The sequence below is a fragment of the Hesperophylax consimilis genome, chromosome 11 (genome assembly GCF_061612785.1).
Source record: "Hesperophylax consimilis isolate HC1 chromosome 11, BYU_Hcon_1.0, whole genome shotgun sequence".
Lineage (NCBI taxonomy): Eukaryota > Metazoa > Arthropoda > Insecta > Trichoptera > Limnephilidae > Hesperophylax > Hesperophylax consimilis.
In genome coordinates, this window is record NC_142846.1 from 24,825,412 (window position 1) to 24,897,500 (window position 72,089).

Genomic DNA, 72,089 nt, shown 5'->3' on the forward strand with positions numbered 1-72,089 from the left:
GGCTGTCTCTTGGTTCCACAACATAATCTTCTGAGGTATCTGAGTCTTCTTCCTATCATGGGTATTTGGCTGTCTCTTGGTTCCACAACATATCTTCCAAGGTATTTGAGTCATCTTCCTATCATGTGTATTTGGCTGTTCAACGGTTCAACTATATACTTTCCCATGTATCTGAGTCTTCCTCCCATCATGGGTATTTGGCTGACTCTTGGTTCCACAACATGTCTTCTAAAGGCATCTGAGTCTTTTCCAATCTTTGCCTGTCTCGTTTGGGCTTTAGACTGTTAACGGATATTTTTTTTACAAACTTGCTTTGACTTTTCTGACTCCCGTCTTCGCCACTTTATCTTAGTCGTTTGTTTCCCTCCTACCTCTCCACCAGCCTCTCAACTATATTTTGTAACCGAAAAATTCACTTATATTGCCAAACAGTTCACTTATCAGCAGTGGAATATACCAGGAACTGAAAAAATATATAATCATACAGATCAATAAACACTGATTGCGAATATATAAGTTTTTATCATATATTATAATACATAGAATTTTTAAATCGTTATTTAAAAATTAATGAAAACATCACATCAAAACACCACATTTGCTTGGCACGACTGAATCTGTTATTTCTGACGTCATGGATCACAGAACCACTCCATGATGTCGACATTTAATTTTTGTTGTCTATGAAACAATGAAACTCAGATTTTTCTTATTTTCAAAAGATTACATTGTTGTTGTTTCACAGTGTTCACGGAATAGAAACTATTTAGGCCCACAATAATTAAAAACCGGACGGAAAATTACAGGAAACGGTTACATTAGAGAACAGGATGACAATCTTCCCAAAGTTATTAATTTATCAGCTCACTTAAATCAGAGGTTACCAAACTTTTTTTGCCCCGTAGTCAAAATTGCCAAAAAAAATTTTTTTCCGTAGACTGAATTAAGTTAATTAATTAATTAATTAATTAACTAAATTAATTAACTTAATTAATTAATAATAGCCTGCCGAATATTGAATTTTCCTAAAACTATTAACGTCCCATGTGATAATCATTTATTTTTTTCGTAAAATGATTCCCTTCCCTTGCCTATCCAACAACCTTGTTCCTCTATCTTTTACACTGTGCAGACAGGGGCGCCCTTGTGAGGTATTACACCCAATGAAAATGAAGCAGGATAAGCAACGGGAATTTCTTTCTGTAGCTGGCCCTACAGAACTGCCCCTTAAGTTCTTTGTCAGTGCTTATTCCGGTCAGTTCTTCTTGTCACATGATATACAATTTTTCACTTGTAGCAAACACTTTGTGGGTATACATAATTATAATAATTAAAATAAAACAACTTTGTTTAAATACCACTTTATTGTATATATTTATAACCAACCGGTTTCAGTTCAGCCCGAACCTTCATCAGGGTTAATATGTTTTTATTAACCCTGATGAAGGTTCGGGCTGAACTGAAACCGGTTGGTTATAAATATATACAATAAAGTGGTATTTAAACAAAGTTATTTTATTTTAATTATTATGATATACAATTCTTCAACGTTCCATTTCCATAGTCAAAATATCCTCAAACTTAGTTTTGAAGTCTGTGTGAAGTGCATTTAAATGTTGAACGCATTGATGTATTATACTAGATTAGCCCTGTCTAGTTAAATTCATTTTAAAAATAACGCCACATAGCGTATGTCACAAATATGGAGATGAACTTAACAACCCAACTCTGTTTAAACTCCTTGTACAAGCGTTCAAACTCGTAAGCGAAACCACGGAGAATTTGTTGTCAGAGGTGTTGTAATATGAACATAATTCAAATTTAAATATTTGGAACTCGGTTATTTTTGTGATTGAAAAAATTAACTTGCCCAGCATAGCTGAGAAGCAAAATAGACCAACAAAAGGTAAAACGCAATGCACAGTGCCCATTTCGCATTGCGTCATAATGCGTGGGCCTTTTCATAAATGTGCATGTGAAAAAAACCAAAATTGTGTTGGGGTTATTTTTAAATGAATATGCCGTGTCTGGTCTAATTAGTCTATGGTTGAACGTCATTATTACCCTGGACGTTTTTCAAAAACTAGTTGGGGAACTAGGAAAATTCGCGGCTTCCAATGTGCAATGTTTTGCTTAAATATATCTTAATTCTGACGAGAAAAGGAACGTAGACTCTATTTATATACCTCAATTAACAACTTTACGAAATATAAAAATACAAATATCAAATAAGTAATTTCTCAGTCTATTTATTTTTTTATATATATATAGATTACAAACAATACAAAACAAAATGAACCTTTGTCTGTCCAACTGGGAAGGATTCCCGTTTCAGGAAAACCAAATTGTGTATTTATTTATTATAATATTCTTACAATGGAATGGCGACGCTGTCAAAACAAATTTTGAGAATATTGTTGGTTGCATTTATATTTATATTTGTGTTAGGTCTATTGTGTCATTTACGGAACTCCTAAATGTTTACTTGAGGTAAATGGGGCTCCGCTCGTATGTACCCCCATTTTAATCTCGTGGACCCGCAAATTTTTTTCTCGCTGACATAGACCCCCAGCAAGCCGATATCGACCCCTGGGGGTCGATATAGACTACTTTGGGAACCTCTGACCTAAATTAGACTATTGTATTTGCATCAACATGAACACCGCAAAAAATACAGTTTACTAATGTATATATAAATTAACGTTTTTCTTATAGGTTAGTTTTTTTTTGTAGTAATGCAGGTTTTGGAACACTGATAAATTGTTTATCACGTGCGGTCACGGATGTATTTTTGCAATTTTGTACAATACTGATGAGATGCTATCATTTTACTTAATGTTATTCAATATTAAAAGCGGTTAAGCTTAAGAATAAAAAACGTCTTTCGCTGCGACCATACAAAATAGAGTGCCTATTGAAGTAAAATGTTGGCTCCTTGTGACATCAAACAGACAAACCATAGATTTGGTTCGATTTTGGGGATCAAAAAATTAAAATATTTATACTTAATTTAGAAGGTAATTACTGAAAAAAAAACAAAAGGATTTGAGTTCCTAATTAGCATAATTTACAATTTTACATAGTTTATTATTATTACATTATAAAAAATAGAGTGGATGCAAATACAAAATTAAAAATAAAAATAAAATTCTGAAAGTATACAGGACTTATAAGGATTAATGCAGGCCGTGTCTTTATACAAACACCCTTTCATTATGTTTAGATTTATAAATATACACTTACGATAATTTTTGTTTCAACTATTTGTTATTGTGCTCTGTGTTCGTATTGTGGGAATTTTTTAACCCCATTTAACCCCACAATTAAAATATTGTCACGTGTGCAATACGAACATTAAAATATGAATTTAAAATAATAATTATAATTTTTTTCTTGAGCTAGCCATGTTTTAACCTTATTATGTAAGTGTTTAACTACATACATTTATGACAATTATTTTAATTCATGGTAATTAGTAAGGAAATTATAGCCACTGCCAAAAGGTATATAAAGATGATCAATGAAATAATTAATTTACTTGGCTTCCGTTGTGCGATTTAGAAGTAGATTGTTCTAGTGTTCAGTTCTCTTACCATGTTGTTCAACATTTTAATAAGATGTTTTATGATATTGGTTGTCAGTTTAACTGTTGCCGAGTCAACCTTTATGCGTAAGTCTTTGTTTTGTGATAGTATAATGTTTTATGTATGTATTTCCTTCTTTAAACCCATACTTGTGGAGCGAAAAAGGGATATTACTTATTTTTGTGGCATTCATATTATTTATTTATTTGTAAGAAACAAACAACTTTTATAATGGAAAGATAAAATATTCATACGAAGTTAATTAAATTTAAAACAAAAATGTTGCTCATGCCAAAGTTGCTTAGCAATAGGAGCTTTATCGTGTAGTGCTGTTCCCAGCGACCGCTCGTAATTTTATTTGCGGTAAGATGGCTTCCTGTGAACAATAAAGACGAAACGGGACAAATAAAGCAAATTGTTAGAAGAGAAGTTAGGCGTTTTGGAGTACATATGTGAAAAAGATACTTTTCAACGCATTTTGCACTTCGCTGTACACTTCAGAACTGTGGGTGGATTACACTGCATCCTAATGGCATAAGCTAAAAGTCGCTTATAATAATGCTTATCGCCAACTATTCCGCCTACCGAGATACTGCAGCGCCACGGAAATGTTCCTGGAGGGACGAGTACACTCTTTCAGAGCGCTTCTCCGCCATCGCATGGGAAGCTTATGGCGCAGACTACGCCAATTAAGTAACAAAATCATCACTGCCGTGGTTGCCTGGATGAAGTCCCCTCTGATGGCCCTCTGGAGACGGGAGATGTGCAAATATCCTCCATAAACGGCTGCTTAAACTTATTTTTGTGTTTGTATTTAAATTTTTTTCATTTAAATTCTGTTTTTTTGTGCCTATCGGAATCACCCGTGTATTATTTTTTTTCTTACGCTAATCATGTATATTATTTCAAATATGGAATAAATTGCATTGTACTACCCCTGCATACATTCTGGAATAAATTCTTATTATTATTATTATTTAAAGGAATTGATTAGAGTTCTCAAATTGTATCTGAATGACAGTAACTGACTTCAAATTCAAATACGTAATGTTAAAAAACTGACACGTTGAGATTAGAAAGGATTGCACCGATAATTAAAAAGAAGGATGCTCATTTTCAGAATGGTTTTTTTCAACTGAAAAATAAATGATCTCTTCGTTTTTTGGTATCATAAAAATTTCTTTCGGCTTAGATTAGTTTATGTAGTGCTTATTTGAGTACTATCTAGTGTTTTTAATATTGTTTTCGGGAGTTCATAATAATCTTATTCCCTTATCCTAATCAGATTTTAGTTAATTTAGTATAAGTGGGGGCGGATATTTGCAGTGTACAGGGAATTCAGAGTCTGTATATTACGGAAAGGTTTTGATACATGAATTACATACATATCAAAGATTTTTTTTGCTTTTTTATTGTTTCATTAGTATATTGGATAAAGTTTAATTTAACATTTGGCATTACCTCCAAATCTCTGATTGATTTTACTTCACTGATGTGTATACCATTTAAGACAACGCTTTTCGAAAATATTCTCTTAAGAATTGAGTTTTTATAAGGACAATTCAATTTTATATTTCATATTCCGTATGTACAGAGGTAAACAAACAATTCATCTTTATTTTAAAACATGACTTGCAAAAAGTTTTTTTTCCTAAAATAATTGAGTGAGCGCCATCTATGAACGACCAGATTATGCATTATATTATATTTTCCCTTGTGGGTAAAAGTAACGTACGTTATAATCTACGTGTTCATAGATGGCGTAAATTTAATTATTTTACTAAAATACACTATTTACAAGTAAACACGAATTATTTGTTTTCGCAAATCTTTCAAGAGAGGCATATAAATACAATATTATACGGATGATTCAATCCAATATTGTATTTGTATGCCTTTCTTAAAACTGTTTATTCATATTCATATTCATATTGCGTTACGCTTGCAAACAAATAATATTTGGTCTTAATATTGTCAAGTAATGCCTTGCGAAAGGCGTATTTCAACAAACATAAATGTATTAACGCCACGTAGAATATGACGAGCGTCGCGTTTTACCTTGGTATCCTCGAAGGGAAATTTATTTTATTACGTGTAATGTAATGTAATGTAATGATAGTTTATTGCACTTTGCAATATTTATAACTAGTTTTTTCAATACAGTATCTTACCTTACTTAATTACAACGATAAAATAATCCTTTTTGGCTTAAATAAGGAAAACAATTAGAAGAAGAAAAAAATACAATAAACGAAGATATTCAATAATATAAATACAAGCACAAATCCAAATTAGGAACTTTCAAAATAAATTGATTAAAGGGATAATATGGATAATGTATAAAGGATATATTTTTTACATCTACATTTGTTTAAGGCGAAGCTTAATGCCAAATCACTATTTTGATTCATCTTTATAACGAATTGGTGTACATTATGAATACCAAAAAATTGGTTTTAGATAAATTGAAGATTTTCTTATCGTTTCGCTTAAGTAGAATATAAATGTAAAATAAATTACTCAATAAAAAATATAAATGTAAACTACTAAACAAAATATTTTTTTATTAGAATTGTATGAACGTGTAAAGAAAACAACTTTAAAAAAATACAGTATTATAGCTAAGATTATCTGTGACAGTTCCACTTGATTACATTTTTTGCTTTCTTGTAAAATTATTTACAAAATAAATAAAAACCAGTTTTGTGCTTTCGAATCGAACGTTTCTAGACTCCGTTTGTCATGCGATTTTAATGCCTATATCCTACAATATAAGGTAAACCAAGAATATGCATATTTTTGGCTTGTAGTTTCCTCTTAAAAAATGGTACAAAGACTAGTAATATATATCTATATATAAAAATATTTATAGAGATACGTCATTACAGGCTTAAGTACATTTAAAAAGCAGTTCTATTAAATATAATGTATGAAAACGACGAGAAGAGAAAAACAACCAATTATAAACAATTGTGAAACATCTGCAGTTAAACTACAATGATTATTACGTCGACCATTATTTTATTGCACTTGTCGGCAGTAATGTTATTTGTGTGTATCTTTATTAGGTTCGTCTGTACATATAAGAATATATTTTTTTCATTTTTTAGATTTTTATTTTTCATGAAGTTGTGAATCATTTAAATTTAATGAATTTAAAGTAAATGTTCTTTATACAAATAGAACGGCGGCATATGCGCCTCACAATTTTTACCTCATATGGGTGTTTAAAATGTTACCTGGTTATTATATACTTATGGGCCTTGTATTTTCTCGGCAGGGAAGGAATTGTAATTGGAACCCTTCTAAAATTGTATATGTTTGCATCATCATCAGCACCAGCAGCCAATCGCAGCCATATGTTACATACATGTCTGTTTGTGTATTTGCCTCTTCTTAGAAATTCCTCCGCATTCGCCTGTTGTAGTGAGGGAAACCATAGAAAACCTTAATCGGGAGGAAGCGGCCATTTGTCAACATACCGTATGGAAATGTAATTATCAAGACCAAGAACGACTTAACAATGCTTCAACGGCAAGAAGTACAAAACTTGTGGAAGGAGCTGGAGGATCGAAAAAGCAAGGGAGAAAATAATTTAACCATCAAATATATCAACAATAGACCCAAAATTATAACAAATATACCAAAAAACTTATAACCGCGCCACGTTACATCTTCTACCAGAACGTCAGGGGACTTCGGACTAAACTCAGTGACTTTAGAACTAATGCACCCACCATCACACAGGACATCATTATACTCTCTGAGACCTGGCTGGAACCATCGATATACTCAGCGGAGCTCGGTCTACCTAACCACAGTATCTACCGAGTTGACCGAAATCGAAACACCAGCTCCAAATCAAGAGGAGGAGGCGTCCTGATAGCAGTAAATAAAAAAATTTCATCGAAATTATTAAAAAACAAAAACAATGATGTTGAGCAAATTTTTGTAATGTTAAACGATAAATCCAAAAAAACTATCATCGGATGTGTATATATTCCACCAAATTCTAATATAATAATGTATAAAAATCATTGTGAAGATGTCGAGCTACTCAAATCTAACCACCCTAATCACAATATTATTATTTGCGGTGACTATAACCTACCTAATTGTAAATTTAATGATTTGGATTACTTACCATTAACGGCGTGCGAGAGAGAAATCTTAGACATGTCGAACTATTTAGGTCTATTTCAATGTAACAATGTGCCGAATTGTAGTAATCGGACACTTGATTTAATTTTCTCTACTGATGAGGATATAAAAGTCTATGAGTCAGCAGAATCCTTTGACCCAATTGATAATCACCACCCTCCACTAACAATACTATTACCTATTACAATAGAGTGTGACCCCCTAATTAAAAATTGTAGTCGTAATTTCATTAATGCTAATTATCAGGACATTAATCATGCACTTAACAAAGTAAATTGGTCTGTTCTCAAGGAAGGTGATCTCAACTATAGCGTAGAACTATTTTACTCTCAACTGAATAGTATCATTTCCGACACAATTCCTCTAATTCATCATAAAGTACGAAAGTATCCGATATGGTTCAGCAAAGAATTAATTCAGTTAATTGTTATTAAAAAAAGAAACACATAAAAAATATAAAGAACACAGAACAATTCCCAACTATATGGCATTCAACAATATTAGAAGAGATTGCAAAAAAATGACAAAAAGATGTTATAAAAATTACATTAATTCTGTTGAGAACACGATACTTCATGATGTAAAATACTTTTGGAAATACACAAAATCAATGAAAAACAATGATGCTGGTATTTCTGGTAATATACGTTACAGACAAAATAGCTCCAGTAAAATTTATGAAATTGTTAACATGTTTGCTGATTACTTTAAGGACGTGTATGAACCTGATATTCCAGATGACTTAATTCCTTACTTCAATACGGATTTAAATTTACACTTATCGCAAATACACATTGATATTGAAGACATTATAGTCTGTATTAAATCACTTGAACCTAAAACAAGCTCGGGACCTGATAAGATTCCTTCCATCTTACTTAAGAATTGTGTCCAAAGTTTATCTGTTCCGCTTAATATACTGTTTAATAAGTCACTCTCCACAGGACACTTTCCAAAAATATGGAAACTTAGCTACTTAACTCCTGTATTTAAAAGTGGTGATAAATCCTTTGTTGAAAATTATCGGCCTATCTGTATTCAATCGTCTATACCTAAACTTTTTGAGAAATTGATTCTTAAGAAAATCAGCTTCTTTGTAAACTCTTGTATCGCAACTTGTCAACACGGCTTTATCTCCGGCAGATCAACTTTGACTAACCTAACATTATATGAAAATTTTATTTCTAATGCACTTGCCAACAAACAACAAGTTGATTCTATATATACCGACTTCAGTAAGGCGTTTGATAAGGTCTGTCATAAAATCCTCATTAATAAACTTTTGAAACTCGGATTTAATGGAAACCTTTTATCTTGGTTTAAGAGTTACTTACTTAGGCGTCAGTTAACTGTCTGTATTAATGATCACTTATCCTACATGTTCGAAGCTACCAGTGGCGTACCCCAGGGTTCGCATCTTGGTCCTATACTTTTTAATTTATTCATTAACGACGTAACAAACATATTCACCCGTGTTCTCATTCTAATGTTCGCTGATGATATGAAGATATATAGAATTATTGACAATATAGAGGACTGTCTAACACTTCAATCTAATATTAATAGCTTTAACGATTGGTGTCTTAAAAACAAATTAACAATTAATGTAAAAAAATGTCAACTTATGAGATTCCACAGAAAAAAAACCCATTGTTGTTCACCTACTTTCTCAATAATCACACCTTATTATCTGTTGATGAAATAAGAGACCTTGGTATAACCTTTGACACTAAATTAACATTCATTAAACATATTAATAATATAACCAGTAAAGCAATGCAAATGTTAGGATTTGTCTTACGGATTTCAAAGGATTTTAAAAATTTAAAAACTGTCAAATTACTTTACACTTCACTTGTTAGAAGCCAACTAGAATTTAACACCACCATTTGGAGTCCTTACTACAGTGTACATGAGAATTCCCTTGAGCGCGTCCAACATAAATTTTTACGTTATATTAATTTTAAATTGGGAATACTCATCGAAAACATTAATTACCCCTCTCTGTTACATTTATTGGGACTCGATACATTAAAAGAAAGAAGAATTTGTTTTGACCTATTTTATTTATTTAAAATCGTTACCAACCTGTTGAACTCCCCTGAACTTCTTTTGCTAATATGTTTCCGTGTACCTAGTCGATCAGTTCGTTTCAAATTACCCTATCACTGCAACAATACAGGATCTAACGCTGAACTCAATTCCATAATGAATCGCCTACATGTACTTGGTAATAAATATGTTTTGGATGAATCTATAAACATTGCTAGTTTATCCTCATACAAACACCACTTAATTAAAACTGTATGTCAGCGCTTCTCTGATTGAATAGAACCAAATATAGTTTTAAAGTATTAGTTTATCCGGGATTTATTGTAAATTAATTGTTTATATATTTATATATACACATTGTTGCATTGTATTTATAATAACCATTTGTATTGTTCTCTTTTATGTATTTTGTATTTATATTTTTTTATCTATGTATATTCTGTATTTATAATAAGTAAAAAAAAATGTTATTCTTTTGTAAAAGCCGCTATAATCGGCGTTAATAAATAATAAATAAATAAATAATAAATAAAAAAATAAATAAAACGGATATAAAATATTATATAAACATTATATATAATGGTATAGAAGTCGGGAGATTAGGAAATACCTACTTCTCGTTGCTTATGCGTCCACGTCTAAATCGGGTACGTGCCAGATATGGTCTATCAGGATGTGTTCAGGTAGTCTATGTAATAATTTTGAAAGTTAGGTCGCCAGGCGAATTGTATGGTCCGATTTCTTGGATGAGTTGATTTTTACTACGTCCGAGTGATTTGCAAAAACGTTTGGTTTATTTGTACTCATATAACGTCGGTATTTATTCTCGGTAGTCTAGTTTTTCCAGGTTCATTTGTTTCTAAGTCTCGTGTTGTATGTAATTTTTATGCAATATTTTTAAATGATTTCTTTGTCTGTGGTTTCATATGACCAGAGTCTGCTACTCCATACAGGACTAAAATAAGACAGTACCGGGCGGATAATCGAGTAGTTGACAAGAAGTTTGGTTCTGGGATGTAGCGAACTTCTTCTGTTGAAAATGGGCTTCATTGCCTGTCGCGTTCTGGTTTGCGTCTTGGATATGTGAGATTACAAATTGAATCTCAAGTCCATAGTCAGGCCCAGGTATACCTACAACTTAATATTTCCATTCTATGGCATGTCCTCCCATTTCGATGCTGAAGTCAGGTATTCTATATTTTCCTTTCCTCGTGTACATGATGGCTTCAACTGCGTAGATTGATAGCTTGCATCTCTCGTCTCGGGGGATGCCATATGTGAATATGTTGAAGATAATGGGTCCCAATAGACTTCCTTGTGGCACGCCTTTTGGAATCTCTAAAAAATAATAACTGATTAGCACGATTCCCGCCCGAAACGATTTAAGTGGAAGCTACAAGCCAAAAATGTGTACATTCTTGGTATACCTTATATTGTGGGTAATAGGCATTAAATTCGCTTGACAAACGGAGTCTAGAAACGTTCGATTTGAAACAAAAAACTGGTTTTTATTTAATTTGTAAATAATTTTATAAGAAAGCAAAAAAGTACACAAGTGAAACTGTCTCAAATAATCTTAGCTATAACACTGTACTTTTAAGTTGTTTGCTTTATGCGTTCATACATATCTTTTGACATAAATTTTTTTTGTAGTTTACATTTATATTTTTTATTGAGTTATTTATTTTTTTATTTGTATTCTACTCAAGCGAAACGATAGGAGAACCTTTAATTTATCTAAAGCATATTCATAATGTACACCAATTCGTTATAAAGATTAAGGCGATGCCATACGTCGTGTAATATTTTGAATCGAGCCGCCATCAATAACACTCCTTACGTAGATGACGATAAGGCTTAAATTCCCGCTTAACACACCATCCAGCTGTTTTGATTTAGGCAAGAAAAAAACATGGCCAAAAATTGCCTTTTATTTTATTTTGTGGATGTTCAGGCATAAATATTTAAATTTGTTCTGATCATTTTATAAATAACTTAATTTGCCACATTATACAATAAAACCATAACCGAAAATGGGTTCTTAAGTAGAAAATTTTGAACTAAAGCATCTGAAACATTTGTAGGCGACCAAATTTTCAAACCAAAAACACATGATTTTACATTACTACGTAGTGCATTGCCGTGATCAAAATTGTGATTTGGCATAAAGCTTCGCCTTAATAGTTTGTTGCAAAGTGATTTAAATGTTTGTCCCCGAGTTACATGAAGTCATGTGGACTACATATACAAGGAGTGCGGTTTCGAGAAAGAAATTCACTGAATTTACCCAAATGCTCGTAATATTTTCCTGTAAAAATGTTTGTTACTAATTAATCATTTTCATTGTTCAATTTTATATTTTTTTCTTTCATTTCAGCTCCTTACTTCAAAATTTGTAAGCGTAACGACCCAAAGCTAGGCGAATGCATTGTGGAGTACGCGAATATGATTCTGCCGAAGCTCGCCTATACAGGCATCCCCGAGTACGGGATGGGGCCTTTAGACCCTCTGTACCTGGGTAAGATCGACATCATCAAAGGGTCTTCCCTCGGCATCGTCCTGAAGGATACGCGCGCTTATGGGTTCGGAACTGCCAAACTTATAGCCATCAAGTGAGTGATTATCTGATATAGTGATCGAGGAGTGAGGTCCGGGAAATACATTTTATAGACTGAGCGCAACGATATACTGTTTTTACATTTGTTTGTACGTTCCGTTTCAATTTCAAGATGGTTGCCGTTTTAATGGGTCAGTAAAGATTATTTTTTCGAATGTGAAATCTTCGTGTTTATTTGGACTTTCTAATTAGCATTTCTTCAATATTATTTCAAATACTTTTAAAAAGTTTTAAAAATAATTGTCTTTGAGATAGTGACGTTTCTTCGGACAAATTGCATAATTCTTTGGAATGAAAAAAAAAAGTTTCATAAAATATATAATTTCAAAAACTTTTGGATGTGAGGTTTGTGTGTTTTCAGTCTCAATTCACATAAAATAATGTAGCAAATGTACGTTCCAGAGTGGTAGAATAGAGACTATCAGTACTATTAGGCTCTGGTAAAAGAACACCATTCAGAAACATTTTCCTCAATATTCAGAAAGCGTGCAAAAAAAAATTGTGCACTTGGTAGAACGCATGTTAATTGAGACTTGTCACATTGACCATTATTTTTCTTGAAAATGCTGTCAAAAAGTCGAAGAATTTGTGTGTATTTCCGCTTCTCAATAAAATCCAAATAAATGAAATATTTCTGAACGCATCTGAAAACTGAAAGGTGATAAAATACGCTTTTAAATGTTATTATAAGAAATAAACATATCATTTTTGAAATATTAAAATTTTGAAATCAAACATAAAAAGTTTTAAAGTCGGCTCACTTTAAGTTATTTTGTCTTAACACTGTGATGAACTTGCCCTGGGATAATTTTTTTCCGTTTATTGTAGGAATTAATTAATTCTGGTTTCTCCAATCAAAACGTGATCAGTGGTGACATATAGTTAAAAATGCTGAGAACTAGAGGGAACCGGGGCGTGTCGTTTTTTTTATCTACGCCAAAAGTTAAGATGCGACCAATCAAAGAAGCCTAATTAAAGTTCGAAATAAACAGGCTACACCTACCTTATTGATTTATTATGGTGAGAAAGAATTTTTCAGTTGTTCTCACGAAATAGGGATTTACCAGATGTTGGATAGCTGTTTTAAAAACAAGTGCTTAGATTTATTATGGTAGAGAAAAAAACTTGGAACATGCCCTGCGTTTAGCAGAAACCTCCGGGATGGTGTTTTAAATTCTCAGATTTAGTTCAGTGCAGTAGTAGCGAATTTGGCAGGTTGGGGCGGGTAGAAAAAAAAACCCTAACAAGATCAATAAGAAACAATTCAACTCCGTTAAGCAATGCTACTAAGTGACTTTCTAAGTAGGAAATACGCCGTTAAATATAGTTACGTAATTTTTCTAAGGATTTAGACGAATTATAATTGTGACTGGCGAGGTAAATCACATTTTAACAGGACGAGTTTGGGAGTTGCTTAGTTAAATTCAAATCCTGCAAGAAGATTTAAAAATAAAACTTATAAATAAAAGATATTTTATTCATCCTAGACCGTGTTGATAATTTGAAAAAAGGGCTAGGAAGCTGGTGGGCCGACACGCCACTGGAATGAGAAGGGTCTAGTTTCATTCCTTTGAACAAAGGATTGGACAGTTTACTTGAGAAGTAACAAGTTATTGGTTTTGAAACGATTTAAATTAATGTGACGGGTTCTAGAGCTCATAATTGATGTGGTCTTTTAGTGCGTTTCTGTCTTTGAAAACACAAAGTTTTCAGAATTCGGAAGACATAAATTAGATATCGCATATGGCGAAAGGCGGAGTTGATTTGGGGGAGGAGACAAGGGGGTGGGGGGGGAGTCTAGCTTGAGGAGCGCAAGGAGACGATCAAGGAGTCTAGATTGGGGAGAGCTAAGAGACGGTCGTGATAGTCAGGGTTTGGAAGCGCGGGTAGACGGGCGATATAGTCAGTTTTGTAAGCGTTGGGAGACGGTCAAACAGAGTCAAGATAGTCAGGTTTTGAAAGCGTTGGAAGACAGTCGAGTCAGTAAGAGCTAGGAAACGCGTCAACAAGAATTCATCGTCGGAACACGAACACGGCTAAAGTCATTTAGTGTAGAAGGTGTTGTTTTCTAACAGCATGGGTATTTTACTGCATGTGAACGTGGTTGTTTCTTATAATTATTTGGATTGCACTTAGATGAATTTGTAAGTCTTATTATAATCTAATTATTAACCCTTATTTCCCTTATGTAAACCAAATAATTCAATTGTATTTTAAAGTAAGGGTATTTAACTTGAAGACTACAGGTAATTATGTTAAAATCTTCAACAGAAGAATTTTAAGTCCGGACCCTTTTACAAAAAGGGGTCACAAATCACATATTGTGAAGAAGCCGACCGGGTCTTAGCCATTACAAAAAGGACGAAGAGCGGTTACTCTAAAAACGCTTTAGATTATTCAACAATAGGCATAATTTATGAGTTAGACTATTTTTTGCAATTTTATCATGATTTAAAATAATTCTCCAGTAGTTATATTTAGCGTCAAAAATTTATAAAATATAAACCACTGTACTTATACGATGTTTTTATAATCCGGCGAACGGTTATTAGTCGAAACAATCAGATACCTATAGGCGGAATAGTAACGGATAGAACGGTTAATTATATGCTTCAATACCTGTTATTTAACAATAAGTTATCGTATTCTCCTTGGACATCCAATATATTTGGTATTATCAAAGTTATTCGCGGAATTAACATTGGAGAGAACACATCTGTATAGCTTCCCTATTCTATCAAGTGAGATTTTCATTCACATAAGTTTGGTTTGGGACGAAGTGTACGAATTTTCCGTAGGCTGTCCTATCTTATCAAAGCGACAAAAGCGAAGAAATCGAAATTGGTAATTGACTTGCCTAATAGGGAATTTTTTTGTGTTAGCAAAATCGGAACCCTGAATACCGAGGTAGCGCCTATTCCAGTAGAGCAGCGCCGGCCTTTCCCGTGCTCTTGGTGTGGTTGAGTTATTCCCGTAAAAGCATCGGTTTCGTTGAAGGTGTTGGAGGACCAGCCTAAGATGGTTACCCTGGATAGACCCCTGTTTCGAGTATTTTCAGCTGGTGAGAGGACGCTTTCACGGAGTTCCAATCGAAGGGAACAAAGATTGCCAATGGGCTTTTCTACTTGAGTTAGCTTGGTAGACGAAGGAACAAAGCGGATAATGGCTATGCTATTCTTTTCTGACGTATGGGGAGGATTTTCTCGCTGACAAAACGAAGGGATCGTGACGAATATGAAGTTGTTTCGGCGATTTCTGACGTCCTTCCTGTCAAATTCAATAAATACTTACCCCACTATAGGAGGAGAAGTCATCCAGAATTAGGTTGGGAATTGACTCTGACTGAAACCGTTTGAGGTGACGGAGATCGGATGGTTTCAGATTCATGACCTGATGATTCTAGTATCCCTGATCCTTAGCGCCGAAAGTCGAGGATATCATTTTCTACCATTCTTTGATATTTGAAGCGAACGGAAGGTAACAAACGATAGAGCGAGTGACCATGACTTTAAAGTGGGGTAAGATCTCCCGTCCCGGAAACATTCGTTATGTCGGATGGATGCCCTCATTCAAATTAAATATTGATATGACTATTTTGAGTGTGGACGAAAGACTTGAAGTATGTTCTGTATCGCACATATGATAAACATGTGTCATTACCTCTACTGGAACGAGAAGCTGTATAGACTGGAGCCAGGAGCTATTTGGAGTATCGTGACTGCAGAGGCGAAGGCGAACAAACTGGAGCTGGATCTAACTTATTTTTGCAAGCGCAAACCAGAGGGGTGTTCACGGGACTCCCGAACTCCTGACGTTGCTGATGCAAACCACTTTAGTATATGTTTATGTTTGAGGTTAGTAGAGTGGACTCCTAACTTTCGGCATGCTGGCGGAGCTTAACTCATCATCGATTTGGGGGAGGTTGACGCGACCTAAACCTCGCGCTACCCACGTGACCCAAATGATTCCTGACATCAGGTTATCATGCCACCGGACCGGAGCAGCTCCTTGTACCTAACGGTATAAGATGAATCGTCATCAATCATCATCATCATCAACATCATCATTTACCAACAAGGACCCACATATCAGAATTCAAAGGAATCCTACCTTCATCACCCTCCGGCAGGAGGCAAAACATGTCATTATTTCATCTGTCGCTGAGCGATATTCAATTAATTTCTGGAGGTGTTGGGATTGGACCATCAATTTGGCTGCTCTCGAGCTGGTCACGTTGATGGATGGAATTTGGACGGAGACCAATCGAAAGCAACACATGTTTTGTCTCTAGCTATTCCCAAAAATACCTACTCATAGAAATAACTCACAAAACTAACAATCCATAGTCAAATCATTAACCTAGAATCTTGTGCATCTTGAATTGAATTTGTCTATAGAGAATTTCATGTAATTGCATTTAATTATTCCATTGTATTAGCACATTATCGACTGCAGCAACCGGAAACGTTTGGGCGAGCAAACAAGGTAGGAAAAGGTAGTTAAAATCAGGATAGTCGGTCATTGTCTTATTTTAAAACCATACAGAATTTAACACGCCTCATCAAAAAGAACCAAAGTTACCACAACCAATTAAGAGGATCCTTCAATGAATTAATCACTGTCGAAACAAAAAATTGACACAACGAAGGGTTGAAGGGTTGATGTACCGCGAGAAGTTGCAAATCAGACGGGAGAAATCATTAATTTTCACGAAGTGAAAAGGTAGAGTCATCGATTCGTTTTGCGCGGGAGTGGGGTATTTACTCAAATCATACACGAGTGAAGGAAAACTTTAAAAACATTACAACACTGAACCAAAATTACAGATTACGAAAAAAAACATAAAAATATTTTAATAGACCAATGCATCATAAACATTTTTGTTACCTAACTTTTTTGTCGTTTCATATAAAAATAATGAATAAAAAAGTTTCATAAATTTTCACTTACCGTGTATTCAATTAGCCTTAATTTTGGGTACAATCAATTTACATTTATCAAATATTTTTATTTTATTTTTTAATTTATCACTTAATGAGTTGACCGAGGAAACAGGTTACACTTGTATCGTTCCCCACAAAGGAATGTAACCCTTTGTTTTATAAAAAGGTTTTCAATTAGTATTTTCTCTCTCTGGGTTAACTGATTTCCGAAGCCGACGGTTTACGAAGCATCTCTTGAGTCAGACGTACCAGAGGTTGCCGAAGTTAGGTAAATTATCCTTCTAGAGAAAAACATGACCTTTTATCGGCCATAACAGCTGTGACATCGTTTCCAAGGATCAAATCTCTAAGCCAGCGGGGTGAAAACTAACCAATAGCATCCCTCGCCCTAATTAGTAAGAGACGAAGCAATGCGGGAATGAGAAAGTCTTTAAGAACTAAAACTAACCAATACCTTCCCTCGCCCTAATTAGTAAGAGACGTAGCAATGCGGGAAAGAGAAAGTATTCAAGAAATAAAACTAACCAATAGCATCCCTCGCCCTTATTAGTAAGAGACGTAGCAATGCGGGAATGAGAAAGTATTCAAGAACTAAAACTAACCAATAGCATCCCTGGCCCTAATTTGTAAGAGACGTAGCAATGCGGGAATGAGAAAGTATTCAAGAACTAAAACTAACCAATACTTTCCCTCGCCCTAATTAGTAAGAAACGTAGCAATGCGGGAATGAGAAAGTATTCAAGAACTAAAACTAACCAATAGCATCCCTGGCCCTAATTAATAAGAGACGTAGCAATACGGGAATGAGAAAGTATTCAAGAACTAAAACTAACCAATAGCATCCCTGGCCCTAATTTGTAAGAGACGTAGCAATGCGGGAATGAGAAAGTATTCAAGAACTAAAACTAACCAATACTTTCCCTCGCCCTAATTAGTAAGAAACGTAGCAATGCGGGAATGAGAAAGTATTCAAGAACTAAAACTAACCAATAGCATCCCTGGCCCTAATTAATAAGAGACGTAGCAATGCGGGAATGAGAAAGTATTCAAGAACTAAAACTAACCAATAGAATCCCTGGCCCCAATTAGTAAGAGACGTAGCAATGCGGGCATGAGAAAGTATTCAAGAACTAAAACTAACCAATAGCATCCATCGCCCTAATTAGTAAGAGACGTAGCAATGCGGAAATGAGAAAGTATTCAAGAACTAAAACTAACCAATAGGATCCACCGCCCTAATTAGTAAGAGACGTAGCAATGCGGGAATGAGAAAGTATTCAAGAACTAAAACTAACCATTAGCATCCCTCGCCCTAATTACTAAGAGACGTAGCAATGCGGGAATGAGAAAGTATTCAAGAACTAATCATTGTACGCTCGGTATTTGCATTATAACTAGGTATTTTGTTATAGGTTGATATCATTAATTGCTTATATTTTTAAGAACCAAAATTATTTTTTTATGTTTTTAGGGTCGATTCAAACAAACAGCACATTTCACAAGAATTCGATGTTTTAATGACCATTAAAGGAAAATATAATATGGATGGGCAATTACTCGTTGTGCCAATGAAGGGCCATGGAAATTTCACTGTTAAGTTGCGTGAGTTATCGCCAATGTTTATTTTAATTTGTTCAATGAATAATTTATATATTTATAGTTTATATTATATATATTAGGGATTGTCTCTGTTCTGAGGTCGACGAATAACAATATAATTTTAATTACCTCATTAATCTCTTCCTGTCGACTTGATCCAGTTTTTTTTTTCAGAATAATATTCATTGCCGGTCATAATATAGACGTATTATTTAATTTCAGAAAAGACACATTGTATTTATCAGTATGATTATGAATTGCGGAAAAACGAAAAGGATGGACTTCTGTATCCTCACATTCCCGAAGACGCAGATGACTTGAAGTGCAAATTTGGAAAAATGACATTCAACATGGAAAATTTATTCGGTGGAAATAAAGCTCTTGGTACGTGCCAATTAATTTTTTAAATTTATTTCTTATTAATTTCTATAAGTACATACATTACAGTGTCTAGCAATTATTTACATTTGTATATAATACATAAATTGAGAACTGTTAATATGGTGTTTTTTTTTATGCTGGGTGTGAGGTAGGTTTGAGTAGGTGACACTGTGGTGGGTAATGTTATATGTTTCGTGAACACCTCACTGGGAGAACCTGTGCTGAGGTGTTTACGTGGTTATGATTAAATGGTATATGTATTTATGTGTATTGGTTAAATTTTCTTATGTAAATGTAAATTGGGATTTAATTTTTTTTAATGGTTATTGTACATTGTTATTTAAAGATAAGGAAAAAATATTTATTTATATGCACATATAAACATACAATAATTATTTCAATTACACACGGTATTCGGAAACTAGTGGATCTACATCACACACATAAAAAAGCTTCTAATTATTTATGTTTTTTTTAGTTATTTATGATTTTGAAGCATTTATTTTTTTTTACATTAAAGGGTTTAAGTAACCGAGTATATGCTTTAATTTGTATTTATCATATAAACAGATGATTGTAACCTTAAAAATTCCAACTTTGGATTTGATTTATTTGAAAACGAAAGCTTAGATAAAAAAAAATTATACCACAAATTCGAAACCAAATCGTATGTAAATATTGAATCCCAGATGTGACCGTTTCCTTTTCTGATTTTTCTGTTTCAGATTTGCGTTTAAAAATCACTAATATTGTCCTCAATATTTAAATATTATAATTTGAGGTTTTACTCAATAAGTTATTCCGAAAAATAATAATAACAAATCGTATGTGTTGTAGATTCCTTACTTGGAGAATGCCATGTATTATACCTGTCAATATTATCATTTAATATTTTGTTAATATTTCACCAATAAATGAAGATATAATACGTCTCAACGCCATCTAGTAGGAGACTTAGCGCAATTGGTAGAGCATCTGACCGGCAATTAGAAGGCTGTGTTCAATTCCCGTAGGCGGCATGTATTTCCTTTGTGCTTTGCATAAACAACACTGTCTCTTATACATTTGTTAATCATTAATATTAAAATCATTATTAATAATAATTTTATGGAAATATTTGTATTCTACGTTTTACCCATGTTATATCATTTACTTTTTAGATGATTATTTTCGTTATTAACATGTACTTATGTAAATTTAATAAAAAATGAAAAATTTAATTAATTAAATTAAATTAGTTATAAATAATTTCTTCTTTAATGTTCTAAAAGTGTAGATCTTTAGCTTCTAAAATAACGATAACGAAAATTGTTATTTTGGTCAACGGTGATTTGGTGAACGCAATGGTGCACCAAATGTGCTCCCAATAGTTATAAGTGTGATTATGTCCGTGCAACAAGTTGTATGTACGAGTATGTGCGGCCAGTTATTATTATTGTATCTCCCTGAATCTGGGATTGCTCTTCAATAAAATTCTGTAGAAAAATACCCAAAACGCTTTTACACGAAATACGAGTACTTTGTAAAGAAAGCTGGTTAGACCAGCAGGAAGCTAATGTTTGTATTCTATGACAGCAGAAAGTAAAAATCTCTATATATATACCATACACACAGAAAGTATATATATATATGTGGTCAAGTGAGTTCTATGTAACATCGATAGTTCTGAAACAATGCTACTAGTGTTTACCTAAATTATGTGTATACCTGCCGGTAATTTATTTTGTGCAGTCAATATTTAATTTGCTTATTTCAGGAGACACAATGAACAGTTTCATGACGGAGAATTCGGATGTCCTGGAAAAGGAATTAAACCCTCCAGTTGTCCAGGCAATCAAAAAGAAAATGAAGAAAGAGGTGAACGCCATCTACCACTCAATACCCTACGATGAATTGCTTCCTCTATAATCAAAAAAACAATATTTACATTGTAGAAATAAGTTTGTCGACAAATTTCGCAAAGTTAGTATTACAAAGATATAATTTGATAAGTAAAAATGTTTTTATTTTGGTAAAAGGCTGTCAAATCAGAATCCCAAGTTTCAACTGATTAATTAGTGTTATTTCACATCTTTTTCATTTAAAACAATATGTTAGTTCCAGAGTGGTAGACACTATCAGCCTCGCCCTGGTGAAAGACCACCATCCAGAACCGAAACGCTGATCGAAATGGATTTAGTCGTGTTTGGTGAAAAGATCTGAATATTCAGGCACTTTTCCACCTCCCACTTCCCCGTCTTCTTTCCAAACCCATTACCAAAGTTGCACAAAAATTCTTCCCCAATTGGGGATGCCACAGTCTCTCCCACAGACGGTTGAAAGCAATTGGGACTCCTGTGCGGTACTCGCGTACTTAAAAAAACCTAACTTATTTCTCAAAAATAAATAACATACATTCACACTTATTAAATTTAAAATCCCACAAAAAAGATACAAAATCATAGATTCACTTTGAAGTTAAACTGATATTAAAACCATATAAATAAAGCAAAATTCTTAAAAATAATACCATGGAACTCTTTTAGAAAAAAATAGTTGTTTCGCCTACAGAAATCTTAAAAAAAAATTAAATTAACCTGGCAAAATAAAATGTAAAATGTATTTGGCAAACATTAAATAAAATATGGTAGAAATAATTGTTAAAAATTAACGGAACCGACAACATGATAACATCGTATCTTTTTCTGACGACACTGTAATAATTATCGAAAAAAGACACGGAACGAGATTACTAATGCAGCAAATTACGACATGAATGTTCTCAAAAAATGGTTCGGTAGCAATCTGTTATCACTCAACACAGAAAAAACTATTATATTCCGATCTCTCTACAGGACGATGTGCCAAAAAAATTAATTAACATAACCATTTCTTCAAAAACCTGTATATGACAATAAATTTAATACGAACTGCGGTAAACGAAATCATAAATCTAATGTAAAATATCTTGGAATCTTAATAGATTAAATATTAAATGGAAAAACCAATTCAATCTCACTGTGGAAAGAATAAGAAAACTTATCTTCGTCTTCTATAACAAACACAACAAACACAACATATTAAACAAGAAAACTATTAAAAATTGTTATTTATTATCCCATTAATCCAGTACCTATTGCAGTTTGGCATATTTGGGTAGGGAGAGGCCTTTAAAACTACCTTAAAATTAAAATTCAAATAATAATTATTAAAATTATCCTTAGTAATCCAAACAACTTCCATACATTAGAGATATTTGAGGAATTTAATGTGCCATCTGTCACAGAATTGTATAAAAGAAACGCCTTATATCAAATTTATGAATAAAATTATCCACTTAACCAAAACTTTGAAATATTAACAATTCAAAAATTAGATTAACTGCTTGAAATTGGATAGTGATATATCATGCCCTTAATTTACATTCACTTAATCTGTACTATCTAGCATTAAAAATAATAATAACATAAATAGGCTGTTATTATTATTTTTCTAAAACTAATTCTCTAAAATTGTGTACCTATATTGAATTAAGTTTGTAGTTATTTTGAAAATTGAATTATGGTAACAATTAGACACCGATTAGACACAACTAGACGCCGATGACTTAGGTAATTATCGACCCGTTTCAAACTTACCATTCATTTCACAAATCCTGGAGAAAATAGCTGCCGCACAAATAATCAGTCACTTGAATTCGAATAAATTATTCGCAAAAAGTCAATCTGCGTACAGAAAGTTCCACTCAACTGAAACTGGACTACTTCGTATGCTATCAGACATAACTCTTGCCGTAGAGTCAGGTAAGTTATCACTTATCTCACTCCTAAACATGAGTGCAGCGTTTGACACGATTGATCATGAATTCCTCATTAGAAGATTAGAGGAAACATTTGGTTTGAATTCCGACATCAAAAATTGGCTGGTATCCTATCTACCCAATCGCTTACTTAGTTGGAAATAAATTGTCCAACTTCGCAACACTTTCTTCAGGGGTACCCCAGGGATCCATTTTGGGTCCACTTCTCTTCATTCTTTTTACAAAAAATGTCGCTAAAATAATCGAGTCATTTGATCTCTTGTCTCACTGCTACGCTGACGATCAGCAAGTTTATTTTTACTGCGCTCCAAATGAAATCAATAGTCTCAAGATCCGTATAACTGAATGTCTAGAAGCAATAACTCGTTGGATGTCTTCAAACAAGCTGAAGCTCAATCCATTTAAGACTGATTTTCTCTGAGCAGCCACAAGCAAACGTCAACATTTCATAGACAATTCACCTATTACTATTTCCGGCAGCGATATCATCCCAAAAACAACAGTAAAACTTCTCGGTGTCAATTTAGATTCAGACTTTTCGTTTAGAAGTCAAATAAATAGGACTGTAAGCACCGGTTTTTTCACCTAAGACAACTCAAGTCTGTCCGAAGAAACCTTCCTACAGAAGCAACAAAACTACTTATCAACTCTTACGTAGTCTCACGTCTCGATTACTGCAACGGCATTTATGCCAGCCTTCCAAAATATCAAATTGACAAACTTCAATCAATGTTTCATGCAGTAGCACGGCTCATAACCGGGGTTTCAAAATATTCGCACATTTCAGAACACCTTCGTAACCTTCACTGGCTCAAGTGCCTTGAAAGAATCCAGTACAAACTGTGCTGGATGGTGTTTAAATCCATCAATGAAATGGCCCCACCCTACATCTCTGAACTATGCGTCCCGGAAAACACTGGTCTGAGGCAGTCAACTCTTAGATCAGCAACATCATCAGCTATAGGCAGACTGATAGAACCTAAGCGCAAGCCAAAATACTAATTTTGGTGATCGCGCTTTCGGAGTATCTGGGTCGAAGGCTTGGAATAAACTCCCTCCGGAACTAAGATCCATAACAAGTCCAGCAGAATTCAGGTCTAAACTAAAAACTTACCTTTTTAAGCTGTTATATCCTTAAATTAAATATACCATTCCTGAGAAAAAGTCCAGTTTTATCCAATTTTCTAATTATGTCCTAAATTTTGTATCTAAATTTCGCTAATAAACAGTTTTAATTAAGTTCGAATCTCAAGTGACCTACCAGGTAAGTATTGTACTGTATATTATCTCCATAAATAGTTAGTAATAACATAGATCACTATAAAAATGTATTATAAATTTGTACAGCGCCCTTGAGGTGATTTTGCACAAAAACGGAAGGCGGGGAAGTACTTGGCTGTTCAGATCTAGTCATCAAACATGCAAGCATCATTCATTTCTGAATGGTGGTCTTACACTGAACAATACTGAGAGTATCTTTCAAGTGCCACATATATACCTTTTATTATTTTTAAATTACGAAATTGTACAATAACACTCAATCGGGTTCAAGTCCTGTTGGCGTCATGTCTCTTTTATCAGGAGATTTTTCAATGTGGATGAGAGTTTCAGGCTAATAATTATTGCTTGTAAAATAATTGTAACACTCAATCAAATAAAATGTACTTGCACACGCCAGGATTTTAACCCGCGACCTCCTGATCGCTAGTCAAGAGCCTTAAGAGCCCTCTAAACCACGGGGGATGTCAATTCTCTCCTCATTGCCCAATACACTAATAGAGGTATTAATTATTATTATTACCCCACACAGGAGGCCTGAGGAATATAATTTCCCTCGGGGCCTATGTCATCGTTTCGGATTCAGTGTGGAGACCTTTTCAGGGAAAGGAAGGAGAGGAAGGGAATTTAAAAAGGTTGAATAGGAATCTAGAGGTCAGTCTGTCCAGTACATATGAATATATCCCTCCCACTGTGGCGCAAGGTGATGGGTCAATATACTAGTTGGAGAGGTTAAAGGGTCTTCCCAAACCAGCCTCTCCCGATCTGGCACGCCATACACTTGGTGGACACACCTCACCCGATAAACCCAGGCACCTCTACTAAAGCAACAAACGTAGCAAACCACTCGGGGTGACAAACGGCAGAGATGTTGGTTATCAAAAAAATGGTTCCCGGGGCGACGGTATTTAAATCCGCCTCCCAAATTACGCCAAATCAATTTATCATCAAATAAATACAAAGGACTGTTTACTGGGGCATATAATTTATAAATAAAAAGTAAGAAAAAACAGTTTTTACTATACCTTTGTAGAAGCCATTACAAAAGGCGTTAATAAATAATTAAATAAAGACTTAAGTTTGATTTCAATGAATAATTCCTTCCCATTATCTCGTGTATTTGGTTCATATTAATTAATTACAAGTTAAAATAGCTATTTAGATTAAATAGATATAATTCATTTAGGATGTAATCACTGCTGAGGTTCCACCTTGACATAAATATATTCCTTCATTTGAAAACCGGTTATTTCTGTTGACATTCATTTTAACCACAATGATATCTCGCGTCAAGCAAGATTCCAAAAGAATAATCAATTACTTCAGTTAATCACATTTCACTAATTCGTTATTAAACCGTTGACGTAGTACCTACGTTAATATTTGTTTAAGTTATAAACATAATAGTTAAACGCCAACGTGTGAACTCAGATGTTTTATGAAATTATTGATAATTAATCAATGAACGCCCACGGGGCTTCTATATGTAAAACTCTTCAGTTGATGCCTTGTCTCTTTCGATATAGCCCATTATGTACTCATTATCTGATCTCTTTCTCTCTGTTACTACTTTATGTTTTTTTTAAATTTCATGCTATCTATGGGTACAATTCTTCGGGTGGTCAAGTCCTCCATCATGGCAAGTGCAACATCTTCGTCATTTAATGTTGATAGTAGGAGTTTTCAAATGTTGGGTTATTCGTAATCCGAGAATATTTGTCTTTCTTTAAAAAATGGACGAGGGGTAAGGCTCTCGACCATGAATTCGGAGGTCACTTTTTATTAATTTGTGTTAGCTAATTAATTTGAAACAGTGTAATTTTCTATTTGAGACAAGTTCCAAAGCGAAACATACTCTCAGTAGTGTTCCTGTGAAACCACCATTCAAAATTGAAACATTGCTTTAAATGGCTTTGGTCGTGTTTGTTGACAAAATCTAAATTGTCAGGTAATTGAAAGGGCCATTGAAACGAACATTATTGGCCATCCAACCACGTTGGCGCCATTGGAACGAGATTTACCACGTAGGGCGTCATTGTAACGAAGGTTATTGCCACGAGGGCAGTAAGTGTAGTAAATAAAAGAAAGGAGAAAATGAATTCCATTATACAACATTTATTACTACAACATTTAATCAACATGAGAACTCTTTTAATTGATGACAAATAACTCAGGCGTGTGCTACAACCGAAGGTTGAAAGCACGATTGGTAATTTAAAAATTGTATTGAAAGCGACAAATGGATGGTGACATTAATTATAAACTAACCTGATGAATGTAATAATGGGCACCAAGCGATGCGGTAAGCATTGCTGTTATTTATATGTAGAACGAAGGATGACCAAAGGTAAGTTATTAAACTGAGGTGTCATCACCGTTCGTAAATTTTGTCAGCTCATGGTGCGGTTCGTGTCCTCCCTGCTAAGCGATGTTCCAGAAGGCCAGCCAGTTGAATACAATGAAACGAGATTTACCACGTAGGGCGTCATTGTAACGAACATTATTGGCCATCCAACCACGTTGGCGCCATTGAAACGAAGGTTATTGCCACGAGGGCAGTAAGTGTAGTAAATAAAAGAACGGAGAAAATGAATTCCATAATACAACATTTATTACTACAACATTTAATCAACATGATAACTCTTTTAATTGATGACAAATAACTCAGGCGTGTGCTACAACCGAAGGTTGAAAGCACGATTGGTAATTTAAGAATTGCATTGAAAGCGACAAATGGATGGTGATATTTAATGTAAACTAACCTGATGAATGTAATAATGGGCGCCAAGCGATGCGGTAAGCATTGCTGTTATTTATATGTAGAACGAAGGATGACCAAAGGTAAATTATTAAACTGAGGCGTCATCACCGTTCGTAAATTTTGTCAGCTCATGATGTGGTTCGTGTCCTCTCTGCTAAGCGATGTTCCGGAAGGCCAGCCAGTTGAATACTCCCCTAATTCCCCCCCACCTTCCGCTTCCTTTTTTCCTTCCTTCCCTACTACCTTCATCCTCACAAGATACCCAAATTGGGGAAGGCGTAGTCTAACTGGCACTATTAGACGATTGGGAACAGTTGGGAATTTTGTGCAGTTTCACATTTTAAAAAAATACGTAGGTAGGATTACAGAATACAAAAGGGAAGATTTTAACATTGTAACAATATAAATTCGCACATTAGTATGACAAGGTTGAAAATAAATCTTTATTTCCATTGTAATGACTTTGTGATCGCGTGTAGGAAAAAATGTTCATTAGATAATTTTGAACATTCCCTTGTTCTCACTGATTCTCTCAGTTCTCTCTAAGCACTAAAATCCAGCCCTATTCTGCATCCTGATGATCACTTTGTATGCTTTATTCGAGCGCTGATAGCTTCCATCCATAGCTCAGGAAAAACTGATTTGGATTCCTGGACATGTTAGCATCGTGGCTAAATTTCTTGGCATCTAACCGTACTCTTACCCCCGTAAACTACATTCCCTGACATTGTTTCCATCGTCGAAGATAGTTCCCGCAATGTTTGGAAAGAGGATTGGCACAATGCCATTCAATCCAAGGGAGCCTGCCATGCCACAATACAAATAACTATCCCATCAAAATTGTGGTTTCAACAATTCCCCATTTCTCCATTTATCTGAAATTCGGTGAGGCCGCCAGGCGAACGTGTTATAACTCAGTTGATTTTAAGGGTTTGTTCTGGGTGTTTGTGATATATATTAAAATGGATCCATTAAAAATAGTGTGCACTTTTAAAGCATTAGAAGATGATGTTAGAAAAGGAAGTTGGGTACAATCACTCAATATGGTAAGATTATGTGAACATGCAAATCATATTTTTTGTCTTTTTGATAATCTCTCAAAAATACAGTTTGCAGTCCATGGTTTAGTTGTTAACACGTATGTATTACGTAATCATTATTAGTTTTTTGTTTGAAGGTATACCAATAACAAAATGGTTAAAAAAACATAACATTGTCTAATTAAACTTGACTTGTTTCTCGTCGTTGGTAAAATTATTCCATTCAACATAACAATTCTCAGCGACCCCTTGCTAATAATTATTATTTACTGGTGGGTTTTTATTGGCTCGCTGTTTATACGTTAGTGATTTGCTGTTATTACGTTCTGCATACATTGCAGAAGATATTTATTGTTTCTGTTTCTAATTTGCAATTCTCAGTAATATTATTTGAATTTAAGGCGACACAAGACTCTATTAACAGGAGTTTCCTCAAGGCTCCCATTTTAATTAAATTTCGACTTTCACTCCATCATATAATTTTTTTTTCGTATCACTAAAATTAAATGTGACAAGGTGACCGTCAACGTGTACTCTTTCAAAGAGGTGCCTTATTTTGTTTTGTTTTTTGCTTGTATTCTTATTTTTTAATATTTTTATTTCCTTTTTGTTTATAATATCTTAGTTTAATATTTTTTTCAATATCTATTACCGTTTATGTAATAATATGTTACTTTTGTCCGTAATATGTTCTTTTCCCTCGTTATTTGTTTCTACTAAATAATATTTTACAAGTTCTTATATTTATTAAAAAACTATTTCAGTCCTAACAACATACTTACAGTTAAAAACAACAATGAATCACAAAATGGTTAAGCGCCGAGAGCGGTGTCGCGCTAAATTGCCAAAATCTGCCACTGTGCGTTGGTCTTTCCAATACGCAGGGGCGTACGCTTAGAGTTTTGTACACGCTTTCTTAACTTACGTTGTTAAGAATCTCACTTTAGTTTAGAGATTTGCTAGGGCAAATTTGACTGTTAGTCCGTCCAATACCCGGGGCCGCGCGTCGCATATTTTTGTAAACACTTTCTTCACTTCCGCCGTTAAGGTTGCGACTTTTATGGTATTGCGTTGTCTTAATTGGTTTTTGTGAAGTGTTTTCTTTTATTGCCTTAAGGCGATCTGATATTCCAGGTGACCTTCGAATTTGGAAGGGGCGCGGTCTATTGGTGTAAGTTAAAGAAAACTTGAGAACCAATCAGAGAAAGCCGAACGCCAGATTTATACCTGCCCAATCACGCCCATAAACGCACACTGGTAAAATTTGTCAAAAATCCGGTATAATATAATATCGGCATAATGAACAACTCTTCCATTTATCAAATTATACAGGAGGCACAAACAACTGTTTTTTAACTCTTCGTTTTTTTATGTGACATCTCACAAGAGCGCCTCTGTCTGTAGAGATAAATATATATATAAATATATTTATATCGCCACTGGTTGGGCAGGGTTGCGGGGCGGATTAAGGAAGAGGTTGAAGGAAGGGTTTTATTAATGCGGGTCTTGAAGAAAGAAATTTACTTAAAATTTCTACAGGTTGAGTAATAAAATTATCCAACAATTTTTAAATCATTTTTTATTAAGTAAATTTTTAGGTGGGTCCAAATATATAAGGTAGGTTATCTTTACCAACATAATAGGAATAACATTCTAATAACATCACGGTAATGTTTTTCAATACAGAATTAGAATCATTCGCTTTGGTTGGAGGAAAAGTGTTCATAGCAAACATTTTGTTAACAGTTAAATAATGGACGGAATGTAGCGAAGCTGTGTTTTAACTTAATAAACTAAAAATCTCCACGCCTAGAAATTTGTTGGATGAAGTACTTACTGAAATTTAATTTAAAATAAACCAAATGCTACGCAAAGACAAATTATAAACATAAAAAAGAAATAAAAGCCGAGGTGAAGTAAATCGCAATAATAAATGCCAATTGTCTCAAAATTTTATTTGGAAAGGAATCAACTACGGTATCAATCTATCGATCAAAAGTTTGTCTTATTGGAGATTTAAATAATTATTCTGGATAATTGTGATCCCTAAAAAAAATATCTAAGGACTATCATGGTCTTTTTTTAAGCCTTATAAATTAACTCACTCGAAAAATAAACAATTCCAAAACCTGCATTTAGAATAAAACACAGACAATCTGTAATGCGTGATCTGACAATAACTGACCACTTTATAACAATCCTAGTAATAAACATATTTTATTTTTTTATTATTTAAAAATATATTTCTTTTATATAAAAACATAAATACGTTAAACTAAAAAAAAACTAATTATAATAAAAATGTTTTCTTTTTAACGTAACTACCCAATAAAACACAAACAATCTGTAATGCGTGAATTGACAATAAATAACCACTTTATAACAATCCTATTAATAAACTTAACGCTTGGAACCTTACCAAATACGTCCCAAATTTCGTTAAATTTTACCACTGTGCGTCGCTTTGGTACGAAAAAGCGCGCAAAATTTGAAATTGGTTTTACACTCTACACCATAGACATATGAATATTAGTAGACCTGCCCAAGTGATTAAAAGCGTATTATCCCCACTACAATACCGGTTCCATTGGAGCCGGCTGGGCTCGCGTATGGCCTCAAGTGAAATTTGAAAACGTGACGTCATCATTCTTGTGCGAACTATGGTCGAGGTATCATCGGTTCATTTTACGAAATAACACGGCAAAATGTTGACTTGAGATATGAAAACTTGTAAAAATAGACGTGAAAAAGAGAATAAACCCAATTGTCGTATTACATTCCATAAGTAAGCATTATTTTACTTTCTTTTAAGCTTATTCACACCGTATTATATGGATCAGTTTTAGAAACATATACTATCACATCACAATGTAGCGATTCTCAAGTGTGCTCATCGTTGTTTACTGGGGTAGGTAAATTATGAAACATTTGTAAAAGTGTCTTAACTAAATACTCTGAAACTAACTACGACTCTGCAAACAGAAGAAATTTAGTAATTTGCGCTCCCATGTAAAAATGTCTATTCATTCAAAAGCAGATTTTACTTTTAAGAACTAAATGGTGATATTATAATGCGAGATGCCTATTTACTGTCAGATTGATTTATTGACGAATCACATTCAGCTTAACCCCCTTCATTCTTCAACAGTTGATTTTACCCCTCGCCATTATCTTCTCGTCTATTAATTCCTATGTCTGTGCTCTACACCCTTTACTCGTTGTTTTGTTCAGCTGCGTTATTTACATATTTTTGGCAAAGACATTATTGCATGGTTGTTTGTCAAATAGTATTATCATATAAATCGACTAAATTAAATAAATTACATTACCTAATTATAGTTAGGAATTAGTTGTAATAAAAAATGCTTACTTGTAAATTTTCATTGACAGATAGAAATCCCTCAGAAAGCAGTATTTTTTAATTGTTTTTTTACGGAAAGATTACGTAGAGGCTTGTAAAAAACATTTAGATACATTACATTACAAATAACATTGCATGCATTGAAAAAATAAAAATTAATTCCTACTCCATGAGTATATCTTACCTAATAGTCTAATCGTGTTCGATAATCGATGATGACTGATTTATAATATTTTTTTTGTATATTTAAATAATGATTGTAACTTATTTTATCGTGCATTCATTTTGCAATGTATATTTGTTATTATTCTTTATGTATATCTGTTTGATTTCTAAACATAATAACATAAAATAAACAAATATTTCTTGCGTTATTGTTTCTAGGTACCTAATGATGAAAAAAATTATTTGAACTAACCCAAATATTCCAGTATGTTTTTTTTTAATTTTTTTTAGGCCACTGAGCGTACCCAGTTTCTTATTATCTTTCCTCCCCATTGTATAAAACTAGGAATTTAAAAAAAAAACGATTACACGTAAACTGATTTTAGCTGAAAAAATTTCACAGAACAATAAGATAAAGAACGTCTTCATCCCGCCAGCGTTGGGCGGAAACTGAATACAAAAGCGTGAAACCCTTGAGTAGACGGCATAGAGGTTATTTCGCAATTGCAAATTCAATGTTCACCGCCCCGAAAATCGATCAATATTCGTGTAAAAATAAACAACGCGAAAATGCATATTTTGTTTTATTTTGTGAAGTTCTGGTATATACGTATATGAAAATTTCTTTCGATTATCGAATAAAAAAATTAATTTCCCACACTATACAATAAAAACATATCCGAAAATGGGTTTGTAAATGGGATATTTTGCAATAGACAGTTTTTTTTAGGCCTGATACTTTATTTTTTTCTAGGCTTATAAAAAGTGTTATCAAAAAAATGATCGTTTGCTGACAAGCCCAAGATATGTTCTACTTGCAGTATTTAATTAAAGCATCTGTAGTATTTCTAATCAATCAAATTTTCAAACCAAAAACATCTGATTTCGCATTAATTGGTATTGGATCGCCTTAATGTTTATTCATTTATTGGCTCGCCAACAGAATACATCACATAATTTTACAGTAATTTACATTTATACATGGTTATAATGATGTTTCTAACTATAGGTGAGCACAACATTCATCTCAATATTATTTGTGTAATAGTCATTGGTTAGTTACAGTAATAATAAATTTAATTTCAAGAATGTATTTAAAAACAATCAATTATTAGGAAGAAAGATGCATACATACAAAGATGCATACATCTAAATAGACATATACATACATAAATACATAGATTTGTACACACAATCATCGATACATACATACATACAAACACATACACATTTAAATATAAACACACACATAAGCATATATGCATAGATGTGCACACTGTACGCATATTGTATGCAAACATGTACAGTATGTACACGCACATGCACGCACAAATACATTTATTGTGGAGCTAATGTATAAGTACGTGATTGGTAAATAAATTGAAATAATAAAATTATTATTATCATATTTGTGTATTTGTTGGGTAAGCTGGAAGGAATAGTATTATGTAACCTATAAGCAACACCCTTTGTACTCTGTATTTTTGTGAAATAAATATTTTTTTGAATTTTGAATTTTGAAATGGCTCTAAGTGCAATATCTATTATACAATCAAGTCATTCTCGATGTTGGTTTGAAAAACTTGTATTACTACGTCAAGTATCGATCCAAAAGGTTACAAGGTTTCTTGTGGATTTCGGTCTTATGTTAAGGTTAATTTGATTAATTAAATATGAATCATACACATTGTTAATGATTTTAAACAGAGACATTTTATCTGATATATTTCTTTTTTGGTGAGTGAGACTTCTTTAAAGTGAGTAAGTATTTCAGCATAGTTATCGAGATTCCGGTGTATTCCAGATTTGTAAGCTAGTATTCTTAAATTTTTTTTGAACGGACTCCACTTTCAATGTTCAAACTGTAACTTCTGTAACGTCTGTAATCAAATTCAGATTAATCCAATTAGTAGTCGTTTAATGTACATAAACTTAACTTGATCAATAAAGAGGGTGAGCTATTAAACTTTTATGGTGGGGATTTACGTCAATGGTGACGTTTCCTTCATTTTATAGCTGCTTGTCATTTATGCGTTTAATAAAACATGTATACTATACATAATACCCGGCTTTATGCCCTGGACTCAACAATATTTTAACATATTGTTCAAGTAAGAATATATGACCAACAATATGTACCTAGTCTATGGCCTATGGGAATAGGCTTAAAGGCATTTGAAAACAAATTTAAGGAAAACTGAAATGAGAAGAGTTGCCTTTATCTATAAATATTTAAGACATTTGAAAGGATATTTAAAAAAATATCTTTTCAAATGTTGTCAGTTCTGAAGCCACTATATACGAACACAAACACAGATTTTCTGCTTTATAATAACACTTTGACATCTCTGATTATTTTTATGGCATCTACATTATTTTCCAGGCAATAAATTGTTAACATTATTATTTATCATAAACCAGGGTTTCTTTTATGTGCTTATAATTTCCTTGCAACATGTAGAGATTTGCTAATAATGCAAAGCTGATGTAAGAAAGGGTTGCCTAATCTTGTTGTGCCCCCGCCAAATTATCGCAGTGCGCACATGACTCAATTTTCGTCACAACGTTAATGCTTTTTTGCAAAATGACGTTTTGTAAATTGCAACAGATAATGTGTCTAATCATATATAGTCTGCTATGAGTAGTTTCCCCAGGAGAGCTGGTTATGGTCAGATAATTTATTTTTTAAACATATCCTTAATTTTTTGAAGAAAATTTCTTCTAAAAGCTTTTCACTTTGTGAAGTCATTATTTATTAGAATAATACATAAATAACTTTGTTTTTTTTAAATTTTTATTTTATTTGGTACATTATTTTTTACAATTTATGTTTTCCAGTAATGTAGGCCTCACTGGGTGGCTTGCCCGTGCTGAGGCCTTCATTTTATAATATGATCATTACATCACTTTAATATATATAACCTCTACATGTTTCATGAACAATGTTCGCATCAGGAGCAAGTATATACTAAAGTCAAAAATTAAATATAGATTACAATTGAACAGTGGAAGATGTGGGGAGGGGTAAAAGTGGGCGGAGTTTTTCAGAATTGGGAATTACAATATTGTTAGGCGGGAAAGACCAGTTTAGTGGGAAAAAATTTAAAAGTGGGTTTATAAAAATTTTTTGCTTATTAATTAAGTTTTCTTTTTTATTTACATGTTTTCTAATTTCTAAATTATTTATTTGCGAAGCTTTAAACTGGTCTTTCCCGTGTAACAATATTGTAATTCCCAATTCTGAAAAACTCCGCCCACTTTTACCCCTCCCCACTTTTTCCACTGTTCAATTGTAATCTATATTTAATGTATGACTTTAGTATATTTATTTATTTATTTATTTATTTACGGACAAATAGTCCATTAACAACATATTAATTACACGAATAAGTTTTATAAACAGAGATGACAGTGAAAGGAGAGCATATATAAATGAGGAGCGAAGACAATAATAATAATAATAATAATAATAAGAATTTATTCCAGAATGTATGCAGGGGTAGTGCAATGCAATACATTCCATATTTGAAATAATATACATAACAAGTAATAAAAATAATAATAAGGTTGGTAATAACATGGCGATTCCGATAGGCACAAAAAAGCGGAATTTAAGTGAAAAAAGATAAAATGATAATGATAATAAAAGATAATGACAATAATAATATAAAAGTAAGAATGGGAGATAATAATAAGTCAAAGCATGAAGATGGTTCAAAGGGCATTAGAAATTAGACATTGCGTATTGACTGTCGAAAGTCATTTAGGCATATACCACAAAATTCAATGCTTTGACTTGACAGTGAGTTGACAAGTCTCGACATTCTGGACAAAGGAGAATGGTATCCATAATTGGTAGAATGTTGATTGACGAACAGCAATTCATTATTTCGGAGTCTACGGGAAGGGATGTTGAATTGGATTAGTTGCAACAAAGCAGGTGAGTCTGTAATACCATTGATAATCTTAAATATGCAAATCAGATCAGTGTCCCTTCTACGTTTCTCCAAAGAAGAAATGTTTAAAGTTTGTTCAACTTCATCATATGAGTACTCTCCTCTTACAAGACCCAACCTCCAAGCGATTCCTCGTAGGAAGCGATGTTGTACGGATTCTATGTGACAAATGTGGACAGCATAGAAAGGAGACCAAATAACACTAGCGTATTGTAGCGTAAGGTGAGGGCGAACTAACGAGCAGTAAAGAGTTTTAAGGGTACTTATATGTTTAAAGTCAGAAGTTATTCTAGGGTGAGGGCGAACTAACGAGCAGTAAAGAGTTTTAAGGGTACTTATATGTTTAAAGTCAGAAGTTATTCTATGAACGAAGCCGAGTAGTTTAAGTGATTTGTTAACAATGTTGTTAATGTGCTCACGGAAAGAAAGTTTGCAGTCTAGGGTGACCCCAAGATCCTTGATAGATGTTACAGTAGATAAACAAACATTGTTTAATTTATAATCAAACTGAATAGGTTTTTTGGTTCTATAAAAGGACAAAATTTTACATTCATCAACATTAAGTTCCATGCAGTTTATTTTGCACAATTATTAAACGAGTCAATATCACGTTGAAAATGTAAGCAGTCAAGGTAGGATTTAATTATCTGAAGAATCTTATTATCATCCGCAAAAAGCCAGAAGCGTGTATGAGAAAAAACTTTGGTGGTATCGTTAATAAAAAGGTTGAAGAGAAGCGGGGCCAAATGAGCTCCTTGGGGAACGCCGGACGTTACGTCAATGTTAAAGGATTCAAAGTTGTTTATTTTAACCCTTTGTTTTCTATCGCTCAAGTAAGAGCGAAAGAATGATAACAACGGGTTTCTAATGCCTATAGCATAAAGTTTGGCCATGAGAATCGAGTGATTTACTTTATCAAAGGCTTTGGAGAAATCAGTATAGAGTACGTCAACCTGAGTGTTGTCTTCCAAGGCTTTAACAATGGTATTTGTAAAGGAAAATAAATTAGTTGTTGTAGATTTCGCCGATCTAAATCCATGCTGTTCATCAATCAGAACATTTTTGAATATAGGAGTGATTTTCTTTGTAATTATCGACTCAAATATTTTTGGAATACAAGATATAATTGATATTGGTCTGTAATTTTCAATGTTTGACTTGTTCCCGGACTTAAAAATGGGTCGAATATATATACTTGCTCCTGATGATCTGAACATTGTTCATGAAACATGTAGAGGTTACATATTTTAAAGTGATGTAAACAAAGTTATTTGTGACTAACTAACTAACTAACCATCACGCCGTTTCCCCGCAGGGGTAGGCAGAGAGGACGGACCGCCAAACAACTCGGTCTTGGCACACACTTCTTGCCTCATTCACATTCATACATCGTCTCATACATACTCTTCTATTATTCTGACTCTTGACATGGCCCGACTCTAGTATCTGATTCACTTGATCGTGCCATGTCTTCCTCGGGCGTCCCCGACTTCTGCTACCATTATTCTGGTATTATTCTAATATCCTTAATGATAAACGAAAGCTGCTATTTAAGTTATTATTTCCATGAATGCTCTGAGGAAAAAAATCCCTCAGGGCCTGTCAACTTTTTGGGATGCTATATGGAGTGTCTTTTTAGGGAAAGGCGGGAGAAGTTCTGGGAAGGGAAAAAGTAGGGGTGGGTAGGAATCTGGGGGTCAATGTGTCCAGGAGTGACAGACTATGAATCCAACCCTTCCACTGCGGTGCAAGGCGATGGATCTAGAGATAGAGTCCGGTTGGAGAAGTCAAAAGGTTTCCTCAACCAGTCTCTCCCGATCCGATTCGCTACGCATTAGGTGGGCTTCCCCATACCCGCCTCCCAATTTTTTCGCTCATTGTTTAGATATAAAGAGCAGATGGACGAAGAAAAGAGTGTTAGGAGAATACATGACCCGAATGCGAATGGTAGATGAAGTCGGGGACGCCCAAGGGAGACTCCATCAAGTGAACCAAATACCCGAGTCGGGCCACATCAAAGATTCAGATAAACATAAGGGTATGTATAAATATGAATGAAGCAGGGAATGTGGGCCAAGATCGAGTTGTTTGGTGGTCAATCCTCTCTGCCTACCCCTGAGGTGAAAAGGTGTGATAGTTAGTTAATTTAATAAAATGGTTCATTACTGGGAAATTAATAATATCGATTCCATGAAAATACAACAAATCAACCAGATGAATCTAGAACAAGTCTTATATCATCATGTTTATCTACATCGTTGCCATAACACTTGAAAAGTCCTGGCTGTCTCTACAGAACCCTTTTACATTTTCCTGCGTTTCTCTTCAATTTGTAAGTCCTAGCCTGAGGACGTACTTGCGTCGCCATGAGGCAACTAAGCCGTTGGTCATATCTTTCCTCGTATAATATACCTTCTAGAGAAAAATGAGTATTGCTAATTTACTAAGAACCTCTTCAAATTACTGAACACGTGTTCCGACAATCGTCATAATATATTCGTATTTTAGTAAAAGTTTATCAGGAAACCTATACATTAATTCATTAAGGGCCTGCAATCCCGTTTTAACCGGATAACGAATAATTTGACGAGATTCTTAATAAATTAGCAATATTCAATTTTCTCTGTGTATTGTTCACCTCCATATCCAGATCTTCCAACACTATTTTCACCATACAGGCAAGTCACAAAGAAACCGCTCTTTGGCTTCGAAATTTTTGAAAACCATAGCCATAAGAATCTGAATGAGCTTTAGCTATGCTAAGAGATCAAGTCAGTGTCATTGAGCAGCTACAGTTTGCAAATGGCGGCGATTGTTGTTGATTCTTTGTTAATGCTGATTTGTGTGTTGTTATTTGCAATTTATACCGTTAATTATTTTAAACAGTAAAGTTTAGTTAGAAACATCACTGACTTCGTAATGTCGCGAACCATATAATACTTATGGGAACAATGTGAAACCGGTTTTATAAACTGAACTAATTAAGGACGAAAACTGTCAGCATTTTTACAATTGTAATTTTAAATCAAGGTACCTTTATTGTCTTTAAATTTAATTCATTAATGAATTGTAACCAATGAATTCACTTAAGTATTGTTTATTTTTAACCAATTCTTGTTTTTCTGTATTATATGTAAGTTAAAGGTTTTTCTTGTTTAGTATCTTATGTTCAGAAAGGAATATCATCATCACCATCATCATTATAATTTTTTGTTTTCTTTATAGCATTAGAAGAAACCAGAACACAATATTTCTAAATCTTTGAATTATTTTCATTACATCAACTCATTTTCGGGCTTTTAATCAATAGACAAAGGTTTTCCCGCAAGCATTATGCCCACACGCGGGGTGTAAGGCAGGGAATAAGTGATATTAGCAGTCCATAACAGATTCAATCAGTATTTTTTATGATTATAATTTTTTATTTCAAAACTCGATCTGCTGTTTTTGCTATGTGGTGCAGGCTACCTACCATAATTGCATACAAGAAATATCAATTACACAGGTCTGCAAATTGACATTTTTGAATTTTTTTTTAAATGGTAATGGTTGAATTATATGTATTTTGGAATGCTGAATTCGAGAATGCCATCCATTTTGACCCATCACGTAAGGATTTTCCGCAAAGTGGAAATTAAAATATAGGCAAAACCCGCCTTACACTACTTCTGTAGGGAATGTTCAAAAGAAAAAATCATAAAATTATACAAATTTAATTAATTTTAAGTCATAATATATTTTATTTACATCATATGCAATTATAAATCTTTATAAAATATGCTTTTTTTAGTTTGGAAGCTTCGTTTTGTGCTTTTTCGTTTGTGGGACGTTATATTTTCCCTATGCAGCATCCAGCAGTAGTCGCCCATCATATTTATATCCCATCGACCTTGATACCTTCTCTCCATTTCCTTGATATCTTGGTGAAACCTCTCACCTTGCTTCTCACTAACTGCACCAAGATTTTAAATCTCGGATCAGGTCATTTAATTCAGCTTGAGAAAATTGTTGAGGTCCACTGGAGTCGCCTACTTGAAACTCGTCACTAGAACTTTCTTCTGATTCACTTTCTGATGATGGCAAATCGTCCAGGCTTTGGGGTTCTTATGGTGTATAGGAATGCCAGGTCCGTGAGGGACTGGGCGAAGTGCTGAATCTATGTTTGGGTAGCGAATATGTTTTTTATTTTTGGTATTATACCCTTGCACATTGCACGAACAAAAGTAGCAGTCATCGCTGTGGTTTCGAGGCTCTCTCCCAATATATATGATTCAAAGCTGACTAATTTTATCGTCATGAGTTACTTAATGTTTTTTTTTCAGTCTATAAAACTTAATATTATCTTATAATAAGTTGTAAATAATAAAAAAAATATATTTCCGCAATAAATCCCGTTTTGCGACTTAAGATAGGCAATCCCACAGTATTTTGGGTTTTGCGGAAAAACCTTACGTGATGGAATTTTTTTGATGATTTTCCCGAATTCAGCAACCAAAAATACATGGGAATTACCTCTTATTTCAAAGGGAAAAAAAAACGTTGCAGACCTGTGTTATTGATGATGATTGACAAGGCTGGCGTCAAATTATGGTACCCTTTGTCAAAACCAGTAGACGCCTTGTGAGGTGATCATTGTAATAAATAAAATACGAATGGTTTGTATTTTTGCGTAGGGCCGTTTTTATCAAAAATAATCTCAAAGGCGTGTAAAGGACTGTTAACAATTCGTCGCCGGTCTTCTTCAATCGCGCCTGCATAGGACTAACCCTGGTGCTTGATAACACCACACAGGATTTAAAGGAATATGCGAAAAATCCTCCTCCTCACAACCCTAATTAATGTGCTTTTCGTGGTACACAATTTTCAAACACAAATCAGACGCGTCATGTTATAATTCGCCAAACAAAACCTTCTACTTAACCTAACCTAACCCCGACCTAGAACCCTCCTTTATCACTTAGATTGGAGCCTATGTTAAAGCCTCGAGGTCGTTCAAAGCATTCATTAGAGACATGTTTAACTAATACCCTTTTTATGGTGGCTTATAAAATAAAATGACTCACAAAGAGCGCGGGTAATGCAAGTGTACGATGATTAAGGCGTGCAGTTTTTTTTAATCAAATGCCTCTAATCTCTTATATTTTAGTCTTGACCGGTATTGCATTTGATTCAGTGACACTTCAGGAGCGAGCAGTATAACAACATCGAAATGTTTTTTCTTACTAGTTCTCGGCTGTTTTTGATTTTCGCAGTGGGAATTCTGCTGGTAGATTTATCATTTTCAAGCGTCCGTGAGTATTGAAATATTTTAAAAATGTTCATTGCCATTGCCCATGAAAAATCACCAGAAAACCTTATCTACTTTTACATTATCCTTTTTTAATCATATTTAATATCCATATCCAGGTTTTCTTACTCTTTTCCCATAATAGGTAGGTACCTACCTATTTTGGATACATAACCAAGGAAGGCAAATCAAAACAAGCAAAGAAAATGGTTAGCATTTTTCTCGTAATTTCGCAATTGTCTTGCGATAAACTAGCTATGTATTTAATTTTTGTACGTGATATTGAAAGGAAAGTGATGCATTTATTTTCGTTTGAAAAAGATTACAAACACAATATCGTCATTGAGACTCTCAAAGAGGATGATATGTTTTTACTTATGACGGCAGGATGCTTTGTGATGTGGCATTTTAATTTTAAATAAAACCATAACTTGGTTCTTAAGACTTTTATTTTTATACTTATTTCAGATCATTTTTCGCTATTACAGAAGCTTCGTCAGGACAGTATAAAATGGATCTAGACTGCATGCATTTATTTATAGTAACGGGTCAAATACATTTTGACGTTTTGTTTAATAAATGCAGTTGTTATATTATTTATTAGAAGCACAAATTCTTTGTGTTATATTTAAAGCTTTTTATCCAAATATAACGCTATGATATATTTGGATAAAAAACCACAAAAGCCTTTAAGTAGGAAAAATCGATTATGTACTCAGCTAAAAATTAGTAATTTCGGTATCCCTCAAGATACAGTCCTGGGATCTTTACTGTTTATCTATATAAATCTATGTACACGACATATTGAAACAATAACATAACGGAAGAATTATATCTAATGATGATGACACTATCATAATAATTGAAGGTACTGATTGGAATAGTGTTGATAACCCCAGCAAATACTGATATGAATACATTGAAAAACTGGTTCGACATCAATCTCATCTTCTTAAACACTGAAAACCAAATTAATCACGTGCTCCATTAATCAATTAAAGTTATAATAGACAAATGTACATGTAATAGAACTAATTGCAAATCACGGGTGTTGTGTATAGTCCAATTTTTATCAAGTAAATATCTTGTGAAAACACATGTTTGTTAACTTATCAAACGAATTAGGAAATGTATATTGTGTAAATAGAAAATTAAATGTGATTAAAAGAAAAAAATAGACAAGAAAAAACTTTCTACATTTTATAATCAAACCCCTCTTATAATATTCATTAGACAATAGACAAAAAATTTATAAAAAATTCAATAACAATTCAATTTTGTAAAGAAAAACAGTCTAATAATATACAATTTTATATGTTAGCAAGATATCAAAATAGAATTAAAATTTAAAAATCGAACATCACGCATATTCAAAACACCAATCTCTATCTAGGAATAAGTTTTTTTTAATAATCTTTCTTTAAATACAAAAAAATATCGTAAATATGCATCAATTTTTGCTAAAATTTAAAAACTCTAAAATCTCTTTAAAATCTAAAACTAATTTAAAAGTAAAAAAATTTTATAATTTAAAAAAAAATATTCTTTTTCTGTTATCGATTAATCAAGCGTTTTCCTTATTTATTATCTTGTAATTCAAATTTACAATATTTTATTACTTATATGACTTTATTATTTGAACATGAATTCCCTCACCAAATATAAGGGTCTTGTTTAGTTATGGAAAGCAAACGATTTTGTAATATTATCATAATCCCGTTGTAGCAAGTGATAATTTGTATTTTTTTTGTAAAAAATACATAATATATTAAATGGAAAAAAGCCACTTTTAAAGTAAAACGAAAAAGCTCATTTCGGTTAAGTGTTTGTTACTGGTTACTGGTTACTGGTTACTAGTTACTCGTGTAAATAACGAGTAACGAGGATTTCAAGTGTGAATTAGTTAGTTTGTTTGGAATGTCATTACTAACTTCTGTATTTTTCTTCTTCTTTTATTATACAACGAACGACCAATTAATTGATATTAGTATTATTTTAGTTATTATCATGATTAAGTCCACGACAGTATTTTATATAATTTACGAATTAAGTTTTAATGCACCCTTTGAGATTTCACAACTTCTAATGCTGGACAAACCCCTTGGGTTATAAATATGCACTATGCCATTGGTTGTAAATAAAAAAAACGTTTGCATTGTAACTGTTCTGAAAATGAAAATAAATTAATAATAAATACAAAGGTGAATTTAATGTAACGAAAACATTCGATTAATCAAAATAATTATGCATGATTGTTTTTCGTGCAGCGTCATTCATCACGCCATGCGCCCGAAACTCCCCCTCCTTCAACGCCTGCGTTCTGAAGGAGGGGCGCAAGGTGCTCAAGCAGTTCGCCAGCGGAATCCCCGAACTAGGGGTGGCACCTCTGGACCCGCTCGAAATGGGGGACATCGAGATGAACCTCAGCGGGTTGCGCATGAAGAATAGAAACGCTGTTATGAAGGGGATTGGAAAAGCTCATGTTGATGAAGTACTGTAAGTATTTAATTATGACCATTTTGCAATTTCCACTTTTTTACCTTCGATTCACCCTTTCAAAATATCAAACTGACAAATTTCAATCCGTGTTTAATGCAACGGCAAGGCTTATAACCATCTCTAAATATTTCCACATTTAGAGTGCCCTGAAAGAATCCAGTACAAATTGTGATTGACGTGGTTTAAATCCATTGAATCTTTAAATCCATCTGAACTATGCGTCCCGGAAAACACAAGCAATCAACTCTAATGGTACAAATACATTTGCAAACCGAAACGCGAACCGAGACACGAATTACAGGAAAAGAACAAAGCAACTACAAGCGGCGTTTCGCGCCATTTGCGGTTGCTTTGTTCCTTTCCCACAAGTTGAGGTTCAGCTTTGCAGTGCGGCTCGCGTATGTATACGTAGCGTAAAATCAACAACATCATCAGACAGACTGATGAAACCTAAGCCAATTACTAAGTTTGGAGTTCGCGCTTTCGGAGTATCTGGGCCGAAGGCATGGATTAAGCTCCCCCGAAACTAAGATGCATCACAAGCCAAACAGAATTCAGTCCAAACTAAAAACTTACCTTCCTCAAACGAACATTTGAAACAGAAAAGGATTCGGTCACATCTAGGAATTGAACCCAGAATCTTAGTCTTGCCGGGGCTTTGCTCACCACTGAGCTAATTCTACCATATTCCCTTCCGTCATATTAATAATAATATTAATAATTCTTGGTCGACTACTAATAAAAATAAAAATAACTTATATCATTGATGTCGCTATTCCAAATTCCTGTTATATTAAAAAATCTGTTAATGAAAAAATAAGAATAATAAAATACACAGATTTAGGAAATGAAATAAAAATAATTTAGCGTTCTCAGACTATAAAAATATTACTATTCGTTATTTCGGCTACTGGCATTATACCTAGGTCTCTCATTAAAAATTTAGACGTATTAGATCTATCAAAAAATTTATACATAAAGATGCAAAAGTCGGTCATTTTGAATATATGTAGGTTAACGAAAGATTTTTTAAATATTTATGTTGAGGGATCAGCAGGATTTATAGGCCCTGTTAGGAGTTCTACCGAGCCGAACCCTCTGATATGAAAATATCTGGAGTAGGTGAATTATTTTCCCATTTGATCTCTGGTGAGTTGACGTGTTGTTCTTGTATTGTTTTGTATTTATTTTGCTTATATAATGCACTTGCATAATGTTGATTGACTAGATGATCATTTGTGGAAAAGTGTGTGGAAGGGTTTAGTTTTTCCTATGGGGAAGATTTAACCCGGACAATAAAATCGGAAGTTTAAAAATCAAGTTTCACCCAGAGTAACAAGGCTTAACGACTTATTCCACATTAGCAGGACGCGTACAAATGCTGGTGTCAGGGATCCAATCAGAAGAATGTGCGAATCACTTAATCAGAATCAAAACCTCAAGGACTCTGACTTATTTTTTGATACACGCACTACTTTTAGTAGAAAAATGAAGACTGTTTTCCTACAAAGTTCAAAGTAAACAACTTAGATATACTTCGTTTAAATATATTTATATATTTTTTACTTTCTGTTTAACATTGTTTATTTATATACATATATTTTTTTTTTGTTTTACCCTCTAAATTTTTTCAAAAATAATTTGTAAATTCTTAAAAGGATATTGCGCATTTCTTTCATATCTCTATTTGTAAAATAATATTCTTATGTATATATTTTTCCCCTATTTATAAGTGAAAATATTTGTAAATGTTTTCTGCTGTTTAAGTTAATTCGTGAGAAATAGTTTGGATGCAGGTGAATTCTCTAGTTGATGTTTCGTATATATTTTTGTCAATTGATATCTGTATCTGTTTTTTCTCCTTAATAAAAAAAAAAAAAAAAAAAAAGTTAAAAAATCAATTTATTATGTTTGTTTTCAGAATAGAGCCTGATAACAATAGGGGTAGCTGTGTAATCAGTGGAAACACAACTTCTACTGCCGACTATTCTATCGATGGAAGGTTTTTAACATTCCCCATAAAAGGTTCGGGAAAATCTAAATTGAAAATGGGTAAGTAAGACTGATTATCACTATTTTTTTAAATCATACAAAATTGTAGTCATTTTCAAAATGGGCTTTTCAATGGAAACGATTGTCCGGCACAACGGATTTATATTAATTTACCAAGTTTCTGCTTTACAAACACTACATTATTTGTTAAATAGATGGATATTAAAAAACATAATTATTCGTTGTTGCTTATTGCCAATAATCAATGAGATGTATTACGTGAATACCTCACGAGAGTCCCAACTGCTCCCAATCTAATGGAGCCAGTGGGACTATGGCATCCCTAATTGGGGTATGTTTTGAGGGTGGGGGATACCTACCCATTCAGATCTGGTCATTGAACATGGCTAAAACTGTTATATTATTACATAAAATATTGTTTTTAATAACACAAAGCAATCAAAAACAAAATTTAATTGCACGCGCCTGGTTTGAATCCGTGACCTCCGAAATCGTACCCAAATATCGAAAGCACTCGACCACGCATATCGTCAACATTTATGAAGAGCTTAGCCTTAATTTAAGCTTCAATAGCAGAAGATATTTACTATTTATTGGATGTTTTATTTAATTAAAACAGCAAATTGGATTTTGCATGGAATGTCCAATGCCAGATATTTCAATCTTAGTACATTAACACATCCCTTCTCAATCTTGGGGTCGTGATCACATATAGGAGGGTCGCAAATCATAATCTGTGAAGAAAATAAGTCTCCTGTGCAAAAAATCATAGAATAATGAATTTCAAGTTATAATCAAGTTTTACAGGTACCTACATACTTTCTAATAAATAAAGATGTGTTAATTAATTTATTAATTAATGCGACGGTTGGGTTTGCTTTGTATACACAGATGGTCACATGACACATACGTAACTATTTATTTTCAAGTGGTAATGGAAGTTTTCTGGGAGAAAGACAAGCCTTTTTCACATAAGTAGGAAATGGTAAATATGATCAATGTTCTAAATCTAAATTTTGGGACAAAAATTCTAGTTGTAGAGTATTTTCAGTGGATTTAAATGAAATTATTACTAAACGTGTCCATATCTCTTATTACTTAAAAAATCTGTTGTTAATCTTTTTTTACATTTTTTTTGTTATTTATTCACAATATTTTACTTTTATTATTTGATGTTATATAATTGAGCTAGAATTCCCTCTCCAAACACAAGAGCCTGTTCTTTTTATGGCGAGGAAATGATATTTTAATTTTCCTTCATAACACTGTATAACATGTAAATATTGTTAAAAATACAAATATTAAATAATAAAAAGTGTATATTTATATATCCGTGAGTTACTTGTGAGTATTTCAAATTTAATATATTATTTTCACGTTACTAATTAGAAACATAAATAATGCATAAAATATGTAGTGAGGTGATCGTAAGTTACTTTATTTCTTAAAAGTATATTTGCTTTATTTTATACTGTTAATAAAAAAGGTTGAGAAGCGGAGCGATTAACGCCACTTCACTTTGCTATTGTTTTTCAATTTACCCAACAATCACGGTAAGGGAATTTTAATACGAATAAAAGAGGTATTGATTTACACTTCTATTAAGTATTTCATAGAAAAATGTTCAATAATATAAATTTAAAAATGCTAGTCATCTATCGATATAAATAAAAATGTTCGTGTGTTCAAAATCTTAAATTCTCGAAAGATCTTTACCGATTGCTTTGAAATTTTGACACAAAATCGCATTTGAATACTCGTGTGTGTTTTTATATACTTATATTATATAGATATTACCTGTTACAGGTAAAACATGTTTTTTTAACAACAGCGCTATCTGTTAGACAAATATGATCTGCATAGACAGATTGAGCCACATCAACGCGAGGTGGGTTACAGCTAGTTTTTTTTAAATTTTATTTTTTTCCATTATTTCTGGCTTTCACCCTTCAAGGGTGTTCTTGGCCATCATTTAAAATTATTGAGAAATGAAAGGTGAATTTAAATATTAATTTTATTTAAATAGGCAAATTTCAAAATTATAATGAAAATTGGAGTTGAGTTCAGACTTAGAAGAGATGAGATGTTGAATGGAGGGGAGGCAATTTTAGATAAGGTTTGATAGAAGAGAGGATATTTGTTTAGAGAGGGACAACCAAAAAATATGTGATCTAAAGTTCCCACTTCTAGACCACAGAATGTACAATCTGAGGAGTCAACGACGTGAATTTTAAAAAGATGGGAAGGAACGGAACAATGTCCGATCCTCATTCGAATGAGTGAAGAAATTTCTTTTTTGGAAAAATGAGGGAATTGCTGAAACCACGGTTTTGATGGAATAGTCCTTTGTATTGAGGCATAGCAGGCTCCCTTGGATTGACTAGCAATGTGCCAATACTCCGACCATTTACAGCTAGTTAAAAATAATAAAAAGTGAAATTAAACCATATATCTTAGCCTTTTCTTTCGATGAAAAAAACCCTTCACCAGAAGGTTGGGCATTTGTTATAACTGCACCAAAAAAATAATAACGTTAACTGCCAGGTCTGAGTGTTGCGATGTTTATTAATTATTTTCAAGGACAAACCAATGTTAAATTAATATTGAAATATGACAAAAGCCAGGTGCAATATCTTGACTATTAAATGCGAATGTTTTTTAAACAGAAAAATTTACATAAAATACAATAAGGTAAGATGATACATTAACAAAGGTAGAAGGAAAATGAAAACAAACAGATTAAGTTACTAAGCCATATGAATTATATACGAGTATATACAGGATGTTTAGGGATTATGTATTTGGAGTGGAAAATGTTCATTAAATTTTGGTCTCCGGTGACATTTTTCCTCACCCCGACCCTTACTGTTATGTTTATGTTTATGATCACTTAAATAATAAACCATTAAAATTAAAAATAAATATAAATGGTATAAATACAATACATGTTCATAAAGTGTTTCTTATAAGTTATTTTTTCATACTATAGGTATGACAACAGATTTATCTTGTATCGATAAAATTCGCATAAAAAAACTTGGTTATATTATTTAAATATAATATATACATATATTTCTAACCGTCATGACTGTACCTGATCTTGCTCGAGGTTGCGGATTGTTTTGAATAAAGTTTTGATGCTCTTAATTGTAGTAAACAGGGTGCAATTTTATTGTGGAATTATTGTTAAGCATTAAATGAGTTTAAAAAGTAAATTTCAAAACAAAAAAGCGTAAGCTACAATGTTTGAATTTATCGCGAGTGTAGAACGGAGTTCGAAATTTCAACGTGTTCGAACTGAGCCGAAATAAAAGATGTTCCGTTTGTGGGTACATTTCGTTATTTAACACTCATTACATTGCTGAGATAATGCGCAATAATCCAACATAAAATATACGTTTACACATCCAAATTGATAAATGTACTAGATATTTCTTTAATAATCCACGTGTATCTTTTTATAACAATTAACAAGGAATGCAAATATCACGAATAACCTAACATTATTAGAATTCCTCTAACTTCAATAATTATAAGCAAAAAAATGTTGTTTGTGCAATAGTACTTCAGAAGAGTATTGTACTTATGGTACCTAATGCTCTGGATCACTCGAATACTAGCCGCTCATCTTTGGGGATGCTGTGAGGTAGGCCATACAATGGCCATGTATTCATAAAATATTTTGTATGGCTATAATGATTAAAAAGTTCACTTCTAAATTTGATTGTGTGATTCCTTTGTTTGTTTGCAGTATTGGTCATAGATGCTAATTTAATTTTCTTTTATTATTTAAGTTAACTACAAGATGAGGATCACGTGGACCTACGACCTGAAGAAGGGAAAGGATGGGAAGGACCACATTGTTCTGAAGGACTCGACAACCAACCAAGACATGGAAAAAATGATCATCCGCATGGATGGACTCTTCGGTAACGACAAGGTTTTAGGTAAGATTACCATAATTGAAGCAACCTTCCACAGGAATAGGTGCAATGTGCAAGATTGTGTCAAATCACAAACCTATTTAGATTCAATGTCATCATAAATGAAAATAAATTAATATGGCACTTTGTCATATACACGATCGAGAAACTTCAAATTTGATTATTGTATTAAAACAGATGTAGTATCAACAATAAAATCGATCAAAGGCCTAGGATCGTCTTTCTTCCCAAACTAATGTTTTTGAACCATAATATATTGCATTTGACTTCATCATGCTTGAAGTTCCTAAGGTTTGTAATAAGATCTTGCAAACAGTTTTTTAATGTTTTAATTATGTTTATACATAGCACTCTTTTTAGGGTGAATTGCCTGATACAAAAAAAAATATGTTTCTAATTTTAGAGAATATAATCCGTCGATTGTAAAAATCTGTTCGATAAATTATTAAACGCTCACTTACAAATATAAATAATCACACAGGTTTTCTCTCGGTGGAAGCTTTAGCGAAAATAGCGATCGCAAAGCAACGCATGATGTTGGCCGGTTTGCCTACTCTCTGCTCAGAAATTCTCAGTTAAAAAATTTATGATTAAAGTATTTTACAAGAATTTGGAAGATATAAAATATCTTTTATCTGCACATTACGCAAATCCAAACACAAATGTTCCATACAATGTTGCTCCAGCGTAATGAAGAGTACACGTGATACATGCATCACGAAGTTGCTCTCTAAAACTCGCTCTCAGTCTCCAGTCGAAGAGGAGTGAGGCCTTTGAAGTGGCCCATACCTCCTAGAGTGCTGTGGATTGTTCGTAACGAACATACTGGCTTGGCAATGCATGACACGAAGTACGGCACTGTTAAATAACGTTTCCAAGACTGTTAACATTTTTTACTGTAACCTTGAAGGATGCAAGGGGATGTAAATGCTACACATCACCCGTCATAATATTTATGTTATTTTTCTTTTCGCCAGTTTTAAAGAATTTATATAAAACTATATCGTTTTTGTTGCATGTGAATTTTATTTGGATTCCAAATATCTTGGCACACCGAGTACGGAGTAACTTTGTATTTATTCCGCTTTGCAGTTCAAAGAAAATACAAAAACATGAGTTATTCTTTTCGTGGTACCTAGCGTACTTTATTGTTTTAAACAGATGCCTTGAGTCTTGTATTTGAAATATTTATTGCGTTAGTTGTATGGATATTTACATTTGAGGGGTATTTTCGAAAAACTGACTTATTCCACCTGAAAGTTTAGTTGAGAAATCAAATCAATACAGATGTTGAATATGTAATGTAGTGTCCAACTATTTAGTAATAGATTAATTTTAAAATATTCGATTTGAATCATAAAATTTATACATTTATCGAAAATTTATAACTACATTTGACCGGTCAGTGGCTGAGTTGGCATCGCGTTTGGGTCCCACCCAGGCGTAGTGTTTACAATCGGCTGGCTAAGTCGTCAATCACAACACAAGCAACATTTTCCGCTTACTGTGGTGATAGTGGGTGATTTTCCAATATTGTCAGGTTATTCGTAACCCGAGAATGTTGATACTTCTTAAAAAAAAAGATATTTCCAATTTAAGTTTGGGATAAGTCGGTTTTGCAAGACAATCTTGGAATAATAATGTTATGCAACAAAGTCATATAATACAACAACTTTCATACTAATCAACGAGGCGACCATTTTGTCTCGTGACCAAATGCTCTGTTTCTATTGGCTAAAATGGAATAAGTCTGTTTTGTAAGACAATCATGGAATAATCCTGTTTTGCAACCAATTGTCTTGGAATAATGCTCTGTTTCGAATTTGAGTTTTGCAAGAAATAATCGCTTTTAAAGTTATTTTTCTACACCATTTAGCAGCTTTTGCAACATCGTATAGCAAAAATATTGTGTTGAAATGTATTTATAAAAATATTGCATTCACATGTCAAATTTTATTAAAATTGGAATATGTCTGTTTTGCAAAAAATCCCCTAATTTATAATTTCAGAGGTGTTCAATCAATAACATATTCTCCCATCTTTCCAGGCGAGTCGATGAACAAAATCCTGAATGAAAACTGGCGACTAATATTAAAGGACATTGAAGGCCCTTCATTGAAGGTTATGCAGAAGAAAATGTTTCTCATCTTCAACCAGTTCTACAGTCAAATACCATACGAAGAACTTTTCCCTCTAGTGTAAAAATACGGTTTTTAAATAATATGGAATTTTCCGTGGGTGCTTCATTCTGAACAAAATATATGTTGATATTAAATGAATTGTTATATTGTTTAAAAATCTTTTAAGTAGGTATCTAGAAAATAAATAAAATATTCAAAAGAAAACTGTTTTATTTAACATTATTATTATTATTCAACATATTAATTTCAGTTGTCGGTGCATGGATGCGTGATTTGAATTGTATTCCTTTTTTTATTAAAAACCGCACAGGAGTCCTGACTGCTAAAATATCGTAATTTGTTTCCTAAATTCGAGAAAAAAAAACAATGAAAATACCCTTTTCTGCGTTCGTCATTTGATCTTTTTTTATATATAATCGCACAAGAGTCCCAAATGCTCCCAATCGTCTGGAGCCAGTGATACTATGGCACCCCGATTGTGATATGTTGAGAGGCTGAAAGTGGTAGAGAGGAGCAGTTGGAGAATAGGAAAGTGGGGAAGTCCCTTGCTATTTAGATATGGTCACTAAACACGGCTAAAGCAATTTCAAGCAACGTTTCAATTCTGAATGGTTGTCTTATACCAGGGCGATACTGATAGTATATTCCAATCTGGAACGTGCCTTATATATACTATAAATGATTTGTAAACGAATGAGTTGTGAAATAATATGAAATTGTCGAGAGCTTTTCCCCTCGACCAAGGAGGGTATCAAATCTAAATGGATGTGGAAATTATCGCAGCCGCGGTGATTTATGTGTAATTCGTAAACGTAAATAATCACTTACTAATCAGCATTAAGCTGCTGCCAGACGCAAAGCTCACATCAAAAGTTAATGTACAGCGCATCATCTTTTCTACCGACACACGACGCTATCAAATATTTCTTCCTATGGAGAGGGGGTCAGTTGAATTCGAGAGCGGCCGAGGAACATAATTTCATCTGTCAAAGTGACAACTTTACTTACTGACAGCTTGAGCACGTTTTCGAAATGGATGATACTTGTCGCCTATTGCTGGATCTGTTGGACAGCTCATCCTCAGATGATGATGCCGCCAACTATATAATTATAAATGCTTTTTATAAACTTTTTAGATTTTAAACAATCTGCGCGTAAATAGCGCATTTTCACATAACCTGACATAACCTCTCCGTCGAATCAGGAAATTCGCAGTTCGCACGCCGATCGACGAAAGCGACATATAATAAATTATTGTAAAATAAGCTCACGTCGATTTCTAAAAATGTCGAAGGCAAAGGCGGCAAGGACTAACACCAGGGCAGGGAACGAGAAGAGAGCACGAGAGCTGACGAGAGCCAACCAGATTACCCATGAAAACAATCAACAAACGAACAAACTAGAAGCTTCTCTATGTAGGTATCAGGCCGTCCAACTTTATCAAAAAACCGAATGATATTATACATATAAACATACTGAGATTAAAAATATGATTAATTTTGAAAGGGCGAAAATTTGTTTACTTCAAATTCAAATATTGATTATATTTATATTTTAAATATATGTTAAGTATGTTTGCCAAATAAAGTTTTTTTTTAATGTTTCTAAATTTACTAGCACACATGACGATATGAGCTAACATAATAAATAAGAAATGCATTATTAGGCTGCTTATGTCATGGCTGTCAAAGGGAATACGGAACTTAGTTGGTAGCTCCGTAATTAAAATGACCCCCTCACCTTTTTACGGCGGAGAGGGGGACGCATAACTTTTCAAATATCGCGTCGGGAGCGGTTACGTAAAATAAATTCGGTTAGCGAAGTTCAGAACCACACTTATAGCGCGTTATCTTTTTACGTGTGTCGGGTCTGTATGGGATTGTATGGCGAGCGCTATTGTGCTTTATATTATCTGTTGATGTGAGCTTTGCGTGTGGCAGCACCATTACCGTCTCCGCTGAATGCGAATTACGAACTGGAGACCTGAGCCAACGTGTGAATGCTGTTGGCGGGTTGCGGCCAAGATCATGTGAAAACCGCCAATAATCGGGTTAACCGGCCAACGTTGGCGGCCAACACACTCAACGGTCAAGTGTTCATGAAGACGTTGGACCAGCGCATTGCCCAATGTATTGGGCCAAGGTGTACTAGGCGCATTGTAGTTATTGAATTATATAATTTATTTACGACAACAATGACACGGACAGGGGCCTAGTATGGGAGCTGAGAAAACTTAAAATATATAGTTATATGTAAAATAAATTCAATTAAAAAATAATTAATTGACTAATAAATCGTGAATTACTCGGATTAATTATTAGTCGTATCATTTCTAGAAAGACTTCGCAACAAAATTACAATAAATAAATATTCATTCGCATAAATCATACCTTTATATATGAAATTAATTTCAAATAATCATAATATATTATTGATCTGATCCAGAATATTGTACCGAGAAATGCCACAATCAAATAAAAAGTACTTATAATGTCCACTTGTAGATTGTTATAGTATTATAATCCATGCATGGATTATTTCATTATAATCCATGATTAATACTTTAAACTGTGGGATTATATCAATCGGTATTGTTTATTGCTATCAAGTTTTATTTGTAGAACTCATTTTTAATTTTATTTATTAGGTATGTATCTTCAATTTATAAAAAAAAAATTTTTAAGCAAATAATATTTTGTGTAATTATTATTAAGCGTGACATCTGTTTCGCCTTGTAAAAAAGTATCACAGTGGTTAGGCCAGTTACAGACGATCCGATTATATTACTTCTATATGCAGGGCCGACCCTATGCGAGCGCAATTGGAGCATTCCGCTCCGGGCGCTGAATTACCAAGGCGCTGATAACCTAACAGTTCTATATAGTATAGTTTTAAATCAAGATAATCACGAGTTGCTAGTTTCAATTTGCATTATATTTTAAATTCAATCAACTTCTATAAAAAAATTAGAAAATACGACAAAGGAGTATTATAATTTTACCAAACTTAAAAGTCATTCAAAGCTAAAAAATCACCCGTCCGTATGACGTATCATTCGATTTTTTTTTTATTTAGCTATATAATTTTTTTTACAGGTGTGTTTTGATATCTGTCTCACTAGAATATACCTGTGTCGAGACAGACGTATTGGATACATAAATGAGTATTTACATATTATTTGATACACTAAATTATAAATTATTCACAATAAAAATATATCATTTTTTTTTAGACCACTTTAATTTTAATTACACTCTACCGGTTTCGGAAGCACCATTCCTTCGTCGGGAGAATATTAAAACTAAAATATTAAGTTTTATACTCTCCTGACGAAGGAAGGGTGCATCCGAAACCGGTAGTGTGTAATTAAAATTAAAGTGGTCTAAAACACATTTATATCTTTTTAATGTACGAGTAAATTATGACGAGCCACAAAGATTTACTTTGCTTACTACAAATATGTATAAATTATTCAGTTGTATACATTTTAAAACATTATGAAGACATAATGGAAAATGGAGGTTATCCTACAGGGATAACAGTATTATAAATGTATATGGAAAAGTTAACATTAAATAGTTAATGAAATAATAAATGGAAGTTAATATAAGCAGTGTAACCTAAGATAACATATATGACAATATTTCATTACATTAATTGACAGATTTCAATCAGAATCTAGTTGGAGTATATACAAAGGATTTTTTATAAAAAAAATTGATCTTAGATCTATCTTGGCTGGTGATCCAAGACTTGGTGTCTGTTATATTTTTTTTAAATGTGTTCAGTCTAATGGCTAGTGGATGAGCATTGTACATCCTTGTTGCAAAATATCTAAAATTTCTCTGGCCAAAAGTTGTTTTAGCGAAAGGGATACGTAAGAGATTATTTCCTTCTGTTTTAATATCAAGAGCAGTTTGGACATTGTCAAAAGTAGTTTTGGTTTGAAGAAGTATGCTAGTATGTTTTTAGCATAAAGTTGCCTAATGTTCATAACACAGATTTTCCTTAAGATTTCCTCCGAGATGCTTGTGATCGGTAGTTTGAGGATAATCTTAATAATAAATTTCTGAGATTGGATCAATGTCGGCAGCGTTTGCTCCTCCCCATGCTATGATACCATACTCTATTAAAGATTGACAAAGTGCATAGTAAATTATTTTGAGCTGGTTTAGGTTGAGAAATTTACGAGTTTGTCTAAAAAAGTAGATGAATATTGCTGTTTGTTTGCTGTAGTGGTTATATGTTGTTTCCACTTCAAATTGCTGTAAAAAATAATACCCAAGTATTTAATTTTAGTTACCTGTTCTAAATAAGGGCAATCACATGTTATTGCATTTGTCAGGGGGTAAGCACATATTTTATTTTGATTTTCTGGGGTTCTTAAGGAAGTATTACTAAATTCAATATATTTAATTTTGGTCAATTCTTTGTTAGTGTATTATTGTTTAACCATATTTTAAGCTGGCTCTACACTCGCGCGCGAAGTCGCGCCGTGAATTCACGCCGTGAATATACGCCGCGATCCGCGCGTGAACTGTGTCCATCCACACTCGCAAAGCTTCAGTCTTGTTCGCGACTTTAACCGCAAACCCTTTGTCACCGGCCAAAAAACCGACAAAAAATCGGGGAATGACGCGAAGCGCGAATGCGAAGATTGCGAAGGCGTGAACAAGATCCACACTCGTGTTTCGCGGCCTTCGCGGCCGTTCGCGCCGCGAGTGTAGAGCGCGCTTTAACGACAGTTATGCCCCTGTTTGCTTTTAAGAAAACATCATTCTCATTCCTTATTAAAAAAAATAATATAATATTTATTTATTTAATTTACACGCCCTAATGGGCTTTATCACAGTTATTATAAATTCTACAAAATTAAAACAATAAAGGAAACATAATACAACGAAAAAAGAAAAAATATTAAATGTTACAACAAAAGCATATAATAAAATAAGATACATTAGTATTATACGGCATAGTCCAGTGGTAACGCATTGGACTGCCATTCCGAAGGTCGCGGGTTCGAACCCGGCGTGCGCAAATAAATTTTATTTTATTAATTTGTGTTATTTCACAATTAATTAATTAAAATAATTAATTAAAATAATATATAGTATATTTGCGGCACGTTCCAGATTGGAAGATACTACCAGTATCGCCCTGGTGTAAGACCACCATTCAGAATTAAAACGTTGCTCCAAATGGCTTTAGCCGTGTTTAGTGACTAGATCTGAATAGCCAGGTACTTCCCCACCTTCCTCTTTCCCTTCCCCACTTACCTTCAGCCTCACAACATCCCCCAATTGGGGATGCCATAGTCTCACTGGCTCCAGACGGGAGCAGTTGGGACTCTTGTGAGGTATTCACTATAAAAAAAAATATATAAAAAAAAGTAAAAATGATAAGAAGTCTCACATAAATAGATATTCAAAATAAAAATAAAAATATACATAGGTATTGCGGAAATTATAGATGTCTATTTGTGTCTCGATATATAAAAGAATTGAAATAAACAATATTTACATTGATTATTTTTAAGATGAAATATATGTAAGATGAAATATGTACGGTTTATAATTTAGTAGGTAGATACTTAAGTACCTTTTTTTTTTTTTTTTACAGTATTACCGCACAAGAGTCCCAACTTGCTCCCGTCTGGAGCCAGTGAGACTATGGCATCCCCAATTGGGGTATGTTGTGAGGCTGAGGGTATTGGGGAGGGGAGGGAGATGGGGAAGAGGAAGGTGGGGAAGTACCTGGCTATTCAGATCTGGTCACCAAACACGGCTAAAGCCATTTCAAGCAACGTTTCAATTCTGAATGGTGGTCTTACACCAGGGCGATACTGAGAGTATCTTCCACTCTGGAACGTGCCGCAAATATACTATATATTATTTTAAATTAATTAATTGTGAAATAACACAAATAAATCAAATAAAATTTATTTGCGCACGCCGGGTTCGAACCCGCGACCTTCGGATCTGTAGTCAAAAGCGTATACCACTAGACCACGCCGGCCGTCAAAGCCGTTTGCACCTACTTGCAAATCTTATGATTTCAGAAAAAAAAATGGTTTTGATTACTTAAATAAGAGAAAATTAGAGGTGTAGTGTTCACAGAACTACAGTTTTAAAAATTTAATGTTGATTTTGTTAAGAAAAAATCAGTACATTTTATTTTCACCGTATTATTATTTTGTCATGTTCAAATCGAATTTTAAATTCTATTTATTGTCAGCAACATTCCCTCGGTTTAGTTTTGTTTACTCGAAACTTGTTTTCCGTCAAATCCCCGAACTATCAACATTAAGCAAGCAGCAAGAATATTTGGTTTTCTTTTTGGCATATAAACCGTCGACAGTCGAAATGTACACAATTTTAGTCGCGTCAGTGGAACAAGTAGCCGGCTTCAAAATGTCAGTGAGAGTGAAATTGTCTGTTATTTTTGGATTAACGTTGTGCGCAGTAGTGACTTTTGGAGATGCCAAAAAATTACGTAAGTTACTAATAAACCTTTTTTTGTGATATATTTTTTAAATTTTATCTTACAGGAAGAAATTCTATATCGAACTGGTCTAGATTGAATAAAAAAAATATGGTAATTATTTCGTGTTAATTATGAGTTTCAATTCACCTATTATAAAACAAAACTAAAATTGTTCAGATTTCATAAATGTTGCCAACTGCTTTTTTAATGATAAACTTATGTTTACGAGACAAGGAGTTTTATGCATAGCACAAATGATAACAAATTAATTTTAAGTAATAATTATGAGCCTGAAATACCTACATAAATTGAAAAAAAACTTCCGAGAAAAAATACATGCCAAAAGTGTAGGTAAAACGGTATGACCCAGAAAGACACAATTTGATATATTTTTTTGTTATAATTAATGTATTATTGTTGGCAATATATACGAGTAGATGTATTATTTTACATTTTACCCGACTATGAAGGTATCCATGTTGACGAATAACGTTAGTTTAGTTAATGATTTGTATCACTTAACCGGTTGTAATAATTGTATTAATGATGTTTAATGATTGAAGGTTAGCTGAGGTATAAATAACCTGATGACGGGCAATGGTTAAATAAGTAACCTGGATACGTGTTTATCGAGATAAACTTTCTTTAAACTTATAACCAAAAGGTTAATTGGATTTAGTTGAGTGGAGTCTGAAAAATTGTTAAATTATGTCACTTAAAAATATGCATACCTGTTAATAAATAATTTAGTAGATAGATTGAAGAAAAAACAACAATTTCAGAATAATTAATCACGCAAAACTGGAGCATTTGGTTCTTTAGAATAAGCAATCTGCCTAGATAAGGACTAATATCAACCCGATAAGACATAAAAGGCACATTTTAAATATTTTTGTTGTGATAAATATTCAAAATATTTATTTATTAGTAAATATAATGAGCTATATTATTTGCATCATATTATGATATTTGCTATCTTAATATATCTATGTAATGTAATAAATAAAATAATTTACTAAAAATAAAATATTTTACCCATATTTAATTCACAATTAAAAAATGAAAGTCGGTTAAAAATCAATGTAGAAAGGATGATTTACAATTTAGCCCTTTTCAGTAGACTTTTGTGTGAACATTACACAAGAGTTCCAACTGCCCAAAGCCAATGGAACTATGACTCTGCCAGTTATTGGGTTATGTTGTGAGGTTAGAGAGATGAATAAGAGGAGATTTAGAAGTACTACCGAACAATCAAGCCAAAGATCAGCTGAATCAGAAACGAAATATAGAATGTTCGACAACTAACTAGAATAAATATTGTGAGCTTTGAGTGTTATTACTGTGTAAATTACATACTTTTCTACAGAAAATAATATATTCTTAGTGCATCGTTATGAAGTTTATTTCCTTAAACTCTATTTCAATTTAATTTTTTTATTTTCGAATAAGTTTTGAGTGTGACCTCAAATTGTAATATTTAATTATTGAAGACAATACTAGCGGTTCTTAATCGAAAATTTGACACAAAAAAATATGAAAAAGATAGGTCACATCTAGGACTTGAACCCAGAACCATCGTCTTGAAGGGGGTTGTTTTAGTATCTACCTAGAGTGGCGTATTTATACACGAAACGTCGTAACTGTTAATAACATAATATAATATTATAACCATAATTTAATAACCACTGTTGCAGTTTTACTTCTGCTGGTGATGTCGTGATCGTTGTGAAGTCACTGGGTAACATTTGATCTAGCAAGTGTTGCAGTTTTACTTCTGCTGGTTATATCGTGATCGTTATGAAGTCACGGGGTAACATTTGATCTAGCAAGTGTTGCAGTTTTACTTCTGCTGGTTATGTCGTGATCGTTATGAAGTCACGGGGTAACATTTGATCTAGCAAGTGTTGCAGTTTTACTTCTGCTGGTTAAAACGTGATGGTTATGAAGTCACGGGGTAACATTTGATCTAGCAAGTGTTGCAGTTTTACTTCTGCTGGTTATGTCGTGATCGTTATGAAGTCACGGGGTAACATTTGATCTAGCAAGTGTTGCAGTTTTACTTCTGCTGATGATGTCATGTTCGTTATGAAGTCACGGGGTAACATTTGATCTAGCAAGTGTTGCAGTTTTACTTCTGCTGGTTATGTCGTCATCGTTGTGAAGTCACGTGGTAAAATTTGATCTAGCAAGTGTTGCAGTTTTACTTCTGCTGGTTATGTCGTGATCGTTATAATAATAATAATAATAATAATAATAATATTTATTTAATATTTATTTCTTACACAATTACAAATTAGGGTTTAATGCATATAAGAAATTAGGTTATATAAACTTTTTACAAAAGATTGTTTTAAAGTATTTATACATAAAAAAAAGAAATTTCAACAAACGTGGAATTTCATAAAAAAAAAAAAAAATTTCAGGCAGCGGTGAAAGATCTCGTCAACGTGGAGACGAGATGTTGCCGACCGCAACTGCTGGAAGACGAGGCGCCGTCAGCCTTATTTCCCATTCCTTGATGAATGTGCGGCGCGGCCAGTGTTTTGCTTTCAAAACTTCGGCAACAGCCGTCTGAGGCACGCCAATCTTAAATGAGGAGTATTCACCCCGAGTTTTAAGTTTTACGACCTTATATGAAGCTGCGCCATATAGTGACGTTAGGTAATGCGACATATCATCGCAAGAAGTATCAGGATGGAAGGGATAACAGTGAAAGAAGTTCAATACTGATGGCTCCTTTTCACTCTTTTGATTACCCCGTACGGTGACACGCCGTTTGCGTGCCACTTTTGTCCATTGATCAGATAGCCCTTTAGGTTGTAATATGTTGGGAGTCGTAATATCGGTAGAGCTATCAGTCGTGGCAGGAGCGACGGGTTCGACGGGTTCGGCCGCAGGAGACGATTCCAATGGGTCAGCGGGTACGGCCGATGGTGATGGTGATGATTGAAGTACCAGTTTTTGCTGCACCTCAAATTGTGGTTGGACAGATGATGTTGATGGCAAAGGGAAAGGTTTGGCCTTAGTACCTTTGACAGTATCTGGTATCTGTGCAACATCGGGCTTGGCCTTCGATTCCTTTGCCTGCGATCGAGTAACTCTCGCTCGCGGTAATTCGCATTGCGAAACAGGAGCGGGCTGCATGAGGCGCGGCGGGAAGGGGGGCAGGGGCAAGCCGGCCGTCGCAGGAGTTGTACACGCAATAGGTGCCATAATAGTGTTAGTAATAGCTGCAGTCACAATTGTTTCAGTAGTAGTAGTACTTATGGCACGAGGCACAGCGCGGGCGCGGGGAGGTGGGTCGCACTGAATTTCGGGAATCGGCTTCTCGTTACCGTGCTTCGTTACGCAGGTACTTTGATTAATATTTGACTTACTACCGACTAGTAGTATTGACTTAAATTCTTTAACGTCAGCTGTTAAGCTGTCTACTTTGGTGCTCAACACTTTTACTATATTAGTGAGCACTTGAAACTGATTCATAAATACACTTAGATCGCTCATTTTTTGGCAAAGTAATAGTATCCCGAATAAATACTCAAAACAAACGGCGCGCGGCGTAATACGTGCGTTCCGCCGGCAAGGTAATTCTCGACTCTCGAAGTCACGTGGTAAAATTTGATCTAGCAAGTGTTGCAGTTTAACTTCTGCTGATGATTTCATGTTCGTTATGAAGTCACGGGGTAACATTTGATCTAGCAAGTGTTGCAGTTTTACTTCTGCTGGTTATGTCGTGATCGTTATGAAGTCACGGGGTAACATTTGATCTAGCAAATGTTGCAGTTTTACTTCTGCTGGTTATGTCGTGATCGTTATGAAGTCACGGGGTAACATTTGATCTAGCAAGTGTTGCAGTTTTACTTCTGCTGATGATGTCGTGATAGTTATGAAGTTACAGGGTAAAATTTAATTTATTAAGTGTTGCAGTTTTACTTCTGGAGCTGAAGAACTGATGAGATAAACTGTGGGGGTTGTTGTGTGCCAGATGTACGGGACGGCACTGTAGTCGCCGGCCGCACAGACGATATAGCGGGAGTGGCCGGCTGGCCGCTTCGACGCCTTGGAAGGGAAGGTCGGGAAAAAGTAGGGAGAATGTTGAAAAAATGGAAAAAATGGGGAAAAATATGGGGAAAAGGAAAAATGGGGAAAAATGTGGTTAAAAATGGGGAAAAATTAGGATAGGGAAAATTGGGGAAAAATGTGGGAAAAGTGGGGAAAAATATAGGGAAAAGGGAGAAATGGGGAAAATGTGGGAGAAAGGTATAAGGCAGGGGGAAGGAAGGTAGGGGGGAACCTGCGCCCTGACTAGGGACGCTTCGACTATTGTGAAAATGTTTTCTTCTTGATGAGCACCAGGGAGCCGGGTGAAAGAAGAAGGCCAGGTTGCAGTGAAGGTCCAGGGCAGGAGAGGCTTGAAGAAGGCAGTCAGGGGCAGTCCAGGAGAGATGTTGATGGTCCGATCGTTGCTGGCTCTCTGCCGAATTGCACAAGTTGTCCGCCTTTTAAAGGACCAACGGGCCTAGCTCTCCCTTTGTTAGCGACAAATTCCGAGAATTATTTTTGGGTTCCCGGAATTTGTCACAGGAGAGAGCGCCGTTGTTGCGTAACTTGGAAGGGGATGATTTTGACTAGGTCCCTGACTGTTTCTCCAATCCACTTTGCCCGGGTCATTTTTATTCAGATACATTTTGTGAGTTTGCACATATTACAGAGAGAAAATATATTTTACAAGGCAGCTTTGCACAATATTTAATTTGTGCAAATTTACATATTAAAGAGAGAAAACATATATTTAAAGGGGAAGCTTTGCACAATATTCAATTTTGTGCAAACGGCAAGTTTTGTAAAGGAAACTGCGTTTGCACAATTTCAAATTTTCATGCAAATTTAATTAAAGGGAGTTGGTATTTAAAAGAGAAGATTTGCACAATATTCAATTTTGTGCAAACGGCAAGTTTTGTAAAGGTAACCGCGTCTGCACAATTTCAAATTTCATGCAAATCTTCCATGTTTTGTACAGATGATAGGTATTTAATTTATAAGAGGGTGTTGGGGGGTCAAGCCTTTGTTTTTTTGTCTATAATGATGACTGCTTGACCCCGTGGTTTTATTTATTAATCAACAGATAAGATTACAGATTTTATAGAGAGAATTTGTTGCATAAATTCGAATATGCGCAGAGGTGAGTTTGTAAAGGAACTGCCTCTGCGTAAATTCAGATTTATGCAAATTAATCTAAGTCGGTGGAGGTACGTCCGGTACACCAGAAGTAAGGCGGATTTTAACCTTTTGGTGTGAAACTTATCAAATATTTATTAACTAGAATATTTGTTTCCTTTCAAATCGTTACAATATGACATACTCCTAATTATTATCTGTTCAATGAGTTGAAGCTATTTCTGTTTTTTTGTCTTCTTAACTTACCTCAATTATTACAGGAATTCTAATAAGTAAAAATTATTTTTTTTGCTTTATTGACATAATCTACAACCCACAAGACGAGTTAATGACACATTTAAGCCGTTTTCGTAATAAAAACTCGCCATAAATAATATAAATAGGATAATAAAACTGCCTTTGGACGAACGCTTACGTAATATAAACGAAATGACATAACCTTGAAATAATTTCTTAAAAACTCGTTCGTATCATTGCTTTCAAGCTTATTTTACCGTGAAATGGTATTATTGAAATAAAATAATTAATATTTTATAAATAAAATTTTAATTAAAATTACATATAATGTTCAAATCAAAATATTTACATAAATTCATCGTTCATTGGCTTAGATCAGTGGTTCCCGATTATTTTTTCCTGAATACTCAAATAAATAAATAAAATATGAAATTAGTTTTTCGACATTTATTTAAATCCTTGTTTATGATATAACAACTCTAATAATAATGAAAACCAGACAAAAGTGCACTTATCTCTTTGCACAGCTCTGAAAAATATTGTTGCTTTTTAGTATTAACTCCTGGCGCTAATTTGTTCGGTTTCAGGAACAAACAGGTATTATCCGTATAGTAAATGCGTTCACGTTTCTGAAGAGCTTGTATAGTCTCATAAAAATTATGTCTCCCATACTGACATAGTTAGAAATATGAACTAAACGGTGTTAGAAAGAGAAAACACCAAGCTTTATATTCAAATTTAAAAGTTAATCACAACATAATTCAAATGTACACCTCTATGAAACCAAAGGTTCTGACCGTAATTTGAGAAAACATTATTAAAATTATTTTTATGTAAAACAACAAAAAGGTGAGATGGCAGTAATGTTTATAAAACACACGGTAAATAAGTGTTTTTTAGGTCAGACGAAGAAACGCCATTTTAAAACTTTTTTATGTATTATTTTAATACATAGTGTTTTTTTTTAAATTTATTTATAATTAATTAATTTGAAAGCGTAATTTATCAATTATAAAACCGATTTTAATTTTTGGATACGTTCAGAAATATGATTCTTTTTAGAAGCGGTAATACACACAAATTATCTGACTTTCCGAAATACAGGGTGTCCGGAAACTCGTAGTACAAGCGGGAAACTGGTGAATCTACATCACATTTGGAGTCGATTTTTTAGTATATTTTTTTTTTATTTGAGCTTTCGTTATCGAGTAAATCGAGTTAGAAGTTGATTTTTTTTTTTTTTAATCAAATTCTTATAAGTTATTACTGAAGATCAAAGTACCCAACTAATCAAAACTATTTGAAAGTAAAACAAATGAAGAAACTCGGATTTGAAGCATTATTTTGAAATCACCCTTCATTTAATCCGGTGTAATCATAAAATATTTCTGCTCTGCAGGGTTAAAACATCTGTTGTTCAACCCTAAACACCAGAAAAAACTTTAACCCTAAAATAGCCGAAAAATATTTTTTTTGGGGTTTTTTTTGTGAAAATGCTCAAATCAAAAAACTTGATGTTTATTTGGGTTCCCCATGTGGTGTAGATTCTCCAGTTTCCCGCTTGTACTACGAGTTTCCGGACACCGTGTATAACGGTTAGTATGCTTGAAGGGTTAAGTCAACTTCGACTTGAATTCGGTGATATGTCTAGTTTTTAATTTTGTCATGACCGAAAATTCACTTTCGCAAAGATACCCTTTCAAGCAATCTCACGTACCCCTGGGGGTACGCGAATCACTAATTGGGAACCACTGGCTTACATGCAGGTGTTAAATTCTTACCTAAATAAAATTTGAATGTCCTGTGACATTAGTACTAAAAATACACAATTACTATAGAAGAATATAATTAACAGTGGGTATGTTGTTATGAACTATTACATGGTATACATAACCATTATTATCAAATATATTATTTTACATTGCTAAGAAGTTTAGTGTTATATAGAAACGTAACTAATGCAATAATTATGCAACTATAATCTTTCTAGTATATTATGGTTACTGCAGCAACTTTAGAAATGCCTGCTTTCTTTTCCTAATTTCATCGATATGATGTGTTTATTTCTAATGACATATTTTATGTTACGACGTTTACCCGTGTCTACCGCATTATGTAATATTGTCGCATGTTTTCACTTCGCGGCTTTTGTTTTCTACGGTAGAACTTATTCACAATTAACTACTTCTCTGTCTTTATCTCTCACATATTAGCATCATTTCACATTTTACTTTGTTTCTGCAACTCATTGCTCTAAGTTCCAAACATCCATTTCCTTTTTCACGGCCACGTGAAAATAAATATATCTACTACGTCTTCAACGTATTAAGGCGATGCACTACGTCGTGTAATATTTTAAATTGAGCAGCTATCAATAACAACCCTTACGTAGATGGCAATAAGGTTTAAATTCCCGTTTAACACTATCCGCCTGTTTTGATTTATGCAAGAAAAAAACATTGCCAAAAAGTGCCTTTTATTTTATTTTGTGGATGTTCAGGCATAAATATTTAATTTTTTTCCGATCATTTTATAAATAACTTAATTTGACACACTATACAATAAAATCATAACCGAAAATGGGTTCGTAATTAGGAGATTTTGAACTTTAAAGTAGTTTTCATAGGTCTATACATTATTTTTTTCTGGGCTTATAAAAAGACTTATCTAAAAAATACTCGATTATTTCAAAGGTCAAGATGTATTCTACTCGCAGTATTTAATTAAAGCATCTGAAACATTTCTAGGCGACCAAATTTTCAAACCTAAAACACATGATTTTGCATTACTGCGTATGGCATCGCCTTAAACGCCTCAGAACAGAAATCTTCTAGTGAGGCGAGATATTTATTTTATTATAGTGACTATTTAAACATTGTACATACAAAATACGATATTAAATATATGCACAATTAATTGTATTACTTTGTTCTCCTCACTAGAGTGACCTTTGCTGAGGCGGATTAAAGTTATTCATTTCTGTTTCATTAGTTTTCTATGTCGTTTTTAATGTTTTTTTCTTCATTAATCTCTTTAAATATACATAGATAATCGTATAATCAGACAGAAAAAAGGTTACAATTGTAATTTAAATAGATCTACATATTGAGGTAGCAGATATATAAAAAAAAAATCAAAAAATAATTTCAAAATCGTTGTCAAAGTTTTTGTCAAAATGTAGTTCTGGAAATTTCTCGACTGCTGTTACACGCTTAGTAAGTACAGTCTAAGTTTTCCTCAAAGCATAATTGACACAAACTTTTCTAATGAATTTTGAATATTTTATCCACTCAAATAAGACTCTTAAATAAATTCTGAATATTTCCACAGATAGATCTCGTTTTACTGATTTAAAAAATGTTAAAACGTCGTTTTTCTACTGTACTACCACAGATATATACAAAACTATTCAACTTCATGCCTGATGCTTGGAAAAAGGAAAACACAACTATTCTTCATAAATTGACCACTAATTGGTTTCATTAATTAGGTAGAAAGGAGAGTGAACTTTTACTACACAAAAAATGAAATCAAACACAAACCAAAAACAACAACAAAAACTCCAACAAAAAATAAACCATGTAAAAGATACCTTTATGTTCTAATCTTTATCATTATGTGTATATATGTACCTACCTAGTACTTTTAAATTAGAATGCTACCAAAGCAGCAGTTAATAGTAAGTTTAATTGGATATTTTATTTTATTCTATTTCTTCTCTTTGTTATTCATATTTATACAAAATATGTTAGCAGGCTTAGGCACCAGTTAAAAGTACATATACCTATTATTTAATTATTATTTTAATACTATACTTATCAAACAACTTATCAAAATGTTAATACTCATCCTAATTTGACTGTCCTAAAACGGGAATCCTACTAGTTGGGCAGTCAAAACACTTCTTAAATAATGTATAATCTTTTACTAAGTAAATAAATAAAATAAAATAAACTATTCGTATGATCAAACAGGATAAAGGTGATAATAATTTGCAATTTAAATAATAGGTATCCATATTATAATATTACTGTGACAATTTTTATGACAGTTTTATTGAGTCGAAATCTTGATAGTAATAATTATTGTTATAAATCAACAGGATACTAAAAGTAATGCGACATATATGTAAACCAAAGTGAGCAAAGTACATAACAGATAAAAAGTTTCTTAATTATTATTACATTGTGTAAAATATTAAGTTAGTTAAAAAAATATAAATCAACATTGGACACGACTTTTCTCATTGAAATGTGTATAACTCAAATATTAAGAAGGAAGATTTAGAAAGTACGAGGAAGTTAAAGAGACATGTATACAAAGCATTTGCAAAAATTAAAGTTTTGACCCTACTTTCAGCTTTTTCCGTTCAACCATGCAGTCTCTCTGACCGCGAACTGGGCACTTGTCTCAGGAACACCGCGCAAGAGGCCCTCCAATACATGGGCAAGGGTCTCCCAGAACTAGGCGTCCCGGGGATCGACCCTCTGTTGATTGGGGACATCACAGTCGATCAACCATCCCTTAAAGTGAAGTTTAAGAACGCTAGCATTATTGGGCTGCAGACTTGCAAGATCAATGCATTAAAGTAAGTCAATTAGGATTACTTTGTTTTTTGTTGTGTGATGTCTCGTTTGTGTTTCGTATGCAACTTCTTGCTTTGTTTCTTGTTGGTGTGTGGTGTCTTGTTTGTATGTTCTGTATTTGTTTTTTGGTATGTGATGTCATGTTTGTGTTTTGCTTATGATATCTTGCTTTGTGGTGACTTTTTTGTACGTGATATCTTGTTCATGCGTGTTGTCTTATTGGTTGTGATGTTTTGTTATTTTGTTGTGTCTCGTGATGTGTTGTGGACTCTTCTTGGTTATTAATGTATTAATATAATATTATGTTATATTATTGAATAGTGTCTTGTTTGTGTGTAGTGTTTTGTTGATGCGTGGTAATTGTGGCATTTCGTTAATGTTTTTGTTTGACCCCTTGTTCGTGTGTGGTGTTCATAAATCTTATTGACTGTTGTCTTGTCAGTGCGTGATGTGCATAAATATTAATTTTATTTGTTAAAATTTTCAGAATAGACACGGTAAAGAAAAGAATATTCCTTAACTACACTAAGAATGGTTCCTTCAACGGGAAATATAATGTCGATGGACAAATTCTGATTATTCCTGTCAGAGGAGATGGAGATTCCAAAATAGTGTTCAGTGAGAATCTTTTTTATGAAAACTTAACATAAATACAATCCTTACTTATTATAGACAATATTTCAAAAATGAAAATGTTTATGGGCTCTCTATTCAATATGTGCTAAGAGCATACCGAGGACGGGATTGCAGGGCGTTTCCCCTGATAAGATTTTAGTAAGTTCCTAATACTTCGGAATCCGTATTCAGCACCTGCATTTGCCTTAAAATATGTAATGACGAAATATTTTAGGATTTTTATGAACACGCGTTCCGACACTGTGATAATACATTCGTATTTTACCAAAAGCTTATCAAGAAACCTATCAATTCATTCGTTAAAGGCTTGCAATCCCGTTTTTAACCGTTTTAACCCGTTTATAAGATATTTCCATTCATCATTTCATTTCAGAACGTCTTTGGAATCAACTGAATTCTTTTAGAAATTATTATACAGTGTAGTTTTAACAGTTTGGCATATTATATAAAAAGGTTTATAAAGCACGATTGTTGAAATATTTATTTTGCAGCTAATTTGAACTACGTTTTCAAACTTGACTACGACACTTACTCTGGACTGGATGGGAAGGAACATTGGAAAATATTAAAACACAAAGTTACCTACAATCCTGAAAAGGCTCAGTTCCAATTCAGCAACCTGTTCAATGGAAATAAACGACTTGGTAACCACTCATTTTATATTTTTCAATTTAATTAGACTGACGGCCTCCATGGATGCGTGATGATTAATTTGGGTTATTGCATAATGTATTCATTTAAAATATTTTATATTGTATTTTTGCGGCAAGTTCCAGAGTGGTAGATGAGTTCAGTATTGCCCTGGTGAAAAATCATGAATCAGAATCGAAACATTGCTTGAAATTACGTTAGCCATATTTGGTGACCAGATCCGAACATTAATTCTAGCAATACACCTAAACTGGGAATGCCATATACTCACTGGTCCCAGGTGGTTTTTTTTATATATTTTTTTTTGTATTAACCTCACACAGGAGGCTTTGAGTAAAATAATTTCCCCCAGGCCCTACGTCATCTTTTGGGATGCAATCTGAAGGGTCTGTTTAAAGGAAAGGAGGGAGAGGAAGTTCTGGGAGGATTGAAGGATGAGGGTTGGGTAGGATTCTAGGGATCAGTGTATCCAGGAGTGACGGACATATGAGTATAACCCTCTCACTGTGGAACAAGGCGATAGGTCGAGAGACTAGTTCGAGAGGTCAAAGGGTCTCCCCAAATCAGCCTCTCACGATCTGGCACGCCAGGCCATCCTGAACACACCTCCCCCGATGACCCCGGGCACCCCTGCTAAATCACCAAACGTAGCGAACCACTCGGGGTGGCCTATTGTTTTGTTGGTTATCCAACAAATGGTTATCTCAAATAAATTTAACCTATGTGTTAATGTATTAGATAAACCTAAAATTACCGACCATAATATGATTCAAATTCTATTAAATGACAGAGAAAACTACAACTCCATTAAAGAAACACAAGTAATAACATTTAAAAATTACAAAAGATACAATAAAGAACTCTTCATTCAGACCTTAGAGACTATTGATTGGAATGAAATAAATCAAATGGAATATAACAAAAAAGCTGACCAGATGATATTAAACATTAAAAAATCCATTGATGAAGTAGTTCCAGAACAGAAGATAAGTAAAGGAAACAATAATAAATGGTTCACAAAAGAACTACGCACAATGCAGCACGATAGAGATACATTTTACAAGAGAGCACTCCTTACTAATAGTACTATGGATTGGAATAACTACAAAAAAATGAGAAATAAATACTCTAAAGACATAAAAAGAACGCATAATGAGTACATAAAAAATAAAATAAACTCGGAAGAAGGGGATCCCAAAAAAATTTGGAAAAGCATTAAAGAATTAGTACATGGCGATAACAAAAACGACATAAAAATAGTTAACTTCCCAAAAGATATAAACGAAGAAAACATGGCTAATAGCTTTAATAAATATTTTATAGAAAGCATCACTCAAATTAACAAATTAATACCCAACATTGTTTTCAACCCCACAAATGATAATAACAACTCAAACAAAGAATTATTGGTCTTCAGAAAAATAACTGCAGAATATTTATTTAACATTTTAAACAAAATTAAATCAAAAAATAGTTCAGATGGATTAACTATTAGTCTGATAAAAGATGCTTTTCCAGTAATTGGATCTACTCTATTAAATATTATTAATCAGACAATTGAAGAGGGAAAATTTCCACAGTCATGGAAACTGTCTACCATTATACCGGTCCCAAAGGTTAAAAATACCAGAAAATGTGAAGAATTTCGACCAATAAACACCTTACCGAAATATGAACAGATACTTGAAGTGATAATAAAAGAACAAATATTGCAATACTTAGATGAACACAATATTTTATACCAAGAACAATCGGGATTCAGATGTAATAATTCTTGTGAAACAGCGTTAAATGTAATCGTTGAAGAATGGAAAGAAGGAATGAATAGTAATAAATTTATCTTAGCAATATTCTTGGATTTTCAAAGGGCATTCGAAACCATAGATCGAGAAATATTGATAAGAAAGCTTAAAGAAATTGGTTTCTCAACTCTAGCCATTAAATTAATAAAAGAGTATTTGAAAGACCGAATACAGGTAACAAAAATTAATAATCAATTTTCAAAACCAATGGAAAATAAATTAGGAGTACCACAGGGATCAGTCCTTGGACCTCTATTGTTCATACTCTATATTAATGACATGGTGAAAATATTTTCAAAATGCAAAGTACGACTATTTGCCGATGATACACTTATATATATAATTGGAGAAAACTATGAAGAACTAATACATATTTTAAATAATGAACTAGATAATGTATCAACATGGCTAAAAATAAATAAGCTTAAATTAAATACAAAAAAAAACAAAATGTATGGTAATTGGTTATAAGAAGACATCCAGTGAAAGCAAAATCAAAATTGATGGTGAAATTATTGAAAATGTTACCAATATAAAATACTTGGGAGTTATAATAGATTCCAAACTGAACTTCAACAAACATGCGGAATATACCCAAAAGAAAATTGGTAAAAAAATATCTTTTTTGGGAAGAATTCGCCAAAAACTGTCCGAAAAAACTGCAATCACCATTTATAACTCCATTATTGCTCCACATTTTAATTACTGCTCAACTATCCTTTTCCTGTGTAACGACCGAGAGCAAAATAAATTTCAAATTCTCCAAAATAGGGCAATGAGAACAATACTCAGACGAAATAGGTATTCAAAAGTAAATAAAATGTTAAACGAACTAAATTGGCTAACGGTGAAACAGATGTTGACCTTGAACACGATGATATTTTTACACAAAATTGTAAACAACCTGCTACCCAAATATTTTTCGAATAAAATTG

At 33.5% G+C, this 72,089-nt stretch overlaps 2 protein-coding genes and 1 pseudogene across 3 annotated transcripts in view; all 3 read left to right on the top strand.

Moving 5' to 3' along the window:
- Window positions 1-3,553: 3,553 nt before the first annotated feature.
- LOC149419954 (protein takeout-like) lies at window positions 3,554-21,501 on the top strand (annotated as a pseudogene). Its single transcript, XR_016302809.1, has 6 exons — window positions 3,554-3,670; window positions 12,175-12,409; window positions 18,829-18,959; window positions 19,179-19,340; window positions 21,094-21,277; window positions 21,441-21,501. The product of XR_016302809.1 is annotated as a protein takeout-like (transcript).
- A 16,140-nt stretch (window positions 21,502-37,641) lies between these two features.
- On the top strand, window positions 37,642-51,642 carry LOC149419955 (circadian clock-controlled protein daywake-like). Its single transcript, XM_089637575.1, has 5 exons — window positions 37,642-37,735; window positions 43,252-43,480; window positions 45,405-45,535; window positions 49,291-49,443; window positions 51,488-51,642. The coding sequence occupies exons 1-5, from the start codon at window positions 37,642-37,644 to the stop codon at window positions 51,640-51,642; spliced, it is 762 nt and encodes a 253-aa protein (XP_089493701.1).
- Window positions 51,643-57,968: 6,326 nt separating this feature from the next.
- LOC149419956 (protein takeout-like) overlaps window positions 57,969-72,089 on the top strand; it is a 17,296-nt gene continuing 3,175 nt past the window's right edge. Inside the window, exons 1-4 of the mRNA XM_089637110.1 lie at window positions 57,969-58,073; window positions 67,839-68,067; window positions 68,553-68,683; window positions 69,193-69,345. Coding sequence (XP_089493236.1) covers window positions 57,992-58,073; window positions 67,839-68,067; window positions 68,553-68,683; window positions 69,193-69,345 — 595 coding nt within the window. The 5' untranslated portion in view covers window positions 57,969-57,991. The remainder of the gene's footprint in view (window positions 58,074-67,838; window positions 68,068-68,552; window positions 68,684-69,192; window positions 69,346-72,089) is intronic.

What these genes read in the sequence shown, in the direction of transcription:
- LOC149419955 (XM_089637575.1), top strand. Translation starts at nt 37,642, where the DNA reads ATGGTAGATGAAGTCGGGGACGCCCAAGGGAGACTCCATCAAGTGAAC. An exon ending in GCTCATGTTGATGAAGTACT is followed by an intron (nt 43,481 to 45,404) that starts GTAAGTATTTAA and finishes GTTTGTTTTCAG; the next exon opens with AATAGAGCCTGATAACAATA. An exon ending in AAAATCTAAATTGAAAATGG is followed by an intron (nt 45,536 to 49,290) that starts GTAAGTAAGACT and finishes TTATTATTTAAG; the next exon opens with TTAACTACAAGATGAGGATC.